Source organism: Hippocampus zosterae, chromosome 4, assembly GCF_025434085.1.
Source record: "Hippocampus zosterae strain Florida chromosome 4, ASM2543408v3, whole genome shotgun sequence".
NCBI lineage: Eukaryota > Metazoa > Chordata > Actinopteri > Syngnathiformes > Syngnathidae > Hippocampus > Hippocampus zosterae.
In genome coordinates, this window is record NC_067454.1 from 8,230,958 (window position 1) to 8,286,580 (window position 55,623).

At 41.2% G+C, this 55,623-nt stretch overlaps 1 protein-coding gene and 3 long non-coding RNA genes across 4 annotated transcripts; 1 reads left to right on the forward strand and 3 right to left on the reverse strand.

Moving 5' to 3' along the window:
- Positions 1-26,794: 26,794 nt before the first annotated feature.
- On the reverse strand, positions 26,795-31,833 carry LOC127600089 (uncharacterized). The gene is made up of 2 exons (XR_007962268.1): positions 29,628-31,833; positions 26,795-29,514 (listed from the first exon to the last, which is right to left on the reverse strand). It is a non-coding gene; the product is annotated as an uncharacterized LOC127600089 (long non-coding RNA).
- Positions 31,834-32,229: 396 nt separating this feature from the next.
- Positions 32,230-37,210, reverse strand: LOC127600060 (uncharacterized). The gene is made up of 2 exons (XR_007962234.1): positions 35,845-37,210; positions 32,230-34,696 (listed from the first exon to the last, which is right to left on the reverse strand). It is a non-coding gene; the product is annotated as an uncharacterized LOC127600060 (long non-coding RNA).
- A 122-nt stretch (positions 37,211-37,332) lies between these two features.
- irx5a (iroquois homeobox 5a) lies at positions 37,333-40,264 on the forward strand. Its single transcript, XM_052064366.1, has 3 exons — positions 37,333-38,047; positions 38,480-38,921; positions 39,298-40,264. The coding sequence occupies exons 1-3, from the start codon at positions 37,742-37,744 to the stop codon at positions 39,978-39,980; spliced, it is 1,431 nt and encodes a 476-aa protein (XP_051920326.1). The 5' UTR covers positions 37,333-37,741; the 3' UTR covers positions 39,981-40,264.
- A 191-nt stretch (positions 40,265-40,455) lies between these two features.
- Positions 40,456-47,278, reverse strand: LOC127600091 (uncharacterized). The gene is made up of 2 exons (XR_007962269.1): positions 47,166-47,278; positions 40,456-40,973 (listed from the first exon to the last, which is right to left on the reverse strand). It is a non-coding gene; the product is annotated as an uncharacterized LOC127600091 (long non-coding RNA).
- Between the last annotated feature and the right edge of the window lie 8,345 nt (positions 47,279-55,623).

Genomic DNA, 55,623 nt, shown 5'->3' on the forward strand with positions numbered 1-55,623 from the left:
CCTTTTGCCTCGGCCCTCATTAGCTGTCTCCATGCTGTTCAGTAATGGGGAGTGGCACATAAATGATTCCCTTTATAGAGTTTGATGTGGCACACCGAGAGGACCAGAGCCTCCGTATGGACAGCACCCCCTCACACCTCCCACACGACGGATGGAGTGATGGGCTTGGGGTGGGGTGGTTAGGGTTTGAGTCTGTAGGCGTTTTCCTCTAATGGGGTAGGGAGGACACTTAAAACACACACACGCATGGAACACTCGCACACACAAAACACAAACATTTAATTAATGCTCAAAGCAAAATGGCAGAAGCAGAAAAATATCATTTGCGTCAATAACCCAGAAGGGGGGTTGTAGAATTCCCAATTTTATCTGAATTCTTATATCTAAAATTTGATTGTCTCTTATGCCGTACAAAACTTTAAAGGCATTGCAAACGACGTCATGAGAAGTGTCCAACATTGTGATGTGAAACTCACGACTAAAATGAACTATTCTGTACATACTCAATGTTACTTTTTAGTCTTGCCACATGTAATCTAATATCAAACATCATATAACAATGTGTCAAATATCAAAGGTTAGCCCACCCATGATCCAAAGATTAAGGTCAGGTATTCTGTATTTAGGTTATTTGATTCTTAAAGCTTAAGAGGTTGTAAAATTTATAATTTGACGCACAAACTTTGACCGAGCACGCAATGCCACATTCTGGCTCGCTGAATATTAAAACGCCACTGTATTTTGCGTCTTTAAAGGTCTACACTACAGCCTCATAACATAATGCACATATCAACTCCAATTTGCGTGTTTCACAAAACCCAAAAATGTAATATTGGATGATCAAATCAACAGAACAGAAGTCAGGCGTGAGTGCCTCTGCTCGTGTCGATTAACTAACGGGGTTCATGGTGTCTTCCCTTCCATCATCGCCACTCTTATTGGCATTCGTGGTAACTGGACAGAAGACGTCATCACTCAACAAACCCTCCCTTGAATGCGGCCTCGCGTTCACAAGTCACCAAACAAACACGCTCTCATGAATCCTGGAAGATCTTCAAGTGTAAATACCATCTATTTCCCCCCCAGCGTTTAATAAATGTTTCGGGAGGTTTATTAATGTGCAAATGGGTGAAGCCCCATCCCCCCACCTCCCCTCCTCCGCATTCCCCCTTACCCAAACGTGTGCACAGTGGCGCAGAGCAGTTTAAGGAGAAGAGATTCACGAATCACTCGGTGTGGAGCTATAAGCCCGTGGCTCTCGCGTTCTTTCTCCACCAGGGGACCCACTGGAAGTATTTAATTCTCTCTCCTCTCTGCCAGTGTGTGTGCATGAGAGACCATTACCCGCTCGAGACAGTGTTTAGCCACTCTGTATGGCTCCAAAACGTCTTACACTCATGCAGATAACTGGGCCGAATATGAGCATTTATTTATCTCCCTTTCGAATGAAAAAGATGATTAGTGCCTGTCTCAAAAGATTATCCTGAACAATGATCCAGTGGAAAAGGGGGTGTTAAAATAGATTTTTTTTTCCTTCCCAGATCCACTGGTAAACATACAGTCAGGGTCCATCCATCCATTTTCCGAACCGCTTGATCCTCACTAGGGTCGCGGGGGGCGCTGGAGCCTATCCCAGCTGTCTTCGGGGAGTAGGCGGGGGACACCCTGAATCGGTTGCCAGCCAATCGCAGGGCACACAGGAGACGAACAACCATCCACGCTCACATTCACACCTAGGGACAATTTAGAGTGTTCAATCAGCCTGCCATGCATGTTTTTGGAATGTGGGAGGAAACCGGAGCACCCGGAGAAAACCCACGCAGGCCCAGGTAACAGTCAGGGTTGACAATTGTAAATGTTAAATGTATTATACTTTGACAATTGCAAATTCGCTTGTCTGTGTTCAACATCGGAACTGGGCTCAGCCGCGGACTCACACGCTACACCGCAGGATAATCACTCAGGATTAGCTTGCGCAGACGTCGATCTTTGCTGACCTTGATCATAAGGAGAGAAATAAAAATGCTAAAAAAAAAAACTGTCAGATTATCTATCGTTTGGTGTACACCCCGCTTAAGGTAAACGTATTCCTAGCATCCCGAGTGTCTTTGTATGAATGCAAATGGAATTAAAGTGGCAGCATTTGGAAACTGATACACAGTCTGGAAATGGAGAATGTGCTTCTGAAGAGCGGAAGGATGAGTGGCTCAGTTTATCTAATCTTTCAGGTGCCCCCACCCCCACCCCCCACCCATCTTCCAGTCAATATTAGTTTGATCAACCCATGTGGAGCAGAACTGTTGATTGGCTTGATGTGACGTTACAAAGGAATTATTTTAGTCCTTTTTTCCCCCCTCTATTTATTTTTTGGTTGATTTTAACAAGCATTTAAACCGACTGATCTCCAGGAATAAAACGAACATGTGTCATGCTGTGGTGTGTTTAACGAAATATTGAGTGCAGTCAGGACCTCTGCGTCTATAACCTCTCGATGATTGCTGATCGTGAAAAATAGAAGCGTACCTTCAGCTGCTTTCTTATCTGGTGGTGGTGGTGGTGAGGGTGGTTGCTAAGTCACGATTCCATCAACAGTCCTACAGTCGAGTTTGGTTCCTTCTGCTCAAGAACGAATACACTTCAGTCTTATCTGGAATACTTGTAACTGCAGGCATTTAGGTCAACTTTGAAGGACTGCCTTCTCCGGACTGCAGGTTTTTGCCTCTTGTCACAGATGTTTAGATCAGGGATCATTGGAGGGCCTTTCAAAATAGTCGGATCATTTCTGGTGTTTTGTTCTTTACCCCGTAGCCTGTGGCTGAGACCAAGCTTCCTGGCATATTTTTCGCGCCAGAATACTTTTGAGATTCTTGAGATATCATTGTATCCAGCACAGATTTAAGGTAACCGGCGCCAGACTTAGCAAAGCAGCCCCAGAGTAAATCCAGTTCTCTTTCATGTGTTAACAGTAGGTACAGTGTGCGGTGTGTACGGCAGGGTTGGTAGTGTTCCACTAAAAAAAGAAAACCCCATATTCTGTGGTTCATTGAAATAACCTGAAAGTGATTATAGACTGGAATTCTGGCTTCTGGAGAATGTCCTTTGGATAGACAGGACAAAACTAGCATATTCTTCCAAGTCTCATCAGCTCTATGACGCAGACACATGCAAAAGGTCACTTTGGAGAATATTTTTTTTCATCTCAATTTTTTTTTTTAGAACTTGGTTATATAAAGGAAATCAAAAAGTGGGGAAAAAGATCACCGTGGCAATGTGATTGAAACATGAAGCAGGCTCAGTGGTGTTCTGGGGCTGTTTTGATTCATACTGCACTGATTGTCTTGAATGTATGTAACTTACAGTGGTATCTCAAGAATATCATTAGCATTTTGGACTAACAAGTTACTGTCCAATATCAGAGAATGTGGTCTCAGTCTCGAGACTCCAGATGCGTCACGTCAGCACAGCTCCTTGACTTCGGGGCAGACGAAATCCCAGGACGGCAGGACGGCAGAAAAAATTGTTGGCACCGCCCTACCCACTCTTGAGGACTTGCACACTGCAAGAATCAAGACAAGGGCACGGAAAATCCTCCTGGATCCCCCGCACCCTGCCCACCACCTTTTTCAGCCACTCCCCTCAGGCAGACGCTACAGATCCATGCGCACCAAATCCAGTAGACACTTAAACAGCTTCTTCCCTCTAGCCATTAACTCCTTAAACAGTCACTGACATAGTCACTCTTCTTGCACCACAAAATGGTACTACAAAACTACTGGTTACTCTAAAATGGTTCATTTAAGGTTCAATGTTTTTGTTGTTTGCGATGATACTAGTGCAGCGTGTTATACCGGAGACAAATTCCTTGTGTGTTCTACATACTTGGCCAATAAAGATGATTCTGATTCTGATTCAATTACGGTACTACTTCCCTAATAGCCAGGGTGTTGGCGCCCTCTTACGAAATCCCAGCGCATTAAGGGAAAAAGGACAAAATCTGTAATTAGTGAGTTGTTCAGTGAAGACTTGAGGATGGGTTCTGTAGGAGGGAAAAAATATTTCGATTGTAACAGCGGACTGCCAATAGGCAGGAATTCACTGTATTTCTATTTCAATCATTGACGAGAGAAGAAAATTAATTTGACCTAAAAGGTTGTACTGTGTTGAATGTGTGCTGGCTGGCCCAACAGTATTGTTGACCAGTATAACAGGTGGTCAAGGGTTGCCATTACAATGCTAAATGTTGCTCACCTCATTCTGAGCCTGTGTACTTTTATTTCAGCGTGTCATTGCTTAAGCAGAGGGTAGCGTGTAACCAGCATGCAAGGGTCTCCGGTGTGTTTTGACACTGTTACTACAAGCTATTTCAATTTATGAGGAGACAAGCTAGCGTGCACGTCCGTTCGTGTGAACTCGATCTAACTATGTGGATTCTCTATTTTTGCCCTGTGTATGATGGACGGCAGCCGTTTGGGCCCGATGGAACTCGTGCCCCCAATCTCTGTGCCCGTCAGGGGGCACTCATTTATTAGGTGTGTGGCTTAGTTGGGCTTCTCACTTGTGATTGCAAGTCAAACATGTCATCTCGTCCCGGAGAATCCTTTGTAAAAAAAATGTCTGCGTTGGGGAGAAAGAGCTAACATCTAGGGAGGTCTGATGAGTTCATTATGACCACAGAGCAACAGTCACAGGGAATAGTCTTGCGATTTTTCCACATCAAGCTCATGCAAGCCGGCTTTTATGTACCACAAAGTTATGACGCGTACACTTTTTCCAAATATTTTTAACTTTACTGCTGTTTATGGTACATACAGTAGCATAAACTATTGCATGATGTCTGGTGTTTGTTGTTGCACGTGAATTACTTTTCAAATACCGTATTTTTCGGATTATACATTGCTCCGGATTATAAATCGTACCAGCCAAAAAATAAGATAAGATATCCTTTATTCGTCCCACACTGGGGAAATTTACAGCCTCCAGCAGCAAGAATGTATGTAGAAAGGAGAAAGAGAAAAAAAAAAACAACAAACATCTTTCAATTAAATACAATATGAACACAATGGATACATCGCAGTGCTATTTACAATTTACCTTCACATCATTCAATCATCATTACCACTATGATTGTTATTTTTTATTCATCAGCCTGACAGCAGTCGGTAGGAACGAGCGTCGGTATCTCTCCTGCATCATGCAAAAATGCATCATTAAGAGGAAAAATCATATATAAGTCGTACTGGAGTATAAATCGCATTTTTGGGGGAACTTTATTTGATAAAATCCAACACCAAAAACATACATGTCATCTTGAATGAAAATGAAAAATGAAAATAAATGCAAAACATGATGCTTAAACAACGAACTGTGAATGTGCCCGGTATGTTCATGAAACATATTAAGAGTTATTTAGACAACTATAGCACAAAGAACATGCTAACAAATTTACCAAACCATTATCGTCACTCCAAATCACAAAGTCCAATGAAATCTTCATGCTCGATGTCACTTTTAAACAACTCTGCCAACGCCGTAGGTAGAAGATGCAGCGTTTCCTCTTCTACGTCGCTGTCGTCAGAGTCATTATCAGTCGTTTTTCTCAGTTACCGCCAAAAATGTATCAACACAGACCGAGAGCAACCTCTTGCGGTTTAATGTGAAAATAACATGTGACGTGTACAATGTGTTAACCATTTCACACATAAGTGGCTCCAGAGTATAAGTCGCACCCCCGGCCAAACTATGAAAAAAACTGACTTATACTCGGAAAATACGGTACACATTGATGTTAGTTTAGTTACAAAACTAAATATAATTTCCATTCATTTTAATTTAATTTACTTGTCTTTTTTCATAATTATTACATGGGAATATGTTCAAATTAAGAATCTGTTTTAAATATTACCATCGAATACCAAGTAGGGAAATTATAAGACTACTTGCTTGCATGACGGTATTCTATTTGGGTCTTCAGCTCCACTCAAGAGGCCTAATGTAACATTACCTTTGTGGGAGACCTCGTGGAGGCGGTGATGAACATTTGTAGCACGTAAAGACATCAGGAGCATCCCTGTCGGCGCTTCTGTGTACTTCCCCAGATTCATTTTCTTTGCTATATATACACACACACACACACACACACACACACACACACACATATGTCGTAACAGGGAGTCTTGTTGAACAATGCTCTGATTTCTTTTTTTTTCATATACCGGTAATCCATCTTTTGAATTTTATTCTATTTATAATGTGACTGTTTTTGTGTGAGTTTAAGCAACAGACGAGTATCTATCTATCTATCTATCTATCTATCTATCTATTGGAATAGTCCGCTGTTAACCTGTTGATTGCGATCGATGGGTTAGGCACTCCTCATTTACAGTATGTAGTAAAAATATTATTACCATTGTTATTATTTTAACATATATCAGGATAACGAGCCCCAAAACTCTCCAAGCATACTTGCAATATGGACCTTGCTTTACATACTGGGGAATAGAAGAATCTTCCCCAAAGCTGCATAAACATTTCTAAAAATCTCTTTCTCTGTCTCTCTCTGTCTCTCTCTCTCTCACAAGGTACATATTGACAAAAAGTCTTTTGCGCTCACAATCACACCTAGGGACAATTTAGAGTCGTCCATTTATGGACCATGCATGTTTTTGGAACGTAGGAGAAAACCGACCGGAGTACCCTAACAAAACCCACACTGGCACGGGGAGAAAATGCAATATGTATCATAGAAGAATTGATTATAGATGGATTCAAATTGATTGTTCTTTGTCAATTATTCATCACTCCATTCAGTGTGTCAGCCTGAAGCTACTTAGTTCGGTACAGGATGTTTTGATATTCTTGGAAACATGTGGTTCCACCAGCTTTGAGGTTAAAAGATGGGGCTTTTGTGGCCTAAAAATAGGACAGGTCTTCAGATGATGTGCCACAGGCGCACAGGAAATGCTTTGTTGTTTTTCTGTCTTTGTAATTTTTTTTATCTGAATATTTAATAAAGCTCGTGGATCTGGTGAACAGGTGGCATGGCTTAGCTTCCCTCCCCGGTGCTAAAGTAAACTTCCCTTGCCACATTTTAGCATCACAAAGCAAAATCAACACATGCCCAAAAAAAGTGTGCGTCTTTTCTGCTGTGTAATGACAAGCATGCCCTCTCTGGGGGTGTTTAAAATGAAGAGGATATCGGCCATGGTGGGACATAACAAGGTCTGAATACTTTGTTTCTGTACTGAAGGTTATTTTTTATTTTTTCGTACAACACCTGCAATCCAAAGGTTTTCTTCAAATCTAAATCCTGAGGGGAGCAGTGTTTTTTTTTTTTTTTAAACTTGGTTTACCTTTCAGTGCAATGTAGCGAGAGGTGCAATTGACCTCAAGCATTTGGTGTTTACTTGTGGTTGTAGTAGCAACAGAGGCAATATTATTGTATTGACGCAGCCTTAAGAAAAAAACACTGTCAATCTGAGCGTCTTAGGTTTTGTGTTTGTGCGTGTGTTTTGTGTAGTTTAATGTTGGCGTGACGCACACGAGCGCTCGCTTCGGGTAACTCAACGCCATCGCTTCGGCAGCCCCACCTGTCTTTCGACGTGGACAGACGAGCGCCGGCTGCCGCGCGCATGATCTGTCCGTCTTCGTCGGGAATACTAACACTAATGCTAACATTAGCGATAACATTAGCTACCGTTCTCATTCCATCGCCTCGGAACCCGGCCAGACTTGAGAGTCCATAGCATTCTCATGATGATGACCCAGCTTAGTGTGATATGACGGAGTGTATTAAGTTAATTGCAGAATGCGCAGTATCATCAACAGCTGACAGGAGGATGCCAGGCGGGCTACTTTGTGGTTGTTTACGGCCATGAAAATTTTGACTAAGTTACAAAAGTAAAAACAAAAAAAAAGTAATGCTGTCAATAATCTTAATAATAAAAAGTAAAATATAAGAAACAGGGTACTCATTTCATAATAACTGCAATATTGCTGTTAACTGAAAATTAGCTTCATACTAATTCAATACAGTATTGGTAATATTTTTTCTGAGGTCGATGTACTTAATTCTACAGCCACTGATGCCAAAACAAAAAAATACAAATAAAATAGTAATAATAATAATAGTAATTTTACACATAGGCACATCCTCCTCAAAGTGCAGAGGTCGTGGGTTTAAACACGGTTCAGCCTTCCTGTGTAGAGTTTGCATGTTCTCCCCGTCCATGCCCGTGAAGGTTTTCCCCGGGTATTTCGGTTTCCGGCCTCAGGGAAGGTTAATGGAAAACTCTAAATTGTCCCGAGGTGTGAGTGTGAGCGTGAACGATTCTTCGTACGGTATATGTGTGCCCTCTGATTGGCTAGCAATCAGTTCAGGGTGTCCCTGTTTTCAACACTGTTGAAGTAAAAGCTTCAAAATAATGTTTTGGTTTTCTTGCATTTCTATATAATGGTAAATGTAATAATTTTAGTAATAGTAATTGTAGCAGTCGTAGTAGTCGTCATAGTTGTTATAATAACAATAATACCCGTCATGAAACTGCATATATTGGTAATGTATCGTATAAAGTATTTGTGGTATTTTTATGTGTAAGTAAATTTTAAGTGAGATACTTTATTAAAATTCTGACTGTTGTTCGTATGAATGATTATTAAATTGCCAGGAAAATTGGTTCCTTGTAGAAATCCAGTGAATTCATGTTCATATTCTTGTTCATTGTGTTCATTGCGGCCCTTTACTTCCCCCCATCTCTCTTGTAATTACAGCATGTTTTCTTTTTGCAGTGTGCATACCTAGAATTAGCAAATGAACGTTTTAACTTCAGTGAACCTCGGCAGCGTCGACCGCTCCCGCCTCGCCATCACATTGCTGCTAATGACCTTTAGCTGCAGTGCTGGCAGCTTTTAAGTGTGATCACTTGAGTGTGTGTTTTAAACGTGTTGCCCTCCCATGTTGGCTGTACCTCGGGAGATTACAGTAACGATGGCAATTAGCCCCATCTCATTAACGAGTGAAACTCCAGAAAGTCACACAAATTAAGGACCTGCTCTAATCTGACAGTCCTGGAAATTGTGTGTGTGTGTGTGTGTGTGTGTGTGTGTGTGTGTGTGTGTGTGTGTGTGTAGGTGTGTATAGACTGTGTGTAGGTGTCTGTGGACTATATGTAGGTGTGTGTACTTTATGTGTGTGTTAAACTCCAATTTAATTACCAGTGTGATTACACAACACACACATACACACACGCACACACACACACATTTCTTGAAACATTGTATTAAGGCAGTTTCAATGTTTTCCTGATTTGTGTTTGTAAAAGAAGCGGAAACAGGAGGTGGTGTATACTCTGTTACTGAGAAAAATGGTGTGTTCAATTGACGCGATTTTATTTTTTCAAGTGGCTGCACGCGAGAGAATCATCTCGATGCGTGTTTAAGTAGATGTATAGTATAATTCAAAAATGTATCTCAAGCCAGATGATTTATTTCGTGCAACCACTGGACAAATTAAGTGTTTTTTTTTTTTTTTCCAGCAGAGGAGGTCATAACCACAGAACAGGTGAGTGTGAGATACTGTATGACCTCACTGTCTGTGTCATGGGGGTGGCAGGGGTTTGGCTGGGCGGGGTGTTTTTTGAGTTGTGGGGCATTCACGGGCAAAACCGCTTGAAATGAATGATATGCTGAATCTGTCCAATTGAGCCACGACTGGAAGGACAGATCCTTGACATGTAGATACCAATTTATGACATTCTAAATTGGAGACGGCGGCCCGTTTCAGGGTGTCCCTCGCCTACTGCTCGAAGACAGCTGGGATAGGCTCCAGCAGGCCCCCGTGACCCTTGTGAGGATCAAGAGGGTCAGAAAATGGAAAAGGATGGATCAATTGGAGACCATGATTTCAACGTTAAATCATCAATTTGTTGATTTCCCAGTATAAAGGAGGTAGGAGGGCCTTTTCACTGCTGCTTTCAACCTTTATTATTAAGTAGTAAATGGAGCTAGTATTATTCTACTGTTATTAATGACATTTTTAAGTAGATTATTAGGTTAAGTGTTGTATTCAAACTGGCAGTCATGCAATTGCACATGGTAAATAAAATATTAGTAACACTTCCCGATAATAAACATTCAGTTTTATGAAATGAAAGCCTCTCTTACTGTGTCAATCAAAACCAAACAGTCCTATTTTTATGATGGTGGATGTTTTTTTTCCAGATGTCACGAGATTGGACAGATGTCCTGTAATGTACGGTACCGGCCCTCCACATTCTCATTTACTGATTTTTTTTAACCATCTCCCTGCATTTGGTCTCATTAGGTCAGGATTAACAAGGCCAGTCACTCTTTAACACTAATATCTGCATGATATGCGACGCAATTTCATTTTGAATGCCTCCAATGACTCGAACTAGGCGCCTTCTGCAGCTAATTGAGGCAAATAACTCAGCCATGGCTTTAATAGCGAAGACAGTTGGGCATGTTTATTTATTGTCCCCATAGGTAGGGCATTTAAGCAGTCGGCTAGTAGCGTAATTGGTTATTTTTCCTTCGTCGCCAGTTGTATATGAGGGAATGGCTAAAGTCCCTTGAGGTGGTAGTCACTGATGATGAAAAATATTATTTTTGCTGCTTCAGCCTTGAGTCCACCGCTGAAGACAGTTTTATGTGGTTACTTCTAAGGAGACAGTGGAGACCGTTTTTTTCACAGTTGAAAACAGTTCCCAAGGGTCATTTTAGTGATATGCTTTTGAAAAAATACCCCAAGGATCAAGAATTTAAAAAAAAAACTTCACACCCTGTTTGTTGACCTTTCCTGAACCCGCCCTGTTTTGAGGGGGTGATCCTGTCTCGTGTCATTAAGCCCCAGTGCACCGTTTCCTCTCTACTATGGGTCCAAAGCAGACTATAGATCTGGTCAAGATGACAAATGGGGACGAAGCGAAGGGGTTGCAAAGAGGCAAACAGCTGAAGCTACTCTGGTGTGGAAAGAAATAATTGGGCGCCCAAAAAATGCATTCAAAAAAATTACACCTGTGTTTTAGCCAGTCTAATGTCTCGTCTACTTTCTGTCAGGTGTGCCAGGAACGCGTAAAAGAAAATGTCCTTCGTCTGTCGTAATGCCCAGCATGGCATGGCACAATCTGCCAAATTCCAGACAAGGTAACCTAGACTTTCCATCCATCCATCCATCCATCCATCCATCCAATTTCAACACCGCATATCCTGAGGAGGGTCGCTGGAGTTGCTGTAGCCTATCCCAGCTGAATTTGGGCGTAAGGCAGAATACAAACTGAACTGGTTGCTAGCCAGTCACAGCGCGTTTATAGAGACAAAAAAAAACCCCAAAATCATTCACACCCACATCCACACCCTCATTGAGTGGGAACCGATCCCACGCTGCCTGCACACCAGTCAGGTGAGTGTACCACTCCATCATCAGCGACACCCCACAACTTTCCCTGGCATGAAAATGAAGATGCACCATGTTATGTCGAGCGCATGTGCGCCGACAAAAACAGATCCCATGCTGGGGTTTCTGAGGGATTGGAATGGGTGTCAATGGGGGAAATTGATTTGTCATGAATAAATTGATTTACTAATTACACTCATAGGTCAATGTAGCAGAGTACATTGGTTACCTTAAAATATAAAAGGACTGCAATACAATTTAGCTTTATCCAGAATGTGCATTTTTAACAATAATTTCTTTATAATGTATTCTGATTGGTCAATCTCGGTTTCAACTTGTGATTTTCACGCTAGCCACATAGCTACACTCGAGTATTGTGCAAGTGGTATTGCATCCGAGAAGAAGAGAGCCACCTTTGATGGATTACCGTCGCAGTTTGTCTCCTGAAATCCAAACAGACAAAAAAACGCAATGCGTTGTCGGAGTCTAAATTGCCGTCTGTATTCGGCTGTGTCTTCTTTCTTATTTTGTTTACGCATGTCACAGAGCAGCCGCTGAGACCGCGCGGCAAACTGGCGCTCGCATCACAAGCGGAGCAGCAGGGAAGATTGCTGCCTGACAAAGTGACACAAAAGTGACTGGTAATGACTACGTTGCACCTCTCTCGCCAGCCCTTCTTCATTCAGAGCGGGCGGGGCGCCATCGTTAAAAAAATAAAATCAAATAAATAAAAAGCTGCGGTCGCACAGGCGTCGCTTGGTGAACTTGAGGAGTTCGGAAAGTTAAAAAGAGGCTCTTCTCACCACCCACCCACCCCACCATGATCCTGTTGTGATATTTCCGCGGCTCGTCGGAGCACAGCGGTGTTTGCATTCCAGGTGAAGTCGTGTGACTGTGACAGGTATCCCGAAGACGTTGAAGCGCAAACGGGCGGCTTTCCGAAACGCACTTTTCCCTCCCTCGCATTCACACTTTCAAGAATCGTGTTCAACACAAAAAGAATCCTGTCTCGGCAGGGTGGAAAAAAAATAGAGACGCTACTTATGTTCCAGAAGGTAGTTCATACAGTATGTTGTTCGCAAGTTGTTATTTTGCCATTTTTCTATTGTACCTTTCCTTAATGATGGGAAACATAAACATATTGGACTTAGTGAACTGATTTTTAAGTTGTCTTTGGTTCAGTAAAGGTCGGGAATGACTGGGTTACACAAACTGTTAATTGTCATTTTTCAGCTTAATGAAGAAGTGCTGCATCCGTCAGTGAAAATGCAATCCATGATTTTTATTGTCGATGTGTGGGCTTGTGTGTGCTTCATGATTCGCTCTTTTAGATATTGAGCTTGTCATCTCATTGTCACGAAAGCTATTTTCACATTGACCTTGTACAAGGTCAGGGCAGAGTGAACAGTCGTGCGTTTATAATCACTCCCTTAAAAATGGCCACTTTCAGCGAGGCTTTAAAAAATACTGTCTAAGGTGTAATATAAATTTTCAATCTCAGGATATTTTAATAACAGGTAAAGTGTTAACGTTGCTGGGAATTTGTTAAAATGATGAGATAACAGTATAGCTTTTCTCCATGAATGTAAAATACGAATTCGCTGTTCCACAGAGATTTTTAGTTACACTTTAGTTCTATTACTTGCTGTTGTTTTACGTGATTTACAATCTGAAAAGAATGCGAAAATAATTTAAACACAATGACCATTTTTTTTGTCTCCAGCAATATTAACAATAAATGGTTCATACAGTATGCCATTTTCCAGAGCTGATCTTCCATCTGTGACGTGACGCACGCTATTTACCTTTATCAATATTAATGTCAAGAAGGAAGCCACGCGGGCACAATCTGCAAATATAATGCCTCCTGCCTTATCAATTCAGGGCACAGGCCCCGGCCTGCTAAACTGTCAGAAAAATCTCAAGTCACACTTAAGCGCACCCAATAGTGACTATTAAGATGGCTCGACATAACAGGACGCCTGCCAATAATTGTACATAAAGATACGGAGGAGCCACAGTCCAGCCATGAATATTGCATGAATTCCGACACAAAGAGCATGCTAAAAGGATCAAAGCGGAGAAATGGTTGGGTGGGGGGGCGGGCAGGAGAGGAGGGCAGCGGCGTCCATGTTGAACGTACCAAACAATATATGCAAGGCAGCCCCACAGTATAGGTCACATGCAAAAAAGATCCGGGTCACGCCAAAATTGTCCATCAGTCAGACAAGCAGAACTGATTCGGATGCTAAATAATGGTTTAGATATTCAAAAATTCCATATATATGCGAAAGGCTTCAGTGCACCGTGCGTGAAAACCTATCGCGAGCCAGCCACGCTCCCTTGAGCAAGTTGGCGGGCGGACACTCTGAGAGTCTGTGTACAACACACTCGCAGGTTCATCTTAATCACACTTACAGTTGCAATATACTGCTATTAGTCCAACTATTATGCTGACTTCTATTTTTTTAAAAATGTAAATAAAGAAGAATATATTAAATGTGTGCCCTTGACAGAAATTGAGGAAAAATTAAAAGTAGACTGTCTCCATTTTTCTTACAACTGAAACAAAATGGGTGTCGTATGACCACAAAAAAATCCTTGAAGACTTTGTTGATTTGTAGAATCCCTATTTCTGAGACCTGCTTCAAATGTGTGTTGCGCATTTCTTCGCAAACATTTTGCTGGCCAATGAATACCTCCACTCATGTTTAGTTTGATTCTGTGAACTGCTTCAAATATATATTGCATTTTTATTCTTGAAAAATAAACATTTTGATTGTATTTTACTTTAATACTCAGCCTTGAGGTGAATCGGTAATATTTAGCTGCAGGCCACCTTTTCTGACAGCTGCTTCACAACCGCGTTGTTTTTGTTTTTGGAGAAACATTGGCCATAAAAAAAATGCTTGTAGACTTTTGCTTGCATGAATTGCTGAGCTTGTGTATTGAATATTTACTGGATAAAATGAAACATCTATGGCAAGTTTTCATTCTTTGGAATCTAGGAATTAATATTAAGGCACTATTTATGGCCTGTAATGCTTAAATGTAATGCTCAAAGTAGTCCCATCAGATACAATCTTAAATGTTCATCTCCATCCAATAGGATAGTGGTACCAAGGGATACCGCTATCCTTTTTTATCATTAAAGAACTTAATTAGACAACAATACATTCATATGTTTATGCAGGAAAAATGTATTTCATTCATTAGATAATTGAGACATTATTTTTGTCGGCACAATATAAATATTGCAATAAAATCAGGATTGTAATATGCAACACTCAGATCGCATGTTGCAAATGTTTTCCAACGTCAGCAGCACTACTTGAAATATATTAAAGTTATAATGTCTGACATCTTTGATTATCATTTCAGTCCCTAGGCTGAGCCAAAAGTCCTCTTTTTGGAACTCAAAATATGGTCAACCTTGGTTTAAAATGAACGACAGCATAAACTAACACAGAACAGTTTTTTTTCTTACTAGGACAGCTAGATTTAATGTTCTTATCTCACATACCATTTATGCTCCTGAACAATGTTTTTGATGGCACAATTTATCCCCCCCCCCAAAAAAGGCATGATACCAAGCTTCTATTGTCATCTTGTGTTCATTCATGATTGTCATATGCCACTTGTCATTCAAATGTTTTTTTATTCTTCTTTCCACGCTAAATGTCAAACATCTCTTATTGAAAGAGCACAATCCATCTGATGATTTTTCCGACCACCCCCCCCCCTCTCCTTTTTCCCCCAGACCACTCAGATGGAAATGGTGCATGTGACAAAACAGTGCTATTAACATAATAAAGGAATTCCACTTACAAAAAAAAAAAAGTGAACATCTGCTAGGTTGGGCGAGAGCAATGGTTAGCATTTCTTTGAATGCAATTGACGGATCTGATGGCGCTTCGACAGTCATTCACATCGTCGAGTCTCAGGAGAGGCCAATAATAAGAACAACGCGGGATTCATCTCGACACCAGCCGGGGAAAATATGCACGGATGCATGGATGTGAAAAGACATTGTCATAAAGTCATTTGTTTGAGAGATTCCTTTTTATTTTCCTTCCTTCATACATGGATGTTTGGAATATTGCGCTAAGGTAGAAAGTATGCCATGTAATCGTTTAAAGCACAACAAACAATGTGAGAGACTCATCTACATTCAAATGTCTCGAAATGTCCTAAAAATCCGGGTCAGACTGATATTCTACCCAACCCCCAAAACAAACAAAAAACCCTCCGAAGACAGATACATTCACAGTTTGTGTGCCTGTATGAGTTCCAAGCAGAGGTGTTTTTCCGACATGTATTCCCAAGCAAGACCTCAGTTCAACGAGTGTCATTTAATAAAGCATTTTATGTGTGTGTTTTTCTGATACTTATTAACTGAAGACCTCAACACAGCGATCATCAAAGTATTTACTGTCCATGTTTTGGGTTTCATTTGGCTTTTTATATATTTTTTCTGAAACTCATCTTCGAAGCAAGACATCAATCACCCATCATTAAAATAATAATTGTGGGTTTTTTGTTGTTGTTTTTCTTGTTTTTTTTTTCCAGACTTTGAGGGCTGCGCGTTCGTCGGATGATATAACCTTGGCCAAGGGGATCAGAGATCTCAGAACTGGGCACTTCTTCGAAATCGCCTTCCATCTGAATCATAAGATTCTTTGACTTTTTTCAATGTTTTATTTCGCTTTTTCCTCAAGACTTCAACTCAGCAAGCATGATAAGGTCAATTTTCATTGTCCTGTATTTTCATTTTTCCAACATGTGTTCCGGAAATGTGGTGTCAGTTCATTAAGGAATCACTGTATGAATTTAGCTTTTTTTTAAACAACACCTCTACAAACTGGAAGCTGACCATTCTTCTATTGAGACGTAAAATTATTTGCTGTCCGAACAGCAAGGCTTTGTCAAGCAAAATAGTCATCTGATAAACAAATCTTGTTTAATCCCCTTTTGACAAAAAGACGAAGACCATCAGAACCCTGTTCAAATATCTGCGACTCATTCTGAGATTAGTTATTATCCGTCAGGCAAGTTAATGCCTCACGTCATGAAAAAGATCATCCAACAGTATGGGGAACATGGGACCAAAGCACAGATGTCGAGGGCCAAAGTCCTCAGCTTGATGAGAACCACATCACTTTCCTGTGAATGTATAATTCTACTCTGACCACTGTCATCTGTCTCTTTGAAACACCCCCTTCCCTATTCATGTTTAATTCCGGTCCCACTCTGATGCCTCCGACTGGCCTGATGACTTGTGACACACGAGGCAAATCAAAGTGAATAACAGACACGGCAACGATCTGGATGTCCCGCGTTCTTCTGATGGGCAGAACTCCTCACGATCTGACCTCCAAGACAATGGTTAAATCATAAATATTTCTGAATTAGAGACCCCACTCTGCATATTTAATGTAAATGTATTTCTGCATGGCATTAAAAATGAATGACCACGAAAGGGCTGACTCCCCGCTGGAGACGAGGCACGGAGACCTTCTGCCTGACCGATTGGGGAAATGAGACGTCCACAAGAGTCCAACCTGTCCAAATAAAACCGGTGCGAGTGGTGATTAAGGCGAGGCCCGAAGGTTTAAATCCACATTTTGACATTCGTGAGAACCACAATACTGATGGTCAACTAAAACACCATCGCACCGAAGCCCGCGGATGACCTGGATGTATCTGCGGTTAACACAGAGGCTATCACATTAATCTCCAGGGGAGGCTCCCTTAAGAGGGTCCAGGGCTAAAACCGATATATCAATTTCCCCCGCGTGTGGATGACTTCAAAGGCCAGGCCACTTGGGTTGCCCCCCAAATCCATCAATCTCTGGCTGCCGTGGGCATCATCGCCTCCTTCCTGAAATGAGCCAGGATAAAAATTGACTTGACTGATTTTAACTTGTAGGACCGCATGTCTTAAAGAAGATCTTCAAGCACTGCTACTTCTCTGCGGTACTGCGGACTATTGGTCAGCATTTGTACCTCAAAATGCAGAGGTCCCGGGTTCTGATCTTGCCTTATGCCTTCCTGCGTCGGGTCTGTGTGTTTTTCCCAGGCGTGTGCCTTTTTTCCAATTTCTTTCTAAAGAGTATTCCAAAAACGTGCATGCTGGGTTCCATCCATCCATTTTCAAATCCGCTTATCCTCACGAGGGTCGCGGGCATCTTAGTCTTTGGCTATTGTTAGGTTCAATGAAGACTCTAAATTGTCCATAGTTTTGAGTGTGATTGTAAGTTATTGTCTTATGTGTTGTGTTATTGGCTGGAGACCATTCCTGGGTGAACCCCGCCTCTTGCTCAATGACTTCTGGGACAGGCCCCAGCTTAATGGTCACCCATGAGGAGAAACGGTATGTGCTCAGTATCAGAAGATAACGCTAATCACTTAATGCAACAAAATTAATCGCAGCTCTGCTTAGCTTTGACATGATAACTGAGGTGATGCACCAGGAGCGTTTCTGCATCATGCTGCCTTTTGCCTGATGGTATTTCAGACAATGTAGTCAGACGGCCGGACTTTGGCCCTCCCTTGAAAGTACCTCTGGATCTCTGCTCCGCCTAGCTGAACAAGTCTTAGATGCAGGTGGTCAATATGCAAATTAGTCCCACTGTTATGGGATGCGCAAGTGCAGAGCACCTGACTCAGAGACACATTGTCATCTGTACATTGTGGGGTTAAAAACAAACTTTTCCTTCAAATGTTTGCGAAAACCTTTTTCGGACCTATTTGTGAAAGCAGTAACGAATGCCATTTTAATGTAACAATGATTGCACAGCCAGCATCACAAATTGGTTTCAACATGTTAGGTCAATCAAGCAAAAACACGGCTCAGTTTTACAATCACAGAAGGATTGCGAGTGTAATCACGGCTGACAAACACGTCTTTATCCGTGTTCCCCAGTGTCGCCGTAATTACCTTTGTCACAGTAAAAGTGCAATTTAGCATCAGCCGTCCCGGCTTTTACCTCAACTGACAGCCACCGTGATAGCGATTCGCTGAAAGCACCTTTCGTTTCACCTCGAGTGTTTGTGTAGAGTTTATTCTTCCTTGGCTCTCTCCAACAACAGAGACTGCTTTTCTTTTTTCGCTAAACTCTCAGTTCTCAGAAATCATATCAAAAAGCTTCTCGCAGAGTGCAAGCCCTCCAGGGTTCTGATGTCACATTTGCTGTAACACCTCGCTGATGACTGACATATGCTTCACATGAGTAGGGGAAGGAAAAAAAACACACACACACATACACTCAGATATTTTTTTTTGTTTTGTTGTTTTTAGCGCTAACTTGTTTTGTCAAAACAATTCCCAGAGAAATAAAACGACACATTACAGGAGTCAAACCTGAAACCCAGATCTGCCACAACAAACCTAATCTACTCTGAGCCACCGCTGTGTTGTGGTGTCCTCCGGGTGTCTCGTCGCACCGCTCGGGCTTTTTGGAATGTTTTAGGACACGAGTCAGTCATCTCGGCGCGAAGGCAAAATTGAGAAAAGAGCTTTTTTGTCCTCACTTTCCAGTGTTTTATATAAATAGTGCAAAAGAGAGAACAAAAGGCTTTCCAAAAATGGTGCATCATGGATTGTGCACAGAATTGTTTGGCATTTGACTTTGCCCTTTACGCAGAACCCAGTGAAGTGGGATATGGTACAAGCGACACTGCATCCTTCCAAAATTTTCTCATCATGTGACGTGTCAGGGGTTCGTCATCGTTCCCATTTTGAAGAACATCAAAATGGAGACACGTCTGCTTTTGCAGACTGCCTCTTCCATTCAAAGATCCCGCCAAATTTCCACATCAAAGTTGCAAAAAGTAGATTCGGCATTCGCCCGCTTGTGCCTTTAACACAGAACCCAGCAAAGTGGGTTATTGCGGACGATTATGTATAAAGTACTGTTCTTGTCAAACAGCAGCAAGTGGTATCAACAAACAGGGCGTGTTGGGTGATTGAGCGAGTCAACTTTGACCCCTGCCCTTTAGGGTCGGTGCTGTTCACACACAACAGTGATCAAGGAATGAGGTGAAAATTCCCAAGTATAATATGCAGGACAAAAAGGGTATTTTGCTTACTTTTGTCAAATACAATATAAAATAATTTTGTCAAACATGTACACCTTACATCTTCACTTGAGGTGGTAGCTTATTCTCAACAAGTTGCCGAATGATGCTTGTCAGTTCAAGTGGATATGTTGCTCGCATTCCTACATAAAAATAATCCGTGCTCACACTGCAGCTTTTGTTTGCTCTTTCCAATACTTCTGCATAGTTAGAAAGTTGCATAAATACGATGGCGCAGCCGAGCTGCCCAGTGATGGGTGGAGAAACTCGACAATGAGGGAAATAGTAATAAATCAAGACTGGTCATTTCTGATCATTAATATTAATAATGATAGCAAATAAAATAAATATGTGAGGCATTTAACTGTCTGTTAAATACCGCAGATGTTTCATCGATATCCACGATTTCTGCAAAAAAATAATAATTCAGTTCACATCTCAACTCTGCCCCCATGGTTTTCTGGTGGTACTGCACCACTTGGTCCGCATCAGGAACGAGACGGAAAAGTGGCATCTGAATGAACATAAATGAACCTTTTCCGGTATTTACGAACAAAAGATGGCAAATGTGTTTTCAGCGGTGCAAAGCAGAAGGGGGTGCCAAAAAGAGCCGTGCGGCGGCGTGGGCTCAGGTTTTGCGGCGGCGGAAACAGGCGAGATATGTGAATGCAGATCAGGGGTAGATGTGAGGGAATTTTACAGCAGGTATTGTCTGTCACTCACCCCGTCTGTCTGTGTGATCACTCTGGCTCCTTGGCGGCTGTTTCATCTTATACACACACACGCTCACACATACACACGGACACCACACACACAAGAAGGTAGACCCGGTGCTGGGGTGTGCCCTTGCCAAAATAAAAAAAAGTGACAGGTGCTCCAGTAGGAAATCTAAAAATCAAAAGGCCGTCGCTGCTATTATATATTCCCTGCTTATGTCTGCTTTGGTACAACTCCCCGCCATCTGGATTCCACTTCCAATGCAATTTACAGCCTGAAAAAAACATTTTGGCATGACAAGCAGAGCTCCACTGCTTTATTCTGTATTTTTTTTTTCTGTATGTTTTTAGTCGGTAGTTTTCCTAGCCGTACATTTGCCTAGCTCACAGGCCCTCAAACACACAACACCATACATATATCACCTCCAAGGGCATGTTTTTACAATGAAACAAAAGTGTCCGCATTTGGATTTGGAACAATACTGAATATTGTCCAGAGACGTACCAAGCTTCTGTGCACTGTAGCCACATAGACACTCGGTAAACAAATTCAGCGCAACTCATTGTTTGGCTAAAGGATGTTATACAAAAGCGAGCAATATGCTTTTGGCCGTAAGTCATCATACTTTGAAGTCATTTAAAGTGGCATCAAGCGCCATTTAAAGAGCTTCTCATGGGCTTTTCCAAACCATGTGTTATGCGGTGAAACAGCAGGCCAGGTGAAAAAAAGAATAAGAAGGCAATTCAGCCAGGATTCAGGAAGGAGATTTTCTAGTTTTCTTTATTTTCAGGAGTGACAGTTGACCAGTTTTGAGCAGCCCACGTGTAGCACTGCTCTCCAAGTTGTCCGCCCGCAGTGGCTTCCTCATTCCTCTTATAATTCATTCCTCTTGGCAAATCAGGTCCAAGCAACAATTGGCCCTTCCCAGGTGTTTGCAATTACCTCATCTGAAACAATTAGTGTTCTACAAGGTGCATTAAGTATCAGACAACAACAGTTTTGGATGGAAAGACATGTGCGCTTTTCTTCCATCCAAAATACACAACCACCCCCCCCCCCCCCTTGAATTTTTAATGTCTTTCGTCATCATGACACCATGAATGTACATAAACACTTTCCTACAACGTGACCTAAAGTATAATGCTATCAACATTGCTAAGCTAAGTATAACTGCAGTAATGTTAGATGCACAGACTGGAATGAGCGAACAGCATTAACAATGTTTGCTTTTGATAACTGACTGATGAAAACTCAGTTTACGATTGTGCCAACAAAGAGGCACTTTCAGGTAACTTTGAACGTATGGCGCATGTTATTGTTTTGTACTGTTGTCTTAGCATAGGTTTGTGATGGACTAGAGTGCCTTCAACTTCCAAATTTAGGTTAGCCGTAGGAGCAGAACGTAAACCGAAGAGCCATTTATCTACATATACAGTATATTGCGCGTCGTCCCGCACACGGTCTGTCCTTCCGTCTGTCCCTTTTGAAAACGTACCTACTTCACCGCGCCGCTGCGCGCTGCCACTGCGCGCTGCCACTGCGCGCTGCCACTGCGCGCTGCCACTGCGCCGCTCAGGCAGTGGCTCACTACGATCGCGCAGGCATCTTAGCGAAAAAATGTCTACCCACAAGCATTGCAATGAAATTGTTAGTTATTTAGTAGAGCTAAACATCTCTTTATTTTCGCGATAAGCAATGAAGATGAACAAAAAGTTGAACCAAGTAACAACACTTTTGTGGGCCGAAGGCCCACCTTACCAGCCTTCCGCAGGAACTAGCTGATGAGCCGCCCGGAGGGCGGCGAACCAGCTAGCAATATTATATGGAAGCAGTCACAAGTATCAGCAACACAGAAGAAAATGTATCAGCTTTACCCTCATAGGTGTCAATGTCAGAGACATTGGACATTATTTAAACTTTGTTGAAGTAAAGGGTCATCAACATCCTGTCAGAGACATGACTTCAATATTCGCACGCGTCATGGTAATGCAAAGCCGTATTCGATTGAGCACACCCCACAGTAGATGGGATTCGTGTGAGCGGTGGTGGCTCTTTCGCATGAGACCCTCAACAATTGGCTGCTGTGAACAGGGCTGTTTAGAGAGGCTGATATGTGTGTTGGAAATGTTGATTCTTGGGGTATGCTAATGTTTATTTTATTGTTTGAATTGCGGAAGGATAGACATATTAAATGAAAAAGGGAAGCAACCATAAAGGCAACCCCCAAGTGCACCCTCAGTCCACTAACTGTAGCTAGCAGCTGTTGTGCCGCGGATGGAGTGTGTCATTGATTCTTGGAACTTTCTGCTTGTGTCTGACAGTCACCCAGTCAGGACCACGTTGAGGCCAGATGAGCTTCACCAACATCTGGGGAAGAAAAATGACTCACCGGCATAGAATCATCTTATTTTGTTTTGCTCGGGAATGTAAAGACATTGGTTGGAAGGAATGGATGTCATTGTTCTCGCTGACACAACGCGGTTGGCCACAAAACCTTCCGGGAGACGACGTGTCCAGCCAAGTTGCCTTTTAGGACAGCGACATGACGCTCGTGACTGTCAGGGAGACCAAGAAGCGTGATTGACTGCTGAAATATAATTCGTTGTGTGGTTTATTTTGAAATATTATCAATAGCTGTCCATTTTCGCCCTGAGTGGCTGCTTTCGAATTGCTCCAAATTCAACTGTGACTTTTAATGGAATGAAACAATTGAGGGTTTGAGCTACTTTGGGAGAACCCCAATTAACATATTGGCGTCTCGGGAGAATTATTGACGAAAATTGAATGTGCACTAATTTTACGCTTGATTTTTTAAATTATTATTATTATTATTATTATTATTACATTGCCACATCCCATCCCAATTCTCTGAGCTTTAAATAATCCTCTGAAACATGAATTTGAAACAAGTGAATGAGCCATGTCATCCAACATTGTGTCAAAACAAGTAACACATCTTGTGATGTTAATTGAATGTTTCTAATTTCAAGAGCCAGAGACTTAGATCTGGGTCATTGTGTGGTAATTTGGCAAAAGTGACATGTAAAAGACCTTCATTAAAGCGAGTGCAAATCAAAAAGCAGAAACAAATCACCAAACAATTTCAACATTGATTATATTTTCACTGGTGGAAGCAGCCCTTCTTTACCAGGCAACTGAATTATAATTTGACATGTCTTCAAACACAAATACCCCAATGCCAATACGACAGCTTCACCACATAGTCGTGTGTGCGTCTTACCTGACAATGGTAACACTGTTAGATAATCAGTGATTCCACCCCTGCAGCTCTGTTTCCCTTTTGATCTTGACATACTGTTTCCGTGTAGTCTGACAGTGGATTGAAAATGGTGGTCGTCTGTGCAGGCATAGCTTTGCAAGCTAGATACACGGTAACCTCACAATACGATTTGCTCAAACTTGATTGTTTAATTTCGCACTTGATGGATAGCCCACTTAAAATGAACTCGCACTTATTTAGGGTTCACTATTCACAAATGTATCTATTTGGGGGTGTTGTCTGTAGACCCTATTCACATCTATTTCTTTCAAAACATTCACCTATTCACTTTCTGCTCTTTGGTGGTGCCCTAAAATGGCACCAAAGTCCTGGCTAATGGGGACGTAGCAATTGGCGTCAAGGAGGTAGGTTGAAGTGATATATCCCACCTGAGAGAGTAAGATATTTTTTTAGCCAACCTTTGGAAGAGCTTTCGCCTTATGCATGTGTTTTTGCGGTTGCTGAGTGGTTATTAAAATGCTCAAGCGAACAAACGGCAGAGGTCTTGCCAACTGCTTGGCATACTAGTGTTGCGGTTACAGGTGTTGCAGGTGCTTGCACACACTTTTTTTTTCAAAATCAAATTCGGCTCCAGCACGCCCGCGACCCTCGTGAAGATGGGTGAAAATGGATACATTGATAGATGGAAATAATCTGTTTGTCATTTTCAAGGAAAATATTGTCATGTAAGTTTTAGATGATATTGAAGTGTTATGGGATGGTGTTTGTTTACTTGCGGAATATGTGTGGTTGAAACTACAAATATTGGCCCTCATGAAAACGTTTCACGATTCACAGAAGGGTTTTTTTTTTCATTTAAAATTGTATTCCCATGATAAATACCCTTCAATGGGTGATTCCCCCCATATTGACGTAAGTGGACTGTTTGATAAGCAGTCCACATAAGTCAGCCTCCCTCTTGAGTGACTAATCCAAGGTGTCCATTTCAATGGAGGCTCTATTGGGTTTTAAGTTGAAATGAGAGCTTTTAATGACTTCCAACGCTATTTGGAATGGAGTTTAAGTCCAATAACATACCTTTCCCTTTCACTTTGTGCCTAAATCCCTGAGCGTGCACAAAAGATCAGGGTCTTACCAAGTTGGGATAACCCTTATTTTGTCTCATTAGTGTGGTAACCTGACGCACGCTGACAAAGCCAACAGATGACGTCTACGAGCGGTCCGCTTGGCCAGAGAGGCTTTGAAAATATGGCATTTTCAAAAGTTTGCCATCCGCTGTTACACGTCGTTAACACTGCGGCGGAATGGCTATACAGGGTAAACATGTAATTAAACTTGGTAAACAAAATGCCCCTGGGTCGGCACATTGCTCTCTAATTTTTTTGTCTTTGGCTCTGTATTTGCCTTTGACACACGTATGAGAGAAAATTCCCTTTTGGCTGCCGTGGCGGTGGCAGGCGTGGACGAAGGCCTTCAGCCTAATTAGAAAACTAAATAGTCAGGAGTAACGCCGTGGCCCTCGGGAGTACAACTGCCATATCTCTTACACGCGTGATGTGGAAGGACCCCCGGATGCCGCTGGGGGGGGGGGGGGGGGGGGGGGGGGGAGTCTCACCGTTCCCCTCTTTTGCACAGCTGTCCACACACACAATCCAGACAGGCTCGCTTTCCACAGTTAAAACAGGGAATTTGTGTCCCGCACGCTGCAACGCAGCTAATGCTAAATATTTAATTCCCGCGGGTGCTAATTACAGAGCACTGGCAACACAGATTCACATTTTTTTATCCTCTCGCCCCCCATAACAACTGTAAAAGCAATTTAAGCATTTTTTCAATTAATTAAACACATAGTCTTCCAGTAACCTCTTGTCATTTTGCCCTCAAGGACCAAAGCTAATTTGTGTAGAGTGGAAACGAGTGCGCATGTGTGTTTTCATCTTTGCAAAACGCTCCAACAAAGGAATTAAAAAGGCAAGACGCGTCATTTTCACGAGACGGATCGCACTCTCTGCCCCGTGGTATTACTGCATGTGTACTCATCACATATCAGATGACTGCAAGCGGCTGCCATTATGTTATCAAAGCCGCCTCGGCCATGAAGCTAATCCCTGATGTATTTTTAGTCACAAGTGACTGATGAAGTGAAATTACTATATCAGTGATTAAAAAAAAAAATGTGGGGCCTCTCTGTGAATAGCCTTTACAAGATCGCTCTTGAACGCTGTAGCGGCAATCTAAATGAACTTGTACGACAGCAGCGAGCAGTGCCACAATACATCCATGATGACTCGGAGCTGAAGCGCAGATAAGGATATATTATGCGTTCATAATATGCCAAAATGATCATTTCGGCTCTAAAATGTCTGTTTCCATTGTGCCAGCGGAATATGAAAACAGGCCTTCCATTCAGTTAGACGTAACTCAATCAAGAATAACGAGGCAAATCTAATCGCGGTTTTTAGTCATTATAAGTGTGGGCATTTTTTTTCCAAGGGCAAAATGGACTCAAACTTACCGTCGGTGCCATGTCCTTGCTTCTGTGTTTGGTAAGGCTGTCATTGTACCAGTAAAATCATGTGTTGTATGTAAAGTCAAGTCAAGTCAACAGTATTTATAGAGCACCTTCAAACAGACATCGCTGCATACAAAGTGCTGTACATGGAGCAATTTACCATACACAATAAACAGTAAGACGAATCGGTACTAAAGGCGGTAGAAAGCACCAAGCAGTAAAATCAAGAGCAAATCTAAGTCATGCTGAGTCGAACTAAATAAATAAATATAGTAAATGTGAAGATTGCCTGGATTGTATTTTAATATTTTCCATACATTTATTATTAGTGGTCATTTTGAATAAAAAATATATGATGCGATTTTCATTGTAAAAGAATATTTTAAAAATGAATTTTCAATATGTATGTTTAAAATAGCAACCCTCGTTCAGTGTTTTGGATAATGGATGCACGGATTATTTATATAAAAACATTACAAAACTAATATTTTGTCTGGTAGGACCAAGTGTGGATGAAGGGGTACAATATGGGTTTGGATGTAATTTTAGGGGGGAAAAACATTAGTAATGTTGTTTCAAAATCCATACAAGACTTTTACTTGAGTATTATATAAAGTTATATGTGTTATTATTATTATTAAGCATGTATTTATGCTTCCCATAGTCTTCTATTTAGGACTGCCTGCAATAAAGAAACCCCTGCTACAAAGTACTGAGATTACGATTTTGGGCACTTCACGAAGGACAAACTGCACTTGGATGATGCCGTGTGAACCTTCCTCTTGGTGCCTGTTCTTTTTTTTTGTTTTGTTTTTTGTTTTTTTTTGGAGCCCACGTGTGACTTATTATAGAAAGGGTGCTGGCACACCCACCCTTCTTGGGGTTTCCTTCCCTCCTGTCATTTCAGCAGATCACAAGCAGGCTGTGAAATCCAACTAATAGTCATTATGGGATGCCGGCTCTCCCCGCAGCCTACCTGCTTGCCAAGGCGGAGTCGCTTGACGCCGCAACATATTTGCATGGTGTCATCTTATGAGCAGACAGACGACGGGATCAGCCGCATGGCTAATACGAGTAAATAGGAGGGAAGGAAGACGGGGAATTGCGTGTCCTGCACTTGGCGACATATGAAAGGAATTATACAACAACAGCACAACCCAGTGACACTAAAAACAGCCTTGAGAATGTGATGTTTCTCCTGATGTAAAATTAATGAGCACACAGCTTGTAGATGCCCCCCCGCCCCCCTGTTGCATGTGAGCTCTAAGAACTCACGCAGTCAATAAGTCTATTTCTGATCTCCGAATGGCTAAGGTTTCAAAGTGCCTTCAAAAATGGGCTTCCACAAAGTACCGATCTCACTTTTACTCTTCACCTTGTGATATTTTCTCCCTTTTTAGTCTTTCCTTTCTAAAGGTTACATGCACAGACAATGTGAGTAAAAGCAGAAATGCTGTAATTTACATGCCAGGCCTGTAGGTGGCACCGACAATCTGAAAAGGAAATTAGTATTATTTAGTTAATTTCTTTTTAGACTTGGGGTTCACAAGGATCTTTGTCCATCGCTGACATAGTAACAGAAACCATGCTCACCAATGGCACCGCAGAAGTGTTGGTCAGGGTGACACAGGACGGCCCCCTCAAAACAGACTTATTTCTAGAGTGGCTTTACTGTTTGTTTGAAATCTGGCCCTGTTTACACACAAGAAAAACAGTTACCTGTTTAGTTGCTGCGCCAGCTGTAAACCGACCCATGAATTCTCAACCAAAGACGCACCAAGCCTTGGGTTTTGGCATACTGCTACCCTCCTCGAATGTACCTCAAAGAGGAAAACACACTTGCAGATAAAAATGGCCTTATGTCAACAGCCCTTAAATACTGAGAAGACGCTCATCTTTCTTGCTCCCGTGGCGATGAGTTAAAAAAAAAGAGTGGAAAAGGGGGTTGGGTATCTTGGGGAGACGTCCTCCCCTTCCACATGTAGCGTGGCGAGGAAAGACGAGGAAGCGCAGGGGTCAGGGCTCCCGGTGCTAAGCTGTGAAAAGGCAAAAACGTTTGGCGGAGTAATTACACGCCGCACTGCTCTGGGAGTGATTAGTGATAGTTGTCTGTGCGGAGTGTTTGCCGCTCGCAGCCTTTATGGGGCCACGCTTGCCTTGCTTTGCTAACGTCTCCATTGCATTTGCATCAAGAGACTGGGGAAAGAGTTGCATATGTCAACATAAATAGTGAGAGCTCAGCCGACCTGAACCGTGCGTGTGTTTTTATAGAGTAGCTATCACAATATTTAAGTTCCATCAAGTTCCGTTTAGTTGTAAATGTAGCTAACACATAGAAGTGTAAATATGAATATAAATATAGTTGCTCAAAAACTATATTGGCCTTCAAATATATTGGACGTGACAATGGTTTTGGAAGAATCGATTTGTAATATAATCCACGCTATGTCAAGTTGTATTATTTCATCTTAATTTTCCAAATTAAAGTGAATTTTTGAATCGAATTAAAATTTTCAAGAGTAGTTGCATATTTTTATTTCTGAATTACTATACAATAAAATGACATTGCATTATTTGTAAGACACATTGTGTGTTAATAATTTGTTAAAATATTCATACATGACACTGAGTTGTTTTTATACAAATAAAAACGTATGAATTAATTCATTAATACATGGATTCATTTTTCCCATCTTTCAAGGGAGTTCTGGAACCCAACTTCAAACTGGTCTTGGCCCCGGAGCTTGATGCTTGGGAATCCCTGTGCTAAGTTAAGGTCTCTAGAGGTTAGGGTGTACATCCGACAGAGTAATCAATATTAGTTACAGACAGGTGAGGTGAAATAATGATAGTGATTAAAGTTGATAACACAGAATGAGATGAAATGGTGTGAAATTATTTTGAATAAGACCATAAGTGCTTTAATTTATCCGTGTGTAGCAGATGTTTATTTGATGTTCCAAATCCACGTCGACATTGCATGCACCTGATTAAAGCAAAAGAGCAAAAAAAAAAAAAAAGTGTCGGAACTTTTGTTATTCTTGAGCTCGCTGCCTTTGAAACACTGCCAATAATTACATAGGCCATCAACATCACTTGTGAGACTTAAAAGAAGCTTTTGATTCTAAGGTTGAATGTATTTTGCTTTCAACACCTTCTCTATGTATTAAAGCAGGGACCTGAGCTCAGCATGACAGAATGCTTGAGTTCCAAGTCATAAAAAGTGAACTAATTGGTTTCCTGAAAAAGGCTCATTTATCATTCATAAGTCATTCATAAAGCATATGAACAAAAGGTTAAACCGATGTTTAAGAAAACTATCCAGTAATATCAAAATTGCAAAAAAATAATAAATAAAATAAAGCAACCACAAAAAACAGCCCTTTGAACAAAACAAAGAGAAAACTGACAGCTTCTTTGGTCATTTTCATTGTCATCATTTGTGTCCTTGTTTTCAGCTACATGCTATTTAGCATTGATCACTGAAAGTAGCCCTAACAACATAACAAAAAGAAAACTAACAGCTTTTGTGGTCATTTTCATGGTAGTCATTAGCTTCTTTGCTTTCAGCTACATGCTAGTTATCAGAGTTAGCCAAAAAGTAGCAATTAGAAGATAACAAAAAGAAAACTGACAGCCTCTGTGGTCATTTTCATGGTAGTCATTACCTTCCTCGCTTTCAGCTACATGATGCTTAGCATCATCAGTTATAAAGTAGCCCTTAGAACATAAAAATATAACCGACAGCCTCTTTGGTCATTTTCATGGTAGTCATGACCTACCTAGTTTTCAGTTACATGCTATTTAGCATTGTTAGCATCTACTTGATTAAAATGAATCACTGCATGTAATTGATACTTAATAAGTTCTGATACTCATACAGTACTGAATAGTTTGGCCCTTTTCTGCAGTTTATCATATACTCTTAAGTTGCATTCATGTCATACATATTTACTGATAATGTAGTGGTTCACTAACCTGACTTGTGCAGCATCAGTGCTGGTCTCTATTCGAGTTCTGTGACTGAACTTTTGCCATGGTGTTATGGCCACCAAAAAAGCCAAATAAAGAGATACGTACAGGTAAAATCAGTAATGCCAAAATCATATTTGGTTCACTGCATCATTTTATGTGGTAATTGTATGAACTTTGATTTACTTTTGAGGCACATACCCCCCACCCCCACTCCAAATAGTTCCACCTTTGGGGTTGTTGCACTTGGGTTTCAATCTATTTGGGATTGTTCATATTTAGGTGACACAGCAGAATGGAAAGAGACACGAAAAACAAGGGGAAATACCTTCAAATACCACCAAATATGCACCAGGTGTTGGGAATTTTCTGCTTTGAATGTCGGACAAAAACATTTTTCACTCTTTCGAGGAAGACTTGGCAACGTCTGAGAGGAACATCTGTGCCTTGTCCAAACACAACTCACATTATTTCGACATGTTTGACTTTTAAATATTCGATTACACCCGCAATTAGCCCTTGGAGATGAGAGTTTATGGCAAAGATTGTCAAATATGGAGCAGGGAAAGGTGAATACATTAAAATAAATTCTAGGATATTATTAGCGGGTAAACTTCAATGTGATGATCACTTACCTGCAAAGACAACTGAATTGGGGTTCTTCCTCCAAGTGCAATGATTTAAAAGCAAAATTTATACTAATAAAACATGATTCATTGTTGTTCACTATTTAGAGCAGGCCTCGTTTTGTACCCCAGCAGAGATTTACGTTCATCACAGAGATTATTCAAAAGTAAAAATGTAATGTGAATGGAAATTACATTCTTATTTTATTATTGTTGTAGCTCACATTGTACTGAGCACCCAGAACAGAGATATTTGTCGCGTATTGTCACAAATGAGTTCACTTTCTAGTTCTCTGGTTATCATCACACGTGTAGATATGAAAACACGTAAGGTTGTGGCATTACATGCTTATTGAGTTGAAGTCCTATGAGAACTATGACATTTTTGCGCAACAATGTAATGTTAGCTGGTTATTCTGTAAAGTGTGATAGAAAATACCCACATACTGTAAAACAAGTACTTTGGGGAGGAGCACCATGTTGACATTGTTGTCACCAGTCAGTGTGAAGATTTTACCACCACATTTAGGGGAGTAACTCAGGAAAATGAAAACATTTCTGATGGTATTATGAAACACAGCTGCCAGGGAGCAAAAAGGTAAAAGGATGCGGCATCAAAGCGCACCCTGACCAAAATTAACAACAAACAATGCGGCTGCGGTGGAACGCTCGAGAAAAATTGACACCCCGTCTCCTCCAAGCTCGCTCCTTTGATTACAACCGTATTGGCAGCCAGTTTAAAACCATACGATACAATTAAGAATTGTGAGAAAAAAAAGTTTGAACATCGCTAGTCAATCAGGCGCCTGGTGCTTGTGTCACTTTGGCTGCTAAATGATTTCTTAGTTGATAGTTCAGTCGTATTTCCAACACACTCATTAGATACGGTCCAAAGTTGATCCTTTTTTTTCTCTGCCCCGACCGGTATTGGATGCTGACTGTGCTGCATGTGATTTTTATGAAAGATAAACTACTTTGGATGTTTTCGAAACACATACTAATCCCTGAAAACTCCTTTCAACATGAATCCATCCATGTATGATTTGAACCGCTCATCCCCATGAGGGTCGCGGGAGTGCTGGAACCTGTCCCATGCTGACTTCGGGCAGTAGGCGGTGTGCACCCAGAACAGGTTGCCAGCCAATCCTGGGGCATGCAAACGAACATTCACACTCACAATCACACCTAAGGACAATTTAGAGTGTCCAGTGCATGCTTTTTTTGGGGGGGGAATGCTGGAGTACCCAGAGAAAACCCACACAGGAACAGGGAGAACGCATAAGATAAGATAAGATAAATATCCTTTATTTGTCCCACACTGGGGAAATTTACAGTGTGGGACAAATAAAGGATATTTATCTTATCTTATCTTAAACTCATCATAAACTCCACACAGGAATCCTGGAGCCCAGAATCGAACCTACAACCTCTGCACTCTGAGGTGGACATGCTAACCAGTCAACCACAGTGCCGCCTTCAACATTAATGTGTGTACATATTTATCAAAGGCGCTGTAAGTTATGAAACATCCCGTAAAGGAAAAGTGGAGAGTCCCAAAGCACAAGAATGGAACGTGTGAAGGATTTCCCAGTCTTGTTTTTGGTGAGCATCGTGGAGAGGAAGGGTCTTCACGTATGTCAGATGGCGGCATCATATCGTTTACAAGCCCCCCCCCCCTCACATGTTCGCCCTCTACGGCGGCTCTGCATTACAAGCCTATTAAAAGCTACTTTTAATTATGCCTTCTGAGCTCTCTTGGGATAAACGTCCTTCTTACGGCATGTGTGCACTTTGGAGTGGCATCGTTTATGTTTGTTTTTTTTTTTCTTCCGGTGGTCCAATTAAAGGCCATGTTGACAGATTAAGGCTACTTCTGGTGTTGTGCTCGAATAACACATTTAGGGAAGATGATGGGCATGGAGTGGAGAGGGGAAGGTGGGGGTCTGGTGTGGGGAGGGCTGCAGTGGAACAGTGGCTGAACCCTGAGGGATTCATGTGTTTACATTACCTGGGTTGTGATCTATCACCAACCGTGTCAAATTTCATTACGCCTCACACACACAAACACACACACACACACACACACACACACATATATATATATACTGTATATATATGAAATGCAGGCCAAGCCACACACTCCTTTTCGAGTGGATTATAGTTGCTGCCAATGTGTACAGTGCAGTGGCTGTTAGCATCTCGCTCGTCTGTTTAACTTGACGGAACATGTTGCTCTTGGGTAAAGCCGCCCTGCGCATCTTGATGATGTTCAGTGATGATATTTACGTGGATGTTTACCACTCAGAATGGCTCGCAGTGCATCCATCCATGTTTCTATACCACTCATCCTAATTTGGGTCACAGGTGAGCTGGATCTGATCCCAAGTGAGGGAAGCAAGGTAAACCCTGGATTTGTGACCAGTTACTTGTAGGCCACGCACACACACACACACACACACACGCATTTTCACCTTCAAAGATATCCTTAAACGACTTTTGGGTAAACTACATTTTCAATATAGTGTTCATGCTGAATTTAATTTAGTCTTTTATTAACTTATTTTTGCAACTTATTTTTAATTTTAATTTAATTTTCATTTGATTAGTAGCTTGAACCATCAATTACTGTTGGTGACTGAATCATACAGATCAGCTACACAATGTTTACGCTGAATTGGCAAGATGTCTGCTCCCCACTTTTGCATACACCGTGTGTAAAAGTGTGAGTCATTTCATGTCATCTTTTTATACGCGGGGTCAGTGGTGAGAAGAGAACTAATGTACTACTTTAGATGCCACTTTTATAATGAGGACCCTTTATCATAAAGGGTTTATACATTGTTAATACAAAGGTTAATTTATTTTTTATTTTTTGCTCAGTCTTAATAATGTGCTAGACATTGTTAAATAACAGTGCAAATGACCTCAGGCTTGCCAGATAGTGCACACACATTTATGCGGTTATGTAGTGGTAAAAAAGTGATACTTCTTTCACTTTAAAATATGTCCACGTTTGCTATTTTGAAATGGTCAAAGCTTAAGGCAACCACCGAATAAGACACAGGATAGTTAACGCTAGTGTGTGGTGTAGTTTGATTTTGCCAAATCGTGAGCCAGCGCTTACTATTTATAACTGGTTCATACTTACAAAAGGTGAATAATGTCTAGCGTAATGTTTTCATACAATAGTAATGACCATTGCAGCGCATAACAAAAGATAGTTCATACAGTGTACTTCAGCATCAAGTAAACACAATATTAGAGGAAGAATAGAAAACTCCAGTGGGTGGTAGTAACTTGAACTGTACAGTCGTGAACCAGCATTTCCTGTTGATAACTGATATAAGTGGACAAAAGGTTTAAAATGTCATGAGTAAGGGATTTTTTTATTTAAGTTCCAGATGCCAGTGCCAGATTTTGTTTTTGTTTTACTGTATTTTTTAAAATTTGTTTTTAAAGGTTTCAAATCAATATCGCTTCAAACATTCCTTTAACAGTCAAGGTTTTATGATGGTTCAGTGGGAACCTGAAAGGGATTGATTGATTTCCACAATTTGTGAGAAAAAAAAAGTGTAACTCTGACTTTTCACTGTATTTTGGCCTCTGTAAGTGTACGCGGGGCATCATCAGTCTGAATGCTTGCTGACTGCAAGGCCCTGACAGAAGGCTCCCATCCACATTCAAGGCTTCATTGTAACCAATCAATATTCATTTAGTCAGCCCGCCTATTGACTCCCTACTGAAATAATATTACAGGTCATTTATCACGTCACTGAGCAAGGACAATTAGATCCTTTATCCTCCCCCCCAAAAAAGTGGATATTGAGTAAGTCTGGAAAACACCCAAGTGTAAATAAGTATTTTCTTCATAAAACACTATAGGCAGGGACAGGAAAAATCAATAGCTGCTTCCTGTGATCCATCTCAAGCAAATCAATCATCGTGTGTGCAGCGGGGCAAGCAGCAGGAGGAGGAGAAGAATGGCGGCGGTGGCGGCGGTCCGCAATCTTTGGCCGATACCCCCTCATTTTGGAGCCACTTCTCATAATGGGGTCATCATTTCATCACTTAGCGCATCGCAGCAGTCTGCCATTCAGCCCCATGAGGGTGGGCGGCGCCATCAGATGAACACCATACATCTTCATCCGGGTCAAGTCAAGGAAAAGCAGATCAGAAAATCAACGTTTTTCATTGTAATTCAGCGACCCGCACCACACATTTACATTCATATAAAAAAAGATAAAATAATCAATGTATGTGTGTGTGTGTCAGGTGAGTTCCTCTTTAAGCATCTGGTAAAAAACAAAAAGCAAAAGCAAATAAAAACAACCAAATAGTAGTAAAAGTGACTGTGCACGTCAGCTAAAAGTTATACATACAATATAATTATAATGTAATTATTATAAAAATATATTAAATATATAATTATATATATATATACAAGGTATATATATTTTGTTCACCACTTATACAAATAATAACAGGGTATATATAAACATACTTCAATATTGTGCAGTATATATATATTTTCCAAAAATGCCAACATTGAATAAGATATATATACCATCACGAGACAAAATTATACTTAATATACTGTGCACAGTACTTTTTCAACCGTAATTGCTCCAAGCACCATACAAAGTTTATAATTATTACATAAATTCACATGTGATTATATGCGGTTTAATGCGTGTGTTTTTTCAAGAGGTTGTATTTGTTGATGAGCTGTGTGAAATACTGTGAAGGCCTATAATGGTCCACAAGCCCTATGTTGCCCATCCTTGGTCTTAAACATGTGTTTAATCATCAAAAAAACACGCCTTATCTCTCTAGTATTTTAATGGCACAATAATAACAATAATTAATAATAATGATAATCATCATCATCATCATAAATAAGAAGTAAGGCAAAAATCAGTCACATCAATTTGGGTTATTTTGGATCCCCCAAAGCATTATTTTGGATTGTGGGAAGGGGGGTGGGGTCGTTTCAGGGGGACTTGAGGGGAACTGTTTTGAATTTCAATTGACTTCCAAGTGGCAAAAAGCCCTCAGCTAATACATCAAAGAAAAATTGGTGTCAACTAATCGGTTTAGGACAAAATCCCATGAATACTTGAAGCATTTTGGTGCACCACTTAAAAAAAATCCACATTCCTAATAGCATCTGAATGCAATTAAAAAGAAAAGTTTTCAAGGGTGGACTAAGTATAACGAAACAAATACATGTACTGTAATTAAGCACATAAGCCATCAAATAGCTTCAAATACAAAAATTCATACTCACCTGTGTGTGCAGTTGGCACGATTTTCAACCCTATCATCAATGCAATTAGCATTTGTGCTTTCAAATATAAGAATAAAGAAAAAGGGTTCCATTCCGGTGAGTCTTGTTGTCGTATCAGCATCATGCTGCTGTCCCGCGCTGTCATCTGTTCATTAGACGCTCGACTCGCTTTTGTTTCGCCCTCCCCTCCTCCGCTTTTCCCCTTCTTTTTTGGAAAGGCTGCCTTCGCCGCTCTCCGCTCTCCAACGTCATCACTCTTTTTTCACCCTTTTTTGCGTTGCAGTTTTTTTTTAACCACGTGATCATCAGTCGCGCGCGCACACGCTCTTTAGCAGCGCCTACAGCGATCCCTTTCGGCTTAACGGGGACTTGAACCAGACAGCAAAGACGCAATCCACACGCGCAGAGAAAATACACTGCTTTGAATCATAATAATATATAAAAGTACGGCATAAAAGATCATGCCGTTTTTTTTTTGTTTTTTTTTCTTACACCGTTTGTAAATGCTAATATATACATATGAATAATGCACAACTACGAAATACAATCATAATTATTATCACAAATATATTAAGATGTACATAATAATACACTATTTCATTATTAACAAATTATGAATGTGTGGCCAATCTAACACGAAATAAATCGGCAAAAAAAAGTAAAGGAAACGTGAATATATTAATAAATAAAGACATAATTCAGGTGCAATAATCATTGTAACATAAACCAAAAAGTAAATATGCAAATACGTTGCACACTATTTTCAAACTAACAGACTGACCAAGAAAAACTATTCAATATATGGGCGGAAAAAAAGGAGTAAAAATTGACCCTAACGAGTGAGCGCAATGCTTTTTTTTTTTCATGCGATGCACAGTTCTCACATTCCGTGGCACGCTTCGGGAATTACTGCCAGACACTCACACTCATAGTCACAGACACACATTTTTACTTTCACGCGCGTACAGATAAAGCTACCGCGCACCAATTAACAAGATGCTGAACTTAAAAAAGGGCACCTGAATGGATGAAAACGCCTTCATGGCAGATTCTCACTTTGCTGCTTTCCTACGCGCAAAAAAAAAACGCACGGAAAATACCAAAAATGAACGAGAGAAGAAGGAACCCTGGTTGTAAAAACGAAGTCAATAAGAAAAACAATAAATCCTGGTTTGTGCGTCTATCTTGAAAGCAGCGAATGGAGTGTGCAGGGGGGTGGAAGAAAAAACATACAGGGAGGGGGAAACAAAAAGTTGACAAGACTGGCGTGATGTCGCCATCCGAAATGAGCCCGTGCATTGTTCCACTTGGGGAGGGAGCGTGTGAAGACCAATAAATATATATATAAGTGAGAGAAATGAAAGAATGTTCGTTAACGCGAGAGATGCGGGGGAGAGAGGAGAGAGAGAGAGAGCAAGAGAGAGAGAGAGAGAGCGCTTTGAGCGAGCGCTCCCTCCACTTTCCAGAGACAACACCCCTCCAGAGTAGGAGGGAGGAGGAGGACGGGGGAGGAGGAGCGTGCCGCGCAGCGAAGTAGGCTCCTCAATTTCCAACTTAGCATCTTGGCATACGCGACTAGATTTTCCCATGCAGGGCAGGCGAAGCCCCCTTAAAAAGTCTGCTTGACGGCCGCAAGCAAAATAGCCAGCCGGGCACCAAAAACAGAGGCGCTGCAAGAACTCCCCCCCCCCCCCGACCCACCAAAAAAAGGGAAAAAAAGAAGAGAACAACTGGAGAAAGGAAAGATTTTTGGGGGGAGGAGGAGGAGGCAGCAGGTCTCCACATACGGCTGTCTCTATGCACCCGTGAGCGGCTGAAGAGGGGAAAAATAAGCAAAAGGGGAGGAAAAAAAAAAGCTCAAAAGTGGAGGGGAAAGAGTGTTAAACTTGCCACAGCTATGGCTTACCCTCAGGGCTACTTGTACCAGCCGTCCGCCTCCCTGGCCCTCTACTCGTGCCCGGCAGCCTACGGCACCAGCGTCATCTCGGGACCCAGGACGGAGGAGCTCGGACGCTCGTCGTCCGGCTCTGCTTTCGCACCCTACGCGGGATCAACCACCGCCTCCACCGCGGCGGCCGCCGCCGCAGCCGCCGCAGCAGCCGCGGCCGCCTTCAGCGGCGCCTCACCCGGCTACAACTCGCACCACTTGCCGTACGGCGCCGACGCGGCGGCGGCTGCGGCAGCCACTTTCACCTCGTACGTGGTGAGTAGACAAATTCTGCTTTGAAAAATATGCTTTCATCGATTAGAAAGGAAGGAAAACTTGTCAAGTGGAAGTCTTTTTATTTTTTTATTTTTTAGTTGATTCTCTGATTTGTGATGGGCAAAACGGGGGCATTCAATAATTAGCATCATTATACTGCATTTTGTCTTCAAAAATGTTATTCGCCCCGGTAAAATGTTCAGCTTTTTATTTTTTTAAAATGTTTTGTATTTTTTGAGCGCTCACTCAGCAAGTGGGCCTGCTTACAACAAGGGCGGACGCGCCATTTAGTTATTAAAAACATAATTGCATATTTGATCGATTTTAAATGTTAAAAAAAACCCGTAATGTAAAAAATGTTTAAAAAAAAATTTGGGTGATGAAAATTAGCGACATGAGACTACATGAATATTTTTCCACGGTGCCATACAGAGCTCCCCCTACGACCACTCGACTGGCATGGCCGGCTCCATCGGGTACCACCCGTACGCAGCGCCACTGGGCTCGTACCCGTACGGCGACCCGGCCTACCGCAAGAACGCCACGCGCGACGCCACCGCCACCCTCAAGGCCTGGCTCAACGAGCACCGCAAGAACCCGTACCCAACCAAAGGCGAGAAAATCATGCTGGCCATCATCACGAAGATGACCCTGACCCAGGTCTCCACCTGGTTCGCCAACGCCCGCAGGAGGCTCAAGAAGGAGAACAAGATGACGTGGACGCCGCGCAACCGCAGCGAGGACGAGGAGGAGGACGAGAACATCGACCTGGAGAAGAACGACGACGACGATGTGACCCCTAATAATAATAATAACAATAACAACTTCAAACCCACCGGAGACAAGACTCAAGAATCCTCGGATACGGAAGCAGGTCGGTGGTGCAAGCATGCGGAGAATGAAAGGGGGTTGGAAAGAGAAAAAAAAAAGCCATCAAATTTTCATCGCGGTCGTTTCTACTCAGGGTGCAAAATTGATTGCTGGTTAATGGCGGTGTATTATTTATAATGGGACAATCGCTTTAAATAATAATCACCTTGAATTGCCCTCGTTTGACTTGCCAGTGGATGAAACTGCTGCTCGTGCAAAGTGTTTAGCACGCCATTTATCTCTAAATGCATAAATAGAAATGCGGATTTCCCGCATTGAAATTAAAAAAAAGTTAATTTTTTGTGACACTATAAAGTTATTTTTTTATAATAGTTTAGGTTGAAACGTGCATCTAAAGACCTCGTTTGCCCTGCCCGCAGATGCCAAAGCTCTGCACCCAGCGGACGTGGGTTGCGATCGCTTCAAGGAGGACCCCTCGCACCTCAAGGACGCGGACCCCCTCCTGAGCGACTCCGAGTCCAAAGAACAGGAGGACTCGCAGGAGCGGACTACGGGCTTGTTGTTGGATTCTTCTTCTTCAGCCTGCGGCGGTAAGCCGACCACGTTATCCCCACGCTCGGCGGGGGCCCCCTCGTCGGACCTGAGCCACGCGCCCACTTCCGTTATCCACTCGCCCCCTTCGGCCCCCAAACCTAAACTGTGGTCCCTTGCGGAAATCGCCACCTCATCGGATCGCTGCAGAAGCAGCGGGGACACGCAGCAAGTCCAGCGGGGCGAGCAGCAGTCTTGCCCGGTCGTCATGGGCCCCGCGTCGGGCTCCCCTTCCCGGTCCTCCCCCGGCGTTCTCTCGCGGCCCCTCTATTACGCGTCGCCCTTCTACCCCGGCTACACGAACTACCACGGGGCCACTTTCGGACACCTCCACGGCTCCGGCCCCAGCAGCACCCCCTCCTCCACGGCGCACTTCAATGGATTAAACCAGACTGTGTTAAGTAGAGCCGAAGCTTTGGTGAGGGAGAGCCACAGAGTGAGGGGCCAAACGCAGGTAGAGCTTTGTAAAGACCCCTCTAACGAACTGAAGAAAGGTATGTCGAACATTTAACAGCTCCGACATAAAAAAGGACTTCTTTTTAATTTATTTGAAAAAAAAACCAACAAAAACAATCCAACATCTGAGCATTATATTCGCCCTCATTGAAGAAAAAAAATGTTTAGTTTCTCAACGAGTGTAAATGAGAATGGTCTTCAGGCTTCAGACGGTTATTTGTATTAAACATGTATATTTAATGTAGCTCTTTTGTATTTAAGAAAATGGACGACACGCTATCTTTGAAGTAAATTATGGAGAGAGAAAAAAACTATATAAATATATTTGTGCAGCGGTTATTTTGTGGGTGGAAATGTGTTTGTATAAAACAATAACAACAAAAGAGAGGGGGGCAGTGTGAAACTTGGCGTCCGCCTCGAATTCTATGACACTCGAGGGGGGGTATCAGAAAAAAGCCAACAGTTACAGATAAAAATAACATTGAAAGACTCCAGTTTGAGCAGGGAAGATTTTTTTCTTTTAAATCACACCAGAAGTATCTAATCCATTCTTATTAAAAGTTTCCCATAATAATAAGGCGTTTTAAAGCCAATTACCTGGCTTGTTTTATGCGGTACAATCAGGTGGCGGATCGAAGTAATGAGCTCGATTTTATGCTGAATTTAGACCTCATTACATTTGCAAAGGGTGCCTGCTTAAAGAGAGAGAGAGAGGGAGAGAGAGAGAGAGAGAGAAAGAGAGACATGTGCATTCACAGCATAGTGGCCCCATTAATTCAAGGCGAAGGGACACACTCGCTATTTTTAATGGCTGTTTGGACACACGCACCACACACACACACACGCACACACACACACGCGCGCGCGCTTGCGAGTGGGAGGAAAAGTCGGTGGGTGGGTGCTTGTTTGTCATGCGTGTCGTGGAAACTCTTCCAACTTCCGCAGGTAGGTGTCACACTTGCTCCTTCCTGATTTCACAACAGGAGGCCCCAAAGGTTCTGGTTCTGTTGGTGCTGCTTCTGCTACGGCATCGGGGTCACACACCGCGCTGTATAATAATAATAATAATAATAATAATAATAATAATAATAATTCAGACAACTTTGACGGGAGATTTTAAAGTGCGGTATACAGTAGCACAATAATAAGCAGTTAAGAGACTTATATGACAACTCCGAAAAGATACTTACATGAGAATCTTAAAATGAATAATTGAAGGGAATACAATTGCAAACTATAAAACAATTGTAACAACATAAAAATACATATATTTGATTTATAAATGCATATTTTTTTATTTTTTTCGTCATTCGTTTTTGATTTTTTTTTCAGAATTGTGCACCCTTGTGGTGCATCACCCCCCCCCCCCAAATAAAAAAAAAAGAAAGCAAAACACACTTAAACACTTCACATTTTTGGAAGTCTCGCAATATTTGGGCCTCGTGTACAGCATAAACTGACAGGGTTTAAGATAAGACAAGATAAGATAACCTTTATTTGTCCCACACTGGGGAAATTTGCAGAGAAATAACAACTCTGCAAATCTCTCTATATATAATAACCTTTAAAACTATAGTTTAAAAAAAACATCTAATTTTGTATTCTTGTTTGTGGCAGTAAAAGTATGCAGGCCAAAAAGCCTAAACTGCCACGCCTCCAGAACAAACGCACCCGTTAATAAATTCGTTTTTTCAGTAAATATTTAAAGGACACAACCATTAATGTAATCATTATCCCAAAAAATATTTTCTTGAAATTTTCCCCCCGGGCCTTTCACGTGTCACAGGTTGGCGCGCACACACACAAACGCGAACACATCAACGCGTAATGATGTGTGTATTCTGCCGATTCCCAGAGGGGGTTCAACTGTTCTATGTCATGTGTTCTAATTCATCATCGTCATTATTATTATTATGTATTTAATTACCGTTTTTTTAAATTTTACGGATAATAACTGCTGCATTTGTTTCTTTTTTTTTTTGCAGTGGCAAATCATGTTCCGCTGGGGGTTAGCTCCACGCCCTCCGTCAGATGTGAATAAATCACATGATGAGAGGGGTGGAGGGAGGCAGCCTGACGCTTACGTGTCAAATGGGTTTGCGTTCATCTGTGTGTTTAGGTTAGAAGACTCCAAAAGTGTCAAAGAGGGGATTCGCCCCCCCCCCGCCCCCCCAAATAGGCATTATTATAATTATTATCATTATCCCTTTGCTCGGTTTGTGTTGTGCTGTGTACATTTTCTTACTTAACAATATGAAATAATTCCTGGAAAAAAACAACTCAAACTTAATCTAATTTGAATAATATGAAAATCAAGTTTATACAGTCATTTTCAAATTAAAGTGAAGGTTAAAAACAGCTGGAATGTTAGTATATGGATTGACATTCATAATGAAAAAGAAGGAAAATCCAAAGTCTAATGTTGCCCTCATCTTTCATCTTTTATTAGCTCCTGTTATTATCTTTGCCGCGCACACCATGTACTCTATGACTAAAACACCAAATATTACCTCGGAAATGACATTAACATGCCCTGAATACCAACGATATTAGAAATTCTCATATTTCACAATAGATCACGATTTGATTGTCAATAAGTCTTTATCAAAAGGATTGGCTGGTCAAAATTGTAACTTACATGACATGACTTAAAATAATAATAAAAATAATACTACTAATAATCATTTCAATACCATTCATAATCACAGTAGTTATGGTGGCTTTTACGCTTAGCCTGTCCTTCTGCTTGCTGGTGGTGCTTGCTTTTCTCCCAGGTTCCACAAATATGCACAGTAGCTTCATTGAAGCCTTTCAATTTCTCATATAGGTGTGAATGGTTGTCTGTCTATGCGCCGCGTGATTGATGGCCGACTAGTCCCAGGTGTACCCTGCTTCCCTCATCAAAATGTCAACTCACCTGTGACCTTAATAAGGACAAACAGTGTAGAAAATGGATGGATTTTTCTTCCAATTCATCACTTTCATTGCCTTTTTCCCCTCCATAATTAAATCACATGGCCTTAATGTGAGGCCATTTAGGTTTGAACTGAAATCAGGAAACGTGCTTTAATAGAACCGTGAAACTTGTTGATGGAACAAAAGACAAAAGGACTGCCAACTGCGAGCATGCACATCGGGGTGAAACGCGGGCGAAATGACACAACGGATTACTCATTGACACAAGTGTTGCCAAAGGAGGATTGAAATAGTGTCGAAATGGTTGCCTTTCTGAGTGGAAAGCCTTCAGGTTTGATTTTCAAGAATTCAAGTGTTCCTCTTTCATTTCTGGAGCTGTACCAAGAAGAAGGTGAATTAAGGAACTCGGAATTGCAGTTTTTTGGGGCATTGGCCGCGTGAGGGGTAAAAGGTGAAGGCAAAAGGTTAGTAGCAGCACATATCCACAGAGACAAAAAAGAATATTCACACCCGTGCACAGCTATTGACAATTTAGAGTTTCCAAAGAACACGCAAGGATGCAAACTCCAAACAGGAAAGCTGGCGCTGACAATCGGACCCCCCAACTTCTGAAATGTGAGGTAGATTTTCTCAGCACTACTTCGCTGGCTTCCTTTTGATAGTCTTTGCGTTTTGTTTATTGGCCATGCTAAAACCAAACAGTTAAAAAAATGTTTGTAAGTGCTTCAAATGAGAAACCGAGGCAGATTTTGGGCACCGCTGATTTAAAACAACTCCACTGCTAATATCAATAACTTTGCCTCTGTTATACACGCACACACTTAAACTGGGGGGGGGGGAGAGAAAAAAAATGAACATGTCAAGTTAAAGTGTGACCATGTTAAGTATGGGTTCGAAAAGCCTCTCGGACATACTGTAAGGCCACCTCAGATAAGGTAGTGAGTGGCAAGGGAGAGAGTGATTTAGCACTTTATATGTTTTTGCCGTTTTCTCTCGCGCTCGCTCACTCGCTTCACTGACTGTTTTTTTCTGATTTCTGCCGAGAGAGCTCCTCTGGGGAGAGATTACACGTGTAATTTTCTCCAGCGAGATGTTTTAAGTGACCTCCCCCTACATAAATAAAACATTTGTATGAGGAGCAAGAGGGAGACGAAGGGGGGAAAAATATTAAGTGAGAGTGATGAACTATGAAGTCCTTTAGGAGGCCAAAGGGGGTCGATTGAGGTGGCGAAACCTGACAGATTCTGTTGCAGTGCCGCTCTTTAGCAATGCGGATTATTGGCTTCACTCGTAAATTACACACAATAGTCTGCATACATCATCATCGTCACCTGACCCGCTTACTCTTTATGAGGCTGCGTTCAGTGGCCACGTTAGCGCCCACGCCGAGGGTTTCTGCCCTGCCCTGAAAGAGGACGAGCAGCAGCAGCAGGAGGAAGAGGCCAATGCCAAAAGCAGCAGGTATGTACACGAATGGTCAAACTCTGATTTCTTTGCATTGGGATCATTGTTGTTATTTGCCATTTGACTTCTCTTTGTCATATTTTTTTTCTTCAAAATGAATGAAGAGTATTGTCATTAACTTTAGACGTGACCCAATTTCAAATTGTGATGAAATGTAACATTGCTGTAACGCTCAAGATGGGCTTTTGAAACTAGCGTCAACGTTGAACTAGTTACGATCCTTTTCGCAATATAAAGGGTGCAGCAACACACATAGACAGACGACATACCAATGTTTTTTATTAACTGGAAAAACAGGTGAATATTATTGCAGCTAGCTGAGTCACAAACTATTCGCTGTTAATTATGAATGGTTACATTATACTACGCCCCGGAGGCCAAAGCACACCGGAAGGAGCACAAAATAATTTTAAAGCATTAAATAATGATGCACAAATAGTTTTTAAAAAAAATGTAGCTTAATTATGTGATTTTTATGTGTTTCTAAAAGTTTCTTAAATACATATTGTGTTGTCTTCGTTTTTTGCGCCCTTCGCTATATTGTACTGGTGTACTGGAGTGGTTAGGACAGAGATGTTCACAAAACTTTCATTGCCACTGCTACTCGATGGTGCAGTTCGTGCCATTTCCTGTAATATACACTTGTGGCGTAAAGCTCAATGAAACAAAGTCTCACTCGATTTCTTGCTCGGTGTCATTTTTGCAAATGTGTATGTCCACTTTAGCCACATTGTATAGAGGAGCCACACATGAATTGGGGCCTTCAACTCCAGTTTAGGGATGACATCAGCGCAACTAAATTGGATGTTAATTGCTTTCCTGTTTGAATTTTTTTTTTTTTAGAAAAAGTCCAACATTTTTGTGTGAATACAGATTTGGACCCAACAAAAATCACACACACATTTATTTTTTTAATGGATCATTCACTTGTGAGAAGGAATAAGAAGATTTTGATTGGTTTGGGTTCTCAGCACGAAAGGTGTTATTATAAACACAATTTGTGAGGAAAATATTAACAAGGCCATTCAAACGAGACCCCTAAAGATGACAATATTAATGCCGCTGATGGAGATTGATGAAGTGTTTTCTTTCGGCCCCCTTCAGAGGGGGTCCGGTGAGGGAGAGATGTTTATTTACATTTGCCCTTTTCAAATGATCCCTTTCTTCTCAACATCTGCTCGACATTAGCACACAGATATGAGTCCTAATGACCGCTGTAATAAAGCCTGACACACGCACAAACACACACAGACTGTGTTGCGGTACCAATGCTCACAGTTCACATGAGACATTGCGTGCTTCTGTACCTTCCACAGCCGGGTTGTACACGCCAGTGGACTTTCTTTCGGTTTTTGGTGTAGTCTGATGGATGCACATGGTCACATATGAAATTGGATCAGCTCCCGAGATGGAGATAAACCGGGCTACACCTTTTTTTTTTTTTTGACTGTCCTCCTCCAAAGTTATTTTGAGCCTTGCTTATGAGGAGGCGGCGAGAATTTAGACCCCTTTGGAGGAGAGCTCCAGGCCAGTCCTTCACGCCCACACAATGAGTGGCGAGGGGGATGCAGGGGTGCGTCAAGGGGCCCCATAAGTGTAATGGCGTCCCGATAGCAATTTGGTAATGTGCTGTCGTGAGATGTCACTCATATGGTGCTCAATCACAAAGTTGATGCGTAGGGGGAAAAAAAATAAAATAAACAAAACCAAAAAACATGCTACGCGCCTCTCAAAGAGCGGGGGCTGAATTGAATGTTCACCCACGCTAATAGATTGTGTGCACTGTTGGCAACCAGTGTAAAAGTGGTGGAGACTGCCATTTTTAAAAGAGGGTTTCGCGCTTTAGCCAACTCTGATGGCTTTCACCATTGAAATTTGGGAAACCACAACAAGGGCCAAAATTTAAAATGATGGAATTGGAGGTTTTAGTGGAAGAGGCAAGCAAACATATTACTGAGTGATAGAAAAGAAATCTATCATCCTGATAACTTGGGGTATACCAGCAACTGGATGAAAAAAAATTCTTTAGTTTCTTGGCACATTGCACATTGCTCGGAAACATTGCTGAAGACATGCCTTGTCATGCTAATTTTTGGTTCTGGCATTTCAACAATGTTCACGTGAACAGAAAAAAAAGAATCTGTTCATTCCAGCCTCTCATTTTCTCTGCACCTCTTCCTCATGGTTACACACAGCAGAGCCATTTACACATTTACATTGCACTGCACCAGATGTAATTGTTAGTGTGCAATTAATACCGATGCAGAGTGGTTCACTTTTTTTTAACACTTGCCAGTTCATGTAGGAAAGCGACATTCATACAATTATTTTTATTTTATTTTTTTACACTTGCACAGTGGTCGGAATGCTAAAAATCACCTGTATAGTTAAAAAGGCTTCACGATGGCAACAGTTGACTCTGGGAAGGATGATTACAATTATATTACCGGTATGTCCTATGGGAATAAACGTTTTACAAAAAAAGGATGAAAAATGGATCATAGTGATTCCACTGTTAAACACAGCCAAATTGAAATGAGATATATTAATGCATATGCCTTTCATGTTCGTGCCCCAGATGATTACAAAAGAAAATTGAAGTGGTGGCTCAACCGTCTTCAGAAAAACAGTGGCTCCAAGCCAGTGGGAGTGTGTTGGCTTGCTGCACCCTGATTAACAGTGTGCTTTACAGCCAATACGTAATCTCATCAGAGGGAGGCTTTAAACAGATAAAGACCACCCCTTACTTGCAATTCCCCCACTCTAACCTACCACCGTTCCCTGATGAGTCCTCCCATCCAACACACCGAAGATCCTGGAAGGAGGCTCAAGACGGATGGGCCCCGAGTCATATACTGACCTGCTTTTTTAATAAAAGGAGACTTTTCTGGTCTGACGGCTGATTTGTTGGTCGTGCATGGAAAGGCCATCTGGATGGGAGTAGGTGAGCATCACCTGCCAATTCTCTTCTTCGATCTTTGGGCGATAGGTGGGTTACATCACAGGACACAGACTGTACAAACAAGCAACCATTCACACATTCACGTTTCCACTATGGACAGTTATGGTCTTCGCTAAACCTAACATGCATGATTTTGGAATGTAGGAGGAAGCCAACAGGCAAAAGCACATGTCAAAAACCTCAAAAAGTCAAAGTGGAGTCAACCAATTCTTATCATCATGCGCTGGCTCATGAATATTCATCAAATATATATATATTTTTTTACATGTGCTTTTTCTTTGGTTTTGTGTGAACAGAATGTTCGACAATTATTATACAGTTAGTAACTTCTTTCATACTTTTATGACGGTAAGAGGTGCCAACATGTTACAGCCGATAACATTTTTGATGCACCAAAAAGCCTTCAACAAATTACAAATTACAACAAATAATTAATCATAATCAATAATGAAATACATCTCTTAAAATATGTTTAAAACGCAATATAGTTTAATGTTTATAGAAAGAACAACACAAAACTAAGACAGGTGGACAGAGTTTTGGTAGGTGCTGCTATTTAGGTTATTGCAATCTGACGTGCTGGTTTTAGTAAAATTGACCATCCTACTGAGTGTCATCACTTTTTTCAAGTGGGGGGGGGGGGTGGATTTCAAGTTAGGATGCACCCGGTGATTAAGTGAGGCCCGGCATGTATTACATCAGAAGCCTCTAATAATTAAATTGGGCACCAAATGACCACTATTGACTGTGGCTCAAGCTAAACATGAGCTTATTTGAAGTCCGAGCAGTTCATTCTGCACTCCAAAGGCTTTTACTTGGGCCTCTTTTGTGGTACACTGAGGAAGAATCCACAATCAATCGGTGAAAGAGATTCAACTTGAGTAAAAACCTCCTCTCTTTGTTATTTGTGTGCGTGTACGTGTGTGTGTGGAGTTCACAGTGAACGCACTTTTAAGTACAGAAAGGTGTGATTTATGGGCTTGTCACGGGAAGCATTGTCGAAGAAAGCAATCAAAAAGCACTTACTCGGCTCCTCTGAAGTGACTGCTTTCTTGCTGGCTAATTTGTGTAACTCCCATGGAGAGGCTGGCAAAGGGTTTGATGAGGCATAAAATGATGATTAATGAATTTATTGGCTCGCCGCTCATCAAGCGCTTGTAGTATATACACTTCTCCGCTCTTTCTTGGGCTTGCTAATGTGGACGGCAAGGCCACAAAAGGGCCAGACGTAAGATAATGTCACTCCGCTCGTCCTCCCTTACCGCTGTTAACCTGATTGATCCGATGGGCATGAGAATGTGGGCAAAGAAAAGCACAATGGGCAGTTTGATGTGACTGTTAGACTGGGAATGTCAGTAAAGTACTCCTAACCCTCTTTCAAAACACTTTTTATTTTGTGTGTGTGTGGTAAACAGATCCATGCTGCTTCCTCCACTAAAACAACCATCCATGGCCTTTTTCCACGCCACTGCTAATTTTAGCGACTCACGTTCGCCATTTAGCCAAGAGACTGAGTAAACAGTATATCATTGACTTGATAGATAGATTCATGTCCTGAGAAATCTCAACTCAACTTGCATATCCAATTGTCCTCATTTAAACGAACTGAACCACCGTGAATTTACCCAGAACCCACAAAAAACAACAACAACCAAGACTTCGATCCAAGTTTTAAATAAAGAGAACGAGCAAAAAACGTAATTCAAGAGAATTTCTCAAAAATAAATTGATGGTGCACTGTATTTCACAAGCGTTGCGCAAATCAATTGAAAAATCTGAAGAAAGGAAATCATAATTACAGCGCATGCACATACTTTTTCATGGCACTGTATTAATGTACAAATATAATACAAAAAAGGAATGATCTACATATAACGTAAATACATCCCAAGCTACAGTACATGAGACAACATATCTTTATGATGTAATTTCAAGGGCCCGATAAGTGCAACACAATATCACTTGTTCAAATGAGTCAACCACGAACTGGAAAAAACAAACATGCTCCGTTGTACAATATGTTCACAAAAATGACTGATAGGGTGGGCAGTGTGTGTGTGTGGGGGAGAGAGAGAGAGCGAGAGAGAGAGAGAGAGAGAGAGAGAGAGAGAGAGAGAGAGAGAGAGAGAGAGAGAGAGAGAAAGTCTCAGTCACGATGGTGTGAAAAGCACTCCTGTATCAATAAAGTTTTCTGAATCTGTATAAATAAGCCCCTCCTGCCCCCCAGAAGCATTGGCATCCTGTTTCCGCCCGATGACACCGTCTCACCTTCTCTCTATTCAAATATGCTTGATTGAGTCCTCGCTTGTTCGCGACTGCAGCTCAACTCAAGAACGCATTGTTGCAACACCACACAAACACACACGCACACACACACACAGACCTCAGTTCACCCCCGCACCACCACATGCACACAAATAACCCCCTCCCCATCATCATCTCCCTTAGAGATCAAATCCCTTTCTTCATTCATTAGGAAGCTCCCTTAAATACATCAAAGAGCTTCTCGGCTGGCACAATAAACCAATAAAAGCAATTATAAACCCATATCTTCCAGGCACTCTTCATCTCTGGGGTGTTCACATTAGATAATGAAAGAGTTTGATGACTTGAGTTTTTTTTTTTTTTTTCCTGAGAAAGCAGCCTATCCTCGGATGTATGCATGCAGCCATAATTTCAAAATAACATGGCAGTATATCATAAGCTGTAAATTTCTGAGTCAAAATTAGAAGCCATAGCCATAAGGAGCCTGAAAATACAGAAGGGGCAAGGAAGAGAGAATGGCAATGCTAAGGTACTGTAAGGAATTATTCCGCTCAACAGTACTCAAGTGCAGAGATACCAAGCGGATATGTGTGGATTTGGGGTCAGAAATGCATTTTTATAGACATATTTTAGGAACACGTGAAATCGATTGTACCAAAACTTGTGAGGTTGAATAAAAATTTTGTGGAAGGATATAAAGTATCTAAAAAAAATTCCCCCAAATTTGGCAATCCTGACCTTCATCATGATGACATTACAAACGCGACTTCAGCTCACAAAGCATCAAAAGTGATTATAGTGTGATTCCTCTTCACAAAAAAAAAAGAAAAAAATGATGAAGAGGAACCCAACAGAATCAGATGTGATATTCTATTACAATGTAGTTAAACATCACAAGTATTTATTTCAACCGAAACTTGTAAAAGGATACTTCAAATAAATAAAAATAAAACGACATGAGTGATGTCACGTAAAACTTTGGCAAAGGTCACAAGACTGTCTGAGTGAGAGACAAAATAATTCATATTGAAATCCTGAAAAAAAGGCTTTCATTCAGAGTCTAAAAAGAAAAAAAAGCCTTGAAAAAAAAAAAAAATATATATATATATATATATATATATATATATATAATATATATATATATATATATATATATATATATATAACTTGTTGTAACTGTCATATGCTTATTTTTGTGCTAGGGTCTTTTTTTAGCCTGGACTTAAATTATCCTCGGAAGAGGATAGTTCGAGTGCGTTTTTTTTTTCCCCTCTCCCTACCCAGCGTCTTCCTTTCTGAATTCTGATTGTAATTTCCCCATTGCGGGACAAATAAAGGATATCTTAATCTTAAATATACTGTATATATATTCATATATAAAACATTTTTGTGTGTGATTCCACCGCAAAAGAATTAAACATGACAATAACCATAGAGGAGGAAATTAAATAGAAATTATATAGAAATGGGCCTGGCTGCTCAATAATACAGTATAAGCGACAAGTAAAGATCAATTTCATACACCAAGTATCTCTCCATTCTTTGCTTCTTTTTATTTTATTTTATTTTTGTAGATCATTTGATATGTTTTTTAAAAAGCTGCTTGTACTCTTTGAAAGATTGATGTACTGTGAGCCACAGCTTCAAAATCCTGAAATAACACGGCCATATATCATAAACCCTGACTGGGAGTCAAAATTAGAAGCTATAGGAATGACGCGGTGCTTCAAGTGTTCCCTGTTAGCGGATGCGTTGGCTCTGATAAGCTTACAGGGGCTGGAAATGAATGTAAAAATAGAATTGAAAAGTGGAATGATTGAGCATATTGCTGTGACGATCCTCTACACTCCAGCATAGGTGTCAAACTCAGGTCCTGGAGGGCCGCTGCCCTGCATGTTTTCCAAGTCTCCCTGTTGCAACACACCTGATTCAAATGATCAGACCATCAGCATTCTCTGCGCAAGCCTGACATTGAACCTGTTCTTTTGAATCATTTTTGATGACTTGATCGATTAGGTGATGGGTAGACCTATACATAAAGATCATGCTAGGTAATTCGTTTTTTAAGATCAGATAAGAGAACATAAATTCGTCTCACAATGCAGAAATTCCCATGATATCATTCTTCTCGTTCTTTGACTAAAAATGAACCAAAATGTGACAACCCATTTCAACCCTCCAATCAAAAATTCCAATGACACCCATATTACCTTTGTACATCTTGCGCATTGATTGTATCCGATCTCACAATAATTTAGCAGGATGCGGGGCAAAATGTAAATGAATATGTTTGCCTCCAAGAGGGACAGCATGGGCATTCAGTTCTGCAAAGTCAGAGAGGACCAGGTCAGTTTTTGTAGAAAGTAATTTATTTTGGAGTACACTTGTATAGGCTAAACAGCGACGGTCATGGGAAACTTCCACGCGAAAACGGGAACCGTTCATAAATCATCGTTCCTATCATTATTGCTGAACAGTTGGAAGCCAAACATGTTTCCACACGGCACACGGTTCAAGTTTGGGCTTGCTGGACAGCCATAAGACAATAACAAGGTGTCTTTCTTTACGCTTTATTTCTGAAGAGATTGAATGGTTTGTTTATTTTAAGGATTTTTGAACAGTTCTTTTTGTTTTGTTTTTTTGCCACCACGGGTATGCACTTGCTTCATGACTGCAAGACTCTGCCGATGTGTATTTTATTTGTCATTTGTTCTTTTAATTAAAGGGATAATAATATGAGCCGGTAGGTTTGAAGTTTGAGTGAAACATAACAAAGAAGGGCTGTAGAGGCACTCAAGCTGTGAAATATTGTCATTTTTACTAGCTACAAAAGTTTGAAGCCCATACAAATTAATTTTGTTTCTCAAAATATATCATGTTATGAGAAGCAGTGCAAATAAACTAATTGAATCCTAATAGTGATTCACTTTTTTTGTGGTTTGCTGCTACTACTGTTACAGTGACAGACTCTTACTTTGAATATGCTGTTGCAACAATTTCTTTGGACTTTGAAATGATTTGCTCCAAAAGCGAACAAACAGTCTTAGATGCAAGCATCAATTCAAGTTGGCCCCCTCCCGGATGCTTGTAAAACCACGACAATGTGTATTTTGTACTCACTCCGCTGTCCCCGAGGACGAGCATAACAACTCTTTGGAGTCCTTGACCGGTTTGACAGACTCTTAAAATGTGCCGACTTCATTAACGGGTCAACCACTTGGGTGCTTGCACTGTCATTAGTAAATACAGGAATATTGACACACGCATATAAAAACCTTATGCACATTATGTCATCGACTTAAACCGTTTTATCTACAAGACGGCGTGGCCATGAGCCGATGCGGGGTCACCCAACCAATTACAAGTGTTCAACCCTGAGCAAGTCAATACCAAGTAAAACACTGATTCATTATCAAAATTGCAGGAGTAAAAAAAAAAAAAAAAAAAAAAAAGGCAAAGTAAAAGGGAAGTTAAAAAAAAAGATTTATGGATTGGCATAATATGCGTACAGTTAGACAGTCCCGATTTGTGTGCATAATTGCTTTAATGTGGGCTATTAGGCCTAAGTGGGTATGATTTTACTGTCTGCCCTACATTCGGGAACATTCGCGCTGTGATCAATACTTATGATTTGTTAGTCAGTGGTCATCGATAGTGCGGGGTGGTCGTTTAAGCATTTGACCTTGTCTCGTTCTTGGGGATATTATCCAAAGGGCATACTGTGGCTGGAGGACAAAGAGGAATGCACACACACACACACACACACAAACACACTTGGTGTCTCCCAATAATGTTAAATGTCTAAAATGACTCTGCGGTCAATCGAATTAATGTTAAGGTAAAACAACTTTAACAACAGTGTATGTTCTGAACTCCTGTTTCCAGGCCTGTCTAGTAATCCATCAATCCATTCATAAATTTCTTTTTTCATATCGCTTACCCTCAAGGGTAAGACGGATCCTATTCCAGCAGACTTTGGGAGAGAGCGGATAAGGTAATCGCGGGGCATATCTGTAGACAACATAAACACCACGGCCATTTCGAGTCTTCAATTCTTCAGGCGGCAGTTCAAACACTACATATACCACCGCCGCTTCAACATTTTCACCGAGCAATCAAGTCTGGGCCACTTGCAGAAAGCGAATGCTAATTGGTTACGCCCCAAAAAATCCACACAGCTCTGCTTACCTTTTGGCTTTGACATTCGTGCTGCAGCATCATACCCATGTGGGATGTGAATGTTTCTGTATTTTAATGTTTCAGAGAGTGAAATTGTTTAAAAGCCAAGCTAATGACAGGTTGAAAAAGTAGGTATAAGAAGTGATTGTGGAAATTAGGAGAAACATTCATCAGAATAGGAATTGGTCGTTTAATTTCACACTTGATCGGTGGACACACTGCTAATAGATTTGGGGTTTTTTTGTGTTTGTTTTGTTGAATAAAACACTGTCAACAATGCCCTTCACCTCGTGTCAAAGTGACACAATCATAACACACTAAGCTTGAATGATGTAAACAAAATACCGCTCTGTGGAAACAGAAATTCAAGAGACGTTATCATGCGCTGTAATCTTGAGTAAAGTTTTGTGTTTTGGCAACAGACAAACATGACACGTGATCTCCGCCCTCCCGAATCAAAGAGCAATGATGTTTCAAACGAGAAGAGGGGTCTGTTTTTGATTCGTGTGTGGTGTCATGTCTTTTTTTGTTTTTGTTTTACAGGCGGCGATCTTCACGCTGCCTGGATTAACCCAAATAAAAGCAAAACAAAAAAATTGAGTATCAAACATTACAGGAAATATTGGATCATCAAATAATGCCGAAATGTTTTGGATTTTGCATCAAAGTTGCAATTGTAATATGTTATGCTATCATGTTATGCTATATGTATTGGTAGGGAACCCACCACTGAAAAAACTAAATCGAAAGCAAACAAACAAACAAAGTCTTGATCAGATCAAATTCAAAGTAACAACAAAACAACAGGAACTAAAACAACACCACAAGAAACAAAAGATGACTTCATCACAAGCAAAACAATCCTACCTGGACTGGCAGAACCTACTGGAACTAAATACAGGCAAACTAACGAGACAACAAGGAACACCTGGACAAGACTCAAAGGATTGCAGGAGCTGATTGGTTGACACAAGGGACCCAGATAACAGCATGTGGACAAAACCAAACGAGGAAGGCAAGCACATGAGGAAACAAAAACAAAATGTAATCAAAACAAAAACAAAATCATGACAATCATGAATGTGCAATGAATATATTTTTCATCTGCCGGCAAAAGGGATGGCGTGAGTAATGCATTTTCAAATTATTCATCATTTGGAAAGTGGCTGAAATCTATCTATCTATCTATCTATCTATCTATCTATCTATCTATCTATCTATCTATCTATCTATCTATCTATCTATCTATCTATCTATCTATCTATCTATCTATCTATCTATCTATCTATCTATCTAGTTTTAAAAGTTTTTCCAAAGCATTTGTTTTTGAGCAATTTCTCCAGCTTTGGCAATGACTTTCAAATAAGGCATTGATGAGACAAGTGTGACTATAAACTGGTAAGACTGTCAAAAGAGGTTCACACACACGCGCACACACACACACACACACACACACACACACACACCCTGGACTGGTCACCAGCCAATCGCAGGGCACATAGACCAAAAGACAGTTACGTGTCATTAACGAATTTAAATTAACATGCATGTTTTCAGAATGCGGGAAGAAGCCGACATACCTGGAGAAAGCCACGACTATGCTGCACTGACTTTTGTATGTTCTTTTAATAGTGAGTGGATGCTGCATCTCTCTTCTGCATGCATTCCTTTGGCTCGGTATTCTCTCTACTTCAACCGCAAGGCCGAGCAAGACACAACACAGGAAACCATCACGTGCGACCGACCACATTCCAACACTCTTAAAACTGCTAGGTCTAAAACTGCCCAATTGGGGTCAAAATTGGACCCACCCACTAACTTGGATCAATTGAACATAACTTCTTGGGTTGTTGTTTTTTTTGCACAAAACAACCCAAACGTTGAATCAAACAGACCCCAAATGAATGGATCG

Excerpts from the sequence above, each read along its gene's own strand:
- irx5a (XM_052064366.1), top strand. The coding sequence starts at position 37,742 with ATGGCTTACCCTCAGGGCTACTTGTACCAGCCGTCCGCCTCCCTGGCC. Across the intron at positions 38,048-38,479 it reads CCACTTTCACCTCGTACGTG|AGCTCCCCCTACGACCACTC; the intron begins GTGAGTAGACAA and ends GGTGCCATACAG. Across the intron at positions 38,922-39,297 it reads ATCCTCGGATACGGAAGCAG|ATGCCAAAGCTCTGCACCCA; the intron begins GTCGGTGGTGCA and ends CCCTGCCCGCAG.